The sequence below is a fragment of the Beta vulgaris genome, chromosome 9, assembly GCF_026745355.1.
Source record: "Beta vulgaris subsp. vulgaris cultivar EL10 chromosome 9, EL10.2, whole genome shotgun sequence".
Lineage (NCBI taxonomy): Eukaryota > Viridiplantae > Streptophyta > Magnoliopsida > Caryophyllales > Amaranthaceae > Beta > Beta vulgaris.
The window spans coordinates 15,718,444-15,790,532 of NC_079210.1; the positions used below are offsets into that span (position 1 = coordinate 15,718,444).

At 37.6% G+C, this 72,089-nt stretch overlaps 5 protein-coding genes across 14 annotated transcripts in view; 3 read left to right on the plus strand and 2 right to left on the minus strand.

Moving 5' to 3' along the window:
* The window catches only part of LOC104903126 (exosome complex component RRP4 homolog), a 7,440-nt gene extending 7,200 nt beyond the window's left edge, over window positions 1-240 (minus strand). The window contains exon 1 of the mRNA XM_010691129.3: window positions 1-240. This exon is cut by the window's left edge and continues 244 nt beyond it. The gene's annotated coding sequence lies outside the window, so the exon portion shown is untranslated.
* A 22,044-nt stretch (window positions 241-22,284) lies between these two features.
* Window positions 22,285-22,830, minus strand: LOC130590163 (uncharacterized). Its single transcript, XM_057392177.1, has one exon. The coding sequence runs from the start codon at window positions 22,828-22,830 to the stop codon at window positions 22,285-22,287; it is 546 nt and encodes a 181-aa protein (XP_057248160.1).
* A 4,632-nt stretch (window positions 22,831-27,462) lies between these two features.
* Window positions 27,463-28,083, plus strand: LOC104903171 (uncharacterized). The gene has a single exon (XM_010691169.1). The coding sequence runs from the start codon at window positions 27,463-27,465 to the stop codon at window positions 28,081-28,083; it is 621 nt and encodes a 206-aa protein (XP_010689471.1).
* Window positions 28,084-45,163: 17,080 nt separating this feature from the next.
* LOC104885488 (uncharacterized) lies at window positions 45,164-52,944 on the plus strand. 3 transcript variants are annotated; one of them, XR_008967743.1, is made up of 4 exons: window positions 45,164-45,530; window positions 45,712-45,815; window positions 46,817-46,902; window positions 52,264-52,944. XR_008967743.1 is itself a non-coding variant. In XM_048636820.2 (4 exons), exons 1-4 carry the CDS (start codon window positions 49,282-49,284, stop codon window positions 52,699-52,701), a joined length of 993 nt encoding a protein of 330 aa, XP_048492777.1. In that variant the 5' UTR covers window positions 47,076-49,281; the 3' UTR covers window positions 52,702-52,944. The 3 variants fall into 3 exon arrangements, 1 of the variants encoding a protein (XP_048492777.1); XR_008967742.1 differs by lacking the exons at window positions 45,164-45,530; window positions 45,712-45,815; window positions 46,817-46,902 and adding exons at window positions 47,019-49,442; window positions 49,523-49,799; window positions 49,892-50,008; XM_048636820.2 differs by lacking the exons at window positions 45,164-45,530; window positions 45,712-45,815; window positions 46,817-46,902 and adding exons at window positions 47,076-49,442; window positions 49,523-49,799; window positions 49,892-50,008.
* Window positions 52,945-60,213: 7,269 nt separating this feature from the next.
* The window catches only part of LOC104903125 (transcription factor LHW), a 25,051-nt gene continuing 13,175 nt past the window's right edge, over window positions 60,214-72,089 (plus strand). For 4 of the 8 annotated variants that reach the window (XR_007269912.2, XR_007269913.2, XR_007269914.2 and 1 more), the window contains exons 1-5: window positions 60,214-60,505; window positions 68,734-68,834; window positions 69,046-69,249; window positions 69,930-70,020; window positions 70,101-70,142. Coding sequence is in view for 4 of the 8 variants with exons in the window: in XM_048636636.2 (XP_048492593.1) it covers window positions 68,734-68,834; window positions 69,046-69,249; window positions 69,930-70,020; window positions 70,101-70,142 (438 nt within the window). In the remaining 4 variants the exon portion in view is untranslated. Of the gene's footprint in view, window positions 60,506-63,593; window positions 63,939-68,733; window positions 68,835-69,045; window positions 69,250-69,929; window positions 70,021-70,100; window positions 70,143-72,089 lie in introns of those variants that run through there. The other 4 variants (XM_019251806.3, XM_048636635.2, XM_010691128.4 and 1 more) reach the window with 4 other exon arrangements.

A 72,089-nucleotide genomic window follows, 5' to 3' on the forward strand; every position in this document is an offset into this window, starting at 1 on the left:
AAATAGCACTAACCATGAATAAAAACCTTGATCAACAGTACAGATCCAGAACACGAAGAAATTGAGAAAGTGAGAATGAAGTGGGGAGAGTAGGAGGCGCTGGTTGGAAATGAAGAGGAATTATCCAGGTTAGAGAGGATGGAGGAGGATGAAGAATGAAGAATGAAGAATGAAGAATGAAGAATGAAGATGGAGGGTTTAGAGGAAAGAGAAACTCCAGAACACGACGCACGAGGCAATTTTAGGGCAGAAGAGTAATGGGAAGTTTCAAGGGTAAAATAGTAAGTCCACTATTACTAAGCTACAGTAGACAAACTTCCCACTTTTTAAGGGGGCGTTTGGTTCATATAATGGTATGGGTTTGGAATCAGGAATGAAACCAAGGTGGTATGGGTTTGGAACTTGATACTTAATACCTTGTGTTTGTTTCATTTAGGAATGAAAAATCTTTTTTATTTGATACCTAGAGGTAAGGTATGAGCCATACCCACCTCCCCCCATGGGTTTCTAAACCCCATACCTTATGGGTTTGAGGTATGGTTTTAAAATTTAGAATTAAGTTAAACAAACACTAGGTATGGGTTTTGTTCATTCCAAACTCATACCTCATACCTAAAACTAGTGAGCCAAACACCCCCTAATAGGTATGGATATGGATTTTAGGGCCTCTGAGAGAGATGCTGAGTCTTAAAAGATGGCACTGGCCCGGGACGGCCCGTCCTACGCCTACTCAAAGCTGATCTAGACCCTTTGTGGTGGGTTTGGACCGCCCTGTTAAGGATTCGGGTGTTCGGCTTAAAGTCGGTGGAATAGGTCTTATAACTCCTCATTTTGTGTTTATAATTTTCTTTTTACAACGGTGTTTTATCTATAATCTATAACCTTTTAAAAGTTGGAACATTGCCACTGTTTAAACAAACAGGGATCTAGGTCACAAACACCCGCAATTCACTATTCATAAGCTTTCACGTGTTTCTCACGTGGTTTGTGGAAATAAGTGTGGCGCGAATTCTTTTTCATTTGCCACCCTGGCAGCCTCCTTCCTCTCTTATCCTTAATTATTTTCTTTCTACCTTTTTGGTTCGCCATTGAAACGCCATAGCCCATCCTGACAACCTCCTTCCTAGCTCCCTCATTCTCAATTCCCAATTCTTTTCTTTCCGCCCAAATTGTGTAACGTACTTATGCAGGACAATTGTATTATAATTGTCGTAATAAACTGCCGACACAGTCAGATAGGTTACAGATTTGAGGGATAGGATTGCATAGCCATCTTGTCTGGTGGACAAATGAGAAATTGCAGAAGAAAACCCCTCAATTAATTGATTCGATTTCACTGAGAGTTCGGTGAATTCGTGCGCAAGTGAAGTGGCCATAATAATGGATTTTCTTAATGTTAGCTTCGAATTTGGTAATTGTTCTCAATAAAAATACAATTGCTAATTGTACTCATGTATTCGGCCGCTTTAATTGATAATACGATGCTAAAATTGTGGTTCCCCACCCCTAAACTTATTTGCAACGTCATACGTACTTATTAGGTTTAAATTGGGATTACTATCTTACCTAGACCTGCTTATTTCAAAAATAGGGCTAATTAAACATGAATCTGCTGGTTATTAAGAATCCAATAAGGTCAACAGCTTAAACTGGGCCATTGGTGCGTAATACATGTTAGCTTCAGAGAGTAGGAAGGTGTTAAGATGAGTGTTACAACTGTAACTAAATCTAGAAAAAAATATAAAAATCTACCTTTTAGTTATAATCAACTTTTTTCAAAAACTACCTTTTAAAAATTTTCTTTCAAAACACTACCTTATATAACATATTCCTTTCATATACTACCATGTTACATTTATATATATTTAATACTAATCAATAAATTACAATCACCCTTGGTGTTGATGTCGGTGGAGTAACGAGAAAAAAAAGAGAGAAACGATAGGGGAGGAAAGAATAGCAATTTACGGTAACTCAATTATTAGTGATTAAACCCCATTTATGTTAAAATGGTATATTGAAACAAATTTGTTATATAAGGTAGTTTTTTAAAAGAAATTTTTTAAAAGATAGCTTTTTGAAAAAAAAAATTAATTATAAAATGTAGTATTATGAAATTTCACTGTGCCGCCTAATGAGGGAGGTGTCCATCCCGATTTTGAGGCTCATTCATCATCAGAATTAAACTGGAAGTACATCAAAATGTATTTCAAATTCAAAATTATTGAGTCTTTATCCCCAGTACAGGTTTGAGTTTACCTTCCATATAAACCCTTTGTATAAATATTGTAACACTCCATAATTTTCACTCTTTATTTTCGGCGTTGTTTACATTAAAATGATATTTTTCGTTAATATAAAATAATTTATTATTAAAAACTATTTTGAAAGTGTATATTTATTTAATTATTGTATTATGTTGTTGTAATTATTAATTTAAAATTTATATTTATTTATTTATTTAGTACTTTCATTAGTTGTATATATAATGGCGTAGTTAAGTTATCATGTAGTTAGTAATTTTATAAATTTAAGTAGCGTGTGATTTTGTTTTAAGCGTTAAATATATTTTGGACCGACCAACGTAACGAAATTGGAAGCCCATTCTATACACCATATGGTCCGAAATTTTGGGTGTAAAAACAATCTCCATTTCAGCTTTGTAACCACCAAGAGATGAGGAGTAAAGCCTTCATAAACCCGCCATCAATTGCCACCATTAACCCCCATTAACTCACCTTAATGCACTCTTAAACTCTTTTCTTAGTGAGGTGAATAATCTCATTACTTTCTGCACTTTAACCCCCTCCAAAAGCTGGAAACAATCAGGAAAAAAATGTGATTCACAACTACTCTTCTTCTCTCTTTCGCATATTTGGCCATTTCTATACACCCATTTTGTTTGCATCATATCTCCTTCATTTCTTATTGGAATTAGGTGTGCGGATAGTCGAAATTCATCTACTCGAAGAGATCTTGCTCATGGTGTCACACAGTTTTTGAAGATACTGAAATAATTGGTCGCAGTTTGCATTTCAAGCAGACGAGTCATCCGGTTTTCATAGAGTTTTGGGGAGCATATACTCTTTTTTCTATGGCATTCTAGTATTATTTTTCCACATAAAATCAAGGTAACTAGCATCTCTTTTAGCAAGTTAGGATAAATGTAGTTGTTTTAGTCTTGTTAGAATTCATGTTAGTAGGCTTAGATTCATGTTAGAATTCATGCTCTTGCGTCCCCATGTACGGTTTCCTATCCTATAGGTCATTTTGTAAATTTTGATAATTTCTCTGCTCGCCACTGTGCTTTTCTTGCAACTGTTGATGATGGGGTTGAGCCTCGTACCTTTAAAGAGGCTATGGGATATTATGGATGGCGTGAGGCTGTGCAAAAAGAAATTGATGCTTTTGAAGATAACCATACTTAGGTTATGACTAATCTTCCCCCTAGTAAGAAAGCTTTGGGTTGCAAATGGGTTTATAAAATTAAATATCATTCTGATGGCAGCTTTGAGCGTCTCAAAGCTCGGTTAGTGATTCTGGGTAATCATCAAGTTGAAGATATTGATTACCCTAAGACCTTTGCCCCCGTTGCCAAAATGATTAATGTTCGAGTTTCTTAGCTGTTGCAGCCTCTCAGAATTGGGTTGTCCATCAGATGGATTTTCATAATGCCTTCCTTCATGGTGACCTTGATGAGGAGGTGTATATGAAGATCCCTCCTGATTTTAGCATTTCTACTTCTGGTAAGGTGTGTCGCTTGCAGAAATCTCTTTATAGACTTTGTCAGGCCTCCCGATGCTGGTTTGCAAAACTTGCTTCTTCCCTGCGTCAGTATGGTTTCTCTCAGTCCTACTCTAACTACTCTCTTTTTTCATCTATTGTCATGGTCTTGTTCGCCTGAATGTCTTGATATATGTTGATGATCTCATTATCTCTAGCAATGAGGTTGATGCTCTCACATCCTTTAAACAATGTCTTGGTGCTTTCTTTCGTATGAAGGACTTGGGTCCCCTGAAATATTTCTTGGGCATTGAAGTTGCTCGTAATGTTGATGGTTTCTTTCTATCCCAGCGGAAATATGCTCTTGATATTATTTCTGAGACGGGTTTACTTGATCCCAAACCAACTGCTACTCCTCTTGAGCTTAATCATCACTTAGCTAGTGTTGATGGGCCCTTCTACTCTAATCCAGCTCAGTTTCGATGATTGGTAGGCCTTCTCATCTATTTAGCCTTCACGCATCCTGATTTAGCCTATGTGGTTCATGTGCTTGCTCAATATATGCATCAGCCTCGCCAGCAACACTCGGATGCAGCTCTCCGGATGGTGCATTGTTTGAAGGGTTGTCCTAATCAAGGCATTGTCCTTTCGTCTCCTACTGACTTATAATTCTGATTGGGCTAGTTGCCCTTTGACTCGACATTCTGTCACAAGATGGATCGTTTTTCTTGGTTCTTCCCCTATCTCTTGGAAGACTCAGAAACAACATATTGTTTCTTGTTCTTCCGCTGAAGCTAAGTATCGTTCGATGGCTGATGTGAATGTTAGCTGAAATGTCTACGTGCTCTTCTTCGTAGTCTTGGGGTCTCTCACTATCATGCCATTTCACTCTTTTGTGATAGTAAGTCTGCCCTCTATATTGCAGAAAATCATGTCTTCCATGAACAAGCCCGGTTGAATACCGGTTCAACCGGTTCGATGGAACAGGGCCCAAAAAATTTGGGGCCCAAATTCGATGGCAAATGGAAGGGAAAAAAAAGTTCAATCTCACTACTCCTTCCATATTTCCAGTTCTCCTCCAGAACACCAAAGATGAAATTTTTTATTTGCGATTTAGATTGAACTCGTCTAAACTCATACCAAGATATCGATTTCAGAAATCATCCAAAAAAAAAATAGATTCCACCGGTGGTTTCCAAGTTATAACTCAGGAAGAACAAATTAAAGTCTCTAATTTTGATTGTGGGAGGTGAAAAAACAAGAATTAGTGGGCAATTTGTTATCAAACTCTTCAATTTTGAGGTAATTTGACTTTCTTTTATGCCATTATCTAGTGGAGATTAAAGCAATTCTGAAATTTTATAACTTGAAATCAAAATTTATGTCTATATAATTCTGATTTTCTGCAATTCTTTTTGCAGTTTTGCAACTCTTTACAGTCCCACTTCTTAAAATAATGTCAAGTGATTGAATTGATAGACTTGATAGTCTGGTTCAGTTGATTATTGTATGACATCGAACTTTTGATGCCCATTTTCTGTTGGTAGCTTTCATAGTCATAAGTTTTAAGTGCTTGAAACATTAACATCTTTTTTCTTGTGGAAATAGGACTGAAAGTTTGAGTTTTTGCGTTGCAAGCTTGGAGATCTTACTTTATGAATTTGCTGCTGTTATTTTTGTTTTGTTTGAGTAAACGTGTACCAAGAGTCAAGATAGTTTCATGTAGTGCAAAGACCAATATAATACTGTTGTATCATATATTCATAATTGTCATGTAATTCTTCACAAGCTTGATGTCTAATATCAATGAAATGACTCGATAAATTTAAAAATTAGCTTTAGTTTTTGGTTTATGATCAAATTTTAAGGAACGATTTATGACATATAATAATAATATAAAAAATCATAAATTCTTCTTTACAATTTTTTTTAAAGGCCCCATTTTGATAGATAGCACAGGGCCTCCTTATGTTATGAGACGGCCCTGTCCATGAACGCACCAAGCACATTGAGGTTGATTGCCACTACATTCGTGATGCGATTCAAGTGGGTCTCATTGTTACTTCTCATGTTTCCACCACCAATCAACTGGCGGACATATTCACCGAAGTTCTGGGCATTCGTTAGTTTCTCTTCCTAAGTAGCAAGTTGGGCATTCGTCATCCCCATGTTCCAACTTGAGGGGGTGTGTTGGACTATGTATGTATATATTTGTTGTATTTGGGCCTTATGTAACAACTTATGAGTACTGGCCCACAATACATCCTAAATTCTTAAGTGTTAGACAAACCAACTATGTTGGACTCTCTAGCACAAGAGAATACAAAACAACTAATTACAAATCTGTTCAAACCAGAATTTATCTCTAGTTCCTAGCATCCGAGGCATAACACATGCAGTCCTAGTAACAACCTCAGACTTAGCATGCTTACAAACATAATCCACTGTGAGCCTTTGGCCTGACCAATACATAGCACTCCAAATTAAGTACATAGCAGTCACCAGCTTGGAAAGGGATGGATATTATGCTGTAACTGATGACTTTGATGATGATTGGACCAATTATTATGAAAGCGACGAAGATGAGGTGATAGAAATAGACAGTGATAGTGGTAGTGACGATGAGTCCCCCAAGGAGCTGATTTCCTATCCGGTTTGCATAATCCAGGGCATTACTAAGCCCGGCTCAGTATGTGTTCTTAGTTCTCACCCTCCTTTATTTCTCTGAATTTTATACTGCACTTTCTTCATAATATACTAATATTGTATTGATATTTAATTGAGTAGTTAATGGAGGATTCTTGCAACTAGAGCAAAGGTTAATGGAGGATTCTTTCTTGCTTTCTTTTTTGTAGGTGTTTTGCTCTAACAGGAATATTGGCAGTTAACATGCTACATTATCATTTAACCTGATTACAATGGGTATCTATTTTACGCATCCATTTTGTTACTAAAGTATTTGTAAGTTTTTCCTATTTGCAGATTTTTTGGAAGGTGTACAACAGTTTGGAAGATGTACATCAGTTGCAGATTTTGGAGATCTTTTAGGCACAGACTTTTGGGAACAGATTGCCAGACTTGGTGCATTGACTACCTAGCTTAAGTTATGATTCAGTAAAGCTTAGATTTTGCTATTGTCCTAGTTGGTTAGGGTTAATTTTTTTGTATGCAAGGGTGGCTTGCACATGATATATAGGCCTAGCCATGGTGAACCCATCCTATAAGGTGTCACCTAAGAAATGCGTTGATGCATATTATGCCTCCTTGCCAGAACTGATTATGTTAAAACCTTTTAGGTTATTATGTTTCCCGGATTGGATTTACTATTGGCCATCTGTGGATATTATTTTGGATTGTGTACAGTTGTCACATTCATATAAATACATATTTCTTTCTTTGATAAATCTATAATTTCTTTCTTCCATTTATGTTAATTTTTTGAATTATTGTGCAAAATAAGTAAATAAATAAACAAATATTATTAAAAATTACGTAGCATTATTAAACCTCATTATAACAATTTGGTGCATCTAAAAACCTACTTTATAAAATTTCACAGTGGCATCTAAATATAATTAGGAGCAACATGTTTAAATGTCGCTAAATGTGTTTTGAACCTATGAAATGTAATTGCCTCTAAATATATTTAGATGCAAAAGAAGTGGTTGCCTTAATTTAGAATCTGCGACAAAATTTATAATTGCATCTAAACATTAGTTGTTGTAGCCTGAAAATCAATGGCTACAGGGATGACACGTGGCACCATCTTAGCCTTACATGTGGCATTCGTTTATGTAAAGAAAGTACATGTGTCAGCAGATTGTATGGGCTAAAGTACACTTTTCTGAGGAAAAGATGTACTAAAAACCCCCCTTATGGCCATAAATTGTACATAGGCCCAGTACAGGTAAAGCCTAATTCTGCAAAAGAGTGAGGTGTACTCACCAATCAGCACTTGCCACGTGTCACAGTATTAAAGTTTATGCTAAAATTTATCTCTTACGACGAAATTAAAGTTTGGGACGATTCAACCAAATTATGTGTAAGACAATGCGATGAATGAATGCAATGGGGATCAAAGGGGATGAACACACAAAGGTGGTGACACGGAAAACCCTAATGAAGATGGGTAAAAACCGCGGGTGGATGAAGATCCACCAATCTACTATGGTTGACTGTCGTTTATGAGCTAAGGACAATTGTTACAGAGTATGCTTTTCTTTCTCTCTAGTACAAAGATAGTTTCGTAGTCTTATCTAATGATACTTGTTCTTCTTTTGTATGCCTTTTCTTCCTTTGGCTTTTTTCCAACGAATACAATAATAAATTCTCAATCTATTACAATGGTAACGATAGCTTGATTATAGGAGATCTTCCTAATTACACTCCAACGTTGCAATCTTCTTCCCTCCTTCGCATAATCTGTCGACGGATCTCACGGCTAATTTAATGCCTTGCTGAACTCTTTCCATTTTCAGATCATCCGTTACCTGCACTTCGGTTGTCCATACCCTCGTGTCTTTTCGTCGCGTCTTCACGTCATAGTCGTCGTGTCATTATGTCATTATGTCAACGTCATCCTGCAAAAACTCAGCCATAACAGTTTGCCCCCAATTATTGAATCGAGGTTACGCGAAAACCATGAGACAATTGTTAAAAAATCATAAAAACCAAATGAAGAATCTTTAATGCAATCAAGGCATTTCACCAAAAATAAGCATAGAAAAAATCTTATGCAATAGATATGGAAAATATCCTTCGGACAAAACATAAGGGAGGAAACAAAATCCACTTGGGCAGTTATTCTAGGCAACCCAAAGGTCACAAAACGAAAAAGGTAGTTTTTTGTTCTTTTAAATAGCCGTTTAATTCTAACCGTTAGCCCAATGTCATGATTGCCTTTGAAGGCATAAATATCGTGGGCGGTTAAAGATTTTATTTTCACCAAATCTTTCTCTCTCCTCAAGTAAGATAGTTTCCATAACTCCCATTATTCTCTCCGCCGGAAATTCGACCACTGATACCAGGTAATTTCATACTTTCCGTTCGTCAATTCCTTTAATTCGCACTATTTTCTTCTTTTCCCCAATTGCACTTATGGAACCTAGCAGACATAACATTAGGATATTTGTGAAAAACCAAGAAAAATCAAGAGCTAAAGAAAAAGTCGTGGAACAGAGGAATGAAAATGAGGATGAACTGTCAACGATGTCAGAGGAAGACATGCTAAGTTTTTAATTTAGGGAATTTGCCGAAAGTACTGTCATTAGGAATGCCGAGTCTGATGAACCACCAAAACATGTTCCCCCAAATGGGTGGTGCTCTATGAGTACCCTTCAAAATAGGCCTGAGACTTCCCTTCACCCCCCCTAGCAAGAGACCTGATGCAAATTTACCAGTTCAGCCCTGGGTAGATCATGCCCCAAGTCTAGCAAATCTTGAGCGTCATCGACAGGGTGACGGCGTCATGGGAAGAAGCCTTCACCCTTCACGACCTACTGTTGTATTATGAAATTAGGGTCAAAGCAAAAAATAGAATAGCCCTACATGCAAAAGCGAGGTTAGAACCTCTGGTTGGGGGAGTTCAGTCGAATGACAGAGGTTGGAAAAAAGATTTGTGTTTGTGAAGAGGTCGACGCTAGGGGAAGCTGGGATGTCTCTGGTTAGCGGCTGGAATACGGAAGGTGTGTTTATTTTCAGTCTCTTTACATTTGTGTCGCGTCGTTAACACTACTCTTACATTGTTTCTACTACAGGTCTTAACCCTAAACTGCTGTCGCATTGCGACGAGTCTCAGAGTCTTTGCGACAAATTTTTGAAAGTACCAGAAGAAGACAGGCAGTTCAGAAGAATTCTATTTGCTTCTCAAGACAGTTGTTCATCTATGGCATCTGGTAAGTTTATCTATTCCTTCTGTCTTAGGGTACAACTATTACCAGAAAAATTCACTTTTCTGACTGAACGCTTTTGGACAGGTTCATCACAATCACGCCCTAGGGGGAGTCTGGACAGCCAAGCACTAGCTGAAATGCTACGCAAACGCAAGAGGGAATCCTCTGCTGACACTATGTCTCTGTCGACGTCGTCGACGAAGAAGGACGCAGCGGTCGTCGTCCACTTGGACGACGAGCAAGATGTTGCGTCTAAGACACGCAAAACTGACTTCCTGGCCCCTCTAGACAAGAGTGGGCCTTCATACATTGTGACCGTCCCTAATGACTTTATGTCGTTGGAGAGGTCCATATGGCTTGAGGCTGATCGATTCCTTTTTCCTAGTGCTATAGAAAGGATCAAGGAGCACACTCTTCCTCGCATGGTGTCAGATGGATTAGAGCTTCTGTTCCAGGTATAGACACTTAACCTTACTTTGAGTCACTACGCTATTATGACAATGACTTATGGCTGCCAAATGACACACATTCTCTTCTCTTTATGCAGTCCTCTCAACATCTCCTTATGGCAAAGAGGGAGATCTCATCCCTACTGAAGGGTCACTTGACCATGAAGCAAAGGATGGAGAAGGCTGAATCGGACGCGAAGTCCAAAGGCACTGAAGCGGAGTCTTACAAGAAATCTATGGAGGACAGGAGGTAACCCAAAGAAAAATGGAGAAGAGCTGGAGGAAATTAGGAAGAAAGCGACCAAGTTGGAAGAATCCTCGCGTCAGGAGATTGAGACTCTCCAAGCGAGTGTTGACGCACAGAAGAATGAGCTGAACCTTCTTGAGGCCAAAGTGACGACCAGGGTCAGGGCTAAGCTAATGTACCAGTTCCTAATGAAAAAGACGGCGTTGTGGACGCCACAGAAGGATATCGACCTGTATCTTAAGTATATGGGTTCGATGAAGGATCTGATGGACGAAGAAGACTTGGCTGCGACGGCAGACTCTTCAGCAAGGTGGATGAGAACCCATCTTGCGCCGGATTCATTGCGTCGGATGTGCCATCTGACCCTGAGACTGAAAAGGAAGCTCCAGCCATTACTTTGCCAACTGTTGCGTCAACGGAGAAGGAAGCTGACAAGGTCCCTGACGCTTAGCTTTTAATCATTCTAAATTACGTCCTTTGTTTCTTGAACTTTAATCAAACTTTGTGGGTCATCAAGGGAGTGACTGTTTGTTTTGTACTTTTTGGGTCACCTATGGGGGTGATCATAACTTTTAACGTTTGAACTTTTGGGTCGCCCATGGGGGCGACCATTAATTTGATGACTGTGCTTTTGAACCTTAGCAAAGTTAATCTTATGTTTTCACTTTGTGTCATATGCATGTGTCTCAGTCGTTATTCTGACGTTTTCAGAAGATAGCCAGGCGCTTAGTAAGCCGTCTTTGGTCGTTCGGACGTAACGTTTGGACTCATTAACTTAGAATACACATAGGAAATATATAGATACTTATGTATGTTTGTCAGAAAAATAGATGAAATGTTGCAAGCAGTTGTGACTTTGAAATGACTGTGCCCCTGCTGTAACGTTAGCTGGGGTAGGAAAGACCAAAAGAATTTAAATAGTGAGGACCGCGATTTCTCATTTTATTATATAGTAGGATGCAAGTTTGCTTGTCGCCTCGTAAAGGTCGTCGCAACGTTATTAGGACGGACGGGAGTGACTTCCCTGAAAGTCAACAACACACAGTGAGAGAACACTATGGTCGCTAACAATTAGCGACGCAGATACAATAGCAATATCATCTACTTCTTACACAATGATGGGAAAACAAAATACATCACTTAGCTTAGAAGAAGTATCGCTTGAGGTGTGTAGCGTTCCAGCTACGAGGCACGGAGCTTCCGTCACGTCGGACCAATTGGTAGGCTCCATTGCCTACTACCTTACTAATTTGGTATGGTCCTTCCCATTCAGGCCCAAGTTTACCAGTGTTAGCTTCTTGTGTGTTTTGAAAAACTTTTCTTAGGACACAATCGCCTTCAACAAAGGACCTAGCTTGGACGTTTTTGTTGAAACTCCTTGCGACTATTTGCTGCTGAGCTGCCATGCGTACCAATGCTGCATTGCTCAACTCTTCGATGGTGTCCAAGTCGTTCACGAGCTCATCGCAGTTCTGTTGCTCCGTCGCTAGGCCACATCTCGCAGTCGGGACAGCTTCACACCCATATACTAGTGAGAACGGTGTTTGACCTGTCGCAGTGTGTGGTGTCGTGCAATTAGCCCATAAGATGGAAGGCAACGCCTCCGCCCATTTACCCTTCTTGGCTGTGAGTCGTTTCTTCAAAGTGTCAATAATCGTCTTATTAATAGACTCTGCTTGTCCATTAGCTTGCGGATACCTTGGCGTTGACGTTAACAATGTTATGTTCCACTCGTCACAGAAACGTCTTGTCTTGTTGCTAATAAACTGTGACCCATTGTCGCATATTATTTCGGACGGGACACCAAACCTGCAGATAATTAGTATATAAAAAGAAATACTTCCTTGTCACTACCAGTTGGAAAAACCTGCTTCTATCCACTTAGAAAAGTAATCATTAGTGCCAACATAAAACCTTCGACCTGGGCTGGAGTAACTTGCCAACTATTCCATGCCCCATTTCATGAAAGGCCAAGGTGTTAAATAGAGGTGCAAAATTTCGCAAGGTTTACGCGTCATACCTGCGTGTCGTTGACAGCTATCGCACTTAGCCACATACCTTATCGCATCTTTCTTCATTGAGGGCCAATAGTATCCCATGCGCAACGCTCTATTGGACAAGCTACGCCCTCCTGAGTGATTTCCACATGTCCTTTCATGCATGTCTTCTAAGACTTGTTCCCACTGATCTTTTACCAAACAACGCAGATAGGGCCCTACAGCAGATTTCTTGAATAGTAATCCTTGAATGAGCACGTACTGGGACGCTTTGAACCGAATCCTGTGCGCCTTTGCCGTGTCTGCTAGAAGCACGTCATAGCAAGATAATCTAAAGCGGTTTTGTCCAACTAACACTTACCTCTTCAGCGTCAGGGTCACTCGTAGCCATGATGTTTCCGATGCTACCAACGACCTTTTGGGTGTCTTGAAGTTGTTCGGTCGTTGCTGCGATGGTGGCTTCAACATTCTTAGCGACTGTGGGATTTGCCAGATGAACTATAGGGACGGAAGTAAACAAAATGTCCCTTAAAGAGGATTAAAGATTGACCAACGCATCCGCCTGCGTATTCTGGTCCCTTGGTATCTGCAAAATGTCAAACGGGTCAAACACTTTACTCTTACGCTGAGCTATTTCTAAGTACATGCGCATTTTAGAGTCTTTTGCCGCGAATTCGCCTTTGATTTGGCTAACTATCAGCAATGAGTCGCTGAAGACTTTTACGCTTTTGCTCCCATGTGTTCTGCTAACGTCATTCCTGCTATGAGCGCTTCGTACTCGGCTTCATTGTTTGTCGCTCTAAATTCACAACGATGGCTCGTACTACCTTTCCCCCTTGTGGCGACTTTAGCACGATACCAAGACCTGCCCACGAAAATTGGAAGATCCATCAATAAACAATACCCAAGATTCGTCATTTACTTGGTTAATCTTTGCAACTTCATCATTTGCAAGCTTTTCTAATTCTAGGCTAAAGTCCGCCACAAAATCTGCCAAAGCTTGCGACTTAATAGTGTTCTCGGATGGAACGGATGTCGTAGCACTGAGTGCTATTGCCCATTACTCATGCGTCCTGTTAATTCGGGGCATCGTAAGACAGACTTGACAGGATAGTTAGTCATAACGATAACGGTATGCGTCTCCAAATAGTGCCTAAGTTTTTTAACAGCTACAACTATGGCTAAAATGAGTTTTTCCAATGAGGAATACCTGGTCTCTGCGTCTAGCAGAGACTTACTGACGTAATAGATTGGGAGCTGCTGACGGGCACGTCACTTACCGCAAGATAAAGCTACAGCGTCTCTCCGTCACTTGGCTTGGACAGCAACGGTGGTGACGCCAAATATCTTTTGAGTTCTTGCAGCGCGTCTTCGTGTTGTTGCGACCAGTCGAAGCCCTTATTCTTCCTTAGGACGTCATAGAATAGATGACATCTTTCGGATGATCTGGAGATAAAATGGTTCAGCGCGGCTACACGACCGGTCAATTTCTGCACCTCTTTGACGCTCCTCGGAGATTGGATGTTGATAAGAGCTTTTATTTGGTCCGGGCTAGCTTCAATCCCTCGTTGCGTAACAACATATCCTAGGAACTTTCCTGCAGACACTCCAAATGTACATTTAGTGGGATTTAATTTCATGCCATACCTTCGCAGGACGTCGAAAGCCTCCGACAAGTGTTGGACGTGATCGCCTGCTTGCTTGGATTTGGAGCATATCGTCTATATATACTTCCATGGTGTCGCCCAATTGGTCTTTGAACATTTGGTTGACCAATCGTTGATAGGTGGCACCTGCATTCTTCAAACCAAAAGGCATAACCTTATAACAATATATACCTTTGTCAGTGACGAACGCGGTCTTTTCTTGATCGTCCGGGTGCATCGATATTTGGTTGTATCCAGAGTATGCGTCCATGAAAGTCAGGAGCTCGTGGCCTGCCGTCGCGTCGACCATTGCGTCTATATGAGGGAGAGGGAACGGATCCTTGGGACACGCTTTATTCAAGTCTGTGAAGTCGATGCAGACTCTCCACTTTTCGTTCTTCTTGCTCACGACCACTGTTGGCTAGCCAATCTGGATATTTTACCTCGCGAATTTTCCCAGTGTCGATCAGCTTTTGAACCTCGTCATTGATGATTTGATTCCTTTCAGGTGCGAATTTGCGCCTTTTTTGCTTTACAGGCTTGTGCTCGGGGTCCATATGACATCGGGACTGATTCCTGTCATATCCTCCTGGGACCAAGCAAAACAATCTTGATTAGCCTTTAGAAAATTGATTAACTGACCTCGTATTTCTTGCGACAACGTCGCTCCGATTCGAATGACACGATCGGGATGGACGGATCGAGTATCATTTCATCCACGTCCTGTTCACTAGGAGCGTTGGGCGCTGATCCATCCTATAATTGCTAGATGGCCGCTTGAGCAACGAGCTGTAGCATTCTCTCGCGGTTTTCTGCTTGCCCTTTATTTCTTGAACCCCCCACTTGGTTGGGAATTTCAACGTCTGATGATAAGTCGACGGGACGGCCTTCATCTTATGTATCCACGGGGTGCCAAGGATAATGTTGCACGCTAACGGGCAGTCCATGACATTGAATCTGGTAGGCAAGTTGACACCTTTGGCTAACGTTGGCAACATGATCTCTCCGACAGTGTGTTGGGCCTCTCCACTGAATCCAACCAAAACAGTAGATTTTTTAGTAATATCTTTATCACACAATCCCATACCTTCGAGGGCACTTTTGAATATGATATTGGCTGAGCTGCCCCCATCGACTAGCACTCGCTTCAACAAGCAATTACTGACTGTCAAGGATATGACTAGTCCATCATGATGTTCTACGTCGCAGACGTCGTCGTCAAAGGTAATTGCCATCGCTTCCAACTTACGTTCTTTCGCTGACCTGTAAGATTTAAAAACGGCGGACGAGGGGGTGCCCTCTCTTGCTAGCCTTTTGGCTGCGGAGTACGTTAGTCCACATACATCATACCCACCAGAAATAACATTAATTACCTTTACGTGCGTGGGTGACGCAGGAGGATGGACTGCGCAGGATTCTTCTCGAAGGATGCTTCCCTTTGTCGCTTAAGAGATTTTTGAGATGCCCTTTATTAAGCATGAACACGACCTCACGTCGCAATGCAATGCACTCTTCCGTCTTATGGCCATGATCATGATGGAACTGGCACCACCTTGTCTGATCTTTTTGCGCCTCCGGTCGGTCACTCTTCTTCGGCCAACGGACGGGTGCTCCGATTTTGGTCAAGGCATTTACGACGCCTCCGACATCGATGGAGAATCCATAGGAGTGTAGATCTAGGAAGGTTGGCGACTCCGTCCTTGCGTCATTACCTGCATTTTCGACAATGTCAGTAACATTGTTTACCTGATTGAGCGACCATACGGGTGGTTTCGCCAATTATTCTTTTTGGGACAAAGCCTTTCGGTCGCTGGTGGTTTCCGGTGCACGACGCGTTGATATGGTGTTGAGGATGGCATCGTCTTCTTCCAGTCTATTTGGCCAACGCTCTGACTTGACTTCCTCGAACGTTTGGCAGGGTACTTCGTCAGAGGTTGTATAGTTTGATCGCAAATTAGTCCTTTCCTGAAACATTCAATAGCAGTCTTAGTATCAAGATCTTTAAGGTTAATCATTTCTTTATTAAAGCGATTATAATAATCGCGAAGAGATTCTTTAGGTCCTTGGACGACGCCATATAGGTCGCTCGTCTGCTTCTCCAGGCTACGACTGCCTTCAAACTTCTCATAGAACTTGTTGACTAGGGTGGAAAAATTGCCGATGCTTCCTGGCTTGAGGGATCCGAGCCATTTGAGAGCGGGGCCGGTGAGCGTGGCTCCAAAAGACTTGCACATACACACTTCTACCATATGCCAAGGAATTGACGCTTGCCACATCCGCTGCTTGTACTGGGTGACATGCTCGCCTGGATTAGTCGAAGCGTCGTAATTAGCAGCAAGGGTAGGCAGGTTGAGCTTTTTGGGGAGCACAGCCCTCGCGATCCATTCTACGAACGGTGATTCTGCATAACCATCTGGGTGCTCCACGATGCTTGGCGTCGGGGCCCTAGGGAGCTGGGACATGAGCTTCATTAAGCGCCTATTCTGCTTTTCGATTTTGAGCATGCGCTTTGCCATAAGATTTGCTTCTCCTTCGCCTTGATCGTTCTCTTCATTATTCAATGGCTCTTCGCCCTCAGTATCTTCGTCATTTTCAAGCTCTTCTTCGTCTGACTCAGAGAAGTCCCTCATGTAAGGGATGTCGTTCAAATTAGCGCGACGTCAGACCTTCGAAGCTCTGGATGATGCTAACTCCTCTTGCAATTTCTGGATTCTTTCCTGCAATGTCGTGAAGTCGGTAGCTAGCCGCTCATTAGCTTGCTTCTTTCGAGCATTTCTGCTCTCATTTGCTCATATTGCCTCTACATTTCATCGAGGTTAGGTTTTTCTCCCATTTGATGGATTTTGAACAGTAGTTGGTCTGGTTATGCCCCACGGTGGGCGCCAAATTGTTTATGCAAAACTTTATCTCTTACGACGAAATTAAAGTTTGGGACGATTCAACCAGATTATGTGTAAGAAAATGCGATGAATGAATGTAATGGGGATCAAAGGGGATGAACACATAAAGGTGGTGACGCGGAGAACCCCAATGAAGATGGGTAAAAACCGCGGGTGGATGAAGATCCACCAATCTACTATGGTTCACTGTCGTTTATGAGCTAAGGACAATCGTTACAGAGTATGCTTTTCTTTCTCTCTAGTACAAAGATAGTTTCGTATTCTTATCTAATGATACTTGTTCTTCTTTTGTATGCCTTTTCTTCCTTTGGCTTTTTTCCAACGAATACAATAATAAATTCTCAATCTATTACAATGGTAACGGTAGCTTGATTATAGGAGATCTTCCTAATTACACTCCAACGTTGCAATCTTCTTCCCTCCTCCGCATAATTTGTCGACCGATCTCACGGCTAACTTAATGCCTTGTTGAACTCTTTCCATTTTCAGATAATCCGTTACCTTCACTTCGGTTGTCCATACCCTCGTGTCTTTTCGTCGCGTCTTCACGTCATAGTCGTCGTGTCATTATGTCATTATGTCAACGTCGTCCTGCAAAAACTCAGCCATAATAATTGCTTAGCCAATCAAATGCTCCCAAATTAGGGTGACATCAAGGTACAACAGTCATTTCAAATAGTATAAATAGTCCTTGAAATCAAGGGAAAGGTACGTTTTTCAGAGCATAGTACTATTATTCTGCCATAAATTCTCTCTCTAAAAGTTCCTTCATATCCCTGATACCTGACTTAGGCTTCGGAGGAAGAAAGACCACCCAAACCTCCAGGGTGGGTCCCTTTTTTGCAGGTTGCTAGTCGGAGCTCAGGTCCGGATTCGAGTTCAAGTGTTGTGGCACAAGTCTCCAAATTGAGAACCTGTTGTTGGGAATAGTTGTATTGATTTACTAGTTTTACACTACGTAACATTTGGCGCCGTCTGTGGGGAGACGCAACAATGACTGATTATCACTCATCCAATGTTGCCCGGAACAGAAGTTTTGAGATACGAGTAGAGGATACCGTGGATGATGAGAGGCCGCCCCGAGGACGAGTGACAGGCCCTCTACTGCCGCTCGTCTCGCTGGAGGGAGTAGGGTCCCTATTATCCAAGAGAATCTTGACCGTCCAATGATGGCTGGTCATCTGGAAACTGTCCTGAATGATTTCCAGACTAGAATGGCCGATGTTATGGAGGAACAGATTAAGAACAATATGCTGTTCTTTCAGGTTAACCCAGAAAGAGAGGCCGCAGTGCCGCTCAGAGGAAGGTCTCAGGAAGGTCGTCCAGGGACCAGCCGATCTCCTCGGCCATAGTTGACCAAGCCGCTGTCTAAGGGAAAACAGCCAGCTATTAGTGAGCCAAGAAGGAAGATGGACTGGAAGTTGGTAGTCCGTCCAGGTGATAACATCCCTCCTACTAGCCATAATATGGAGACGGATGCCAGGGAGTACCTGGAGGCCAAAAGCGCCGCTGCTCTTCAGCGTTCGGCCTCAGGTTCTACTCCTTACATGAAAGACCCTTCGTTAAGAGCCCCGTCCAAGACATCAGGAAGAAGTCATGGGCCTTCGGCTGTTCAGCCAAGGCAAGAGAAAACGGTTATCCAACCAATGGTGTACAGGCGTCAAGCCTTAGCTAACACCTCCTCAAATCCAGTACTGAAGGAATACCACCGGGAGCACATACCCACTGAGGGACATGTTGGGGGGCTTAGGATTAACTGCCGACTCCCTTTTCGGCCAGAATCATGGAAGCTCCCCCATCCTCAAAGGTTAAGCTTCCGACGATTGAACTTTTGACGATACCACAGATCCAGACGATCATTTATCAATGTAACACCCCAAAACTTTGGCTTCAAATTTTATAAAACATCCTCTTTTCATTAAAATATCTGACCAAACCTTTAGGGTGTTACCGCCGCATCTATTGTTCAAAATAAATGCAAGACTAATTATTAGAAATAAAAATTAAACTCACAAACCAAAGTATCAAAATAACCCAACTAAGTTGTCTGATTTAAAACAAACCAAAACTAAACAATCTCAAATGACAGTACTGTTATTAAACTAGGTGAACTTAAAAACTATAAATTCACTCATTCCTGCAACGTAGTCCCCTTCACCAACCTGCACAAAATAAATATGGAACAGAACAAAGAAAACAAAAACACAAAAATTAGCGAAAGCTAAGTAATTACAACTCCATCCCGTAAAATAATAATAATAATAGTTGTATTTTAAAAATAATTTTTATAACATACATACAAATATAATAAAATGCAGACAAGTATAACGTAATATAAACAAGTATATAACACACTTAATCAATTTATATACTCCAAGTTTATATGATGCACACAACGTCAAATTTAATTATTAGAGGGGAATCGAACGTCAGTAGGCCGGGACTAATCCCAGTAACCACCTACTTTAACATGGGTCGTCACCCAATAAGTTAAGAGCAATGGCCAATATCGTTTTGCACAGCGTCCCTAGTGTGCACACCCCTCACTAATCTAATGGGTATCCGCAATGTGCACCAATAGTATTAGGAGGAAGACAATAAAGAGTTGTAACATAATAAAATCAAGTACTGTTCATCACCTATGGAGGATCCAAATCCATAGGATAATTCCCTCAATAATGTTTCCACTTTACGTGATTAATAGATTTTTTTTTTTTAAAAGTTGTGACACATCAAACATCACATTAACATTAGCAGGAACATCTTCAGTTCAATAAATAATTTTCACAACTTAACCACTTAATATAATTATGATAACCAACGTTCATAATTCATAGTAACCAATATATCCATCATTTGAGCCTCAAAGAGTCACAATATATATCAACTTATAATACCATTCGTTACCTCATTAACACACTAGTTATGCCCATTAAGTACATTATCAATATTAGTATAATTTTAATACGATGGTATAATTAGGTACATTATAAATCCAAATTCATAACAACAATACCAGTAGATACATATATATTATACGCAGGGATAATAGTACTATAGTAATAATAATAATTTTAGTCATAGAAAGTACTATACTATTCCTGTCACATAATATACATCTAATATAAAAATAGAATCACATGACCACATGTATTACACATAGCACATACGATTCCTAACGGGATTCTAGTTGTTGATGGACATTGTAAATTACCTCGCACGCGTCCCAAGTATAGCAATATCAACTAAAATTCGCTTCCTACGAAGTTTCCGTCTACAACAAATAATATTACCTAAAGTTAGTCAATTGATATAATATCCCCAAAAAAATAATTAATCAAAACTACAAAATTAATAATGTCAAGGTTGAAACTTGAAAAGAAAAGAAGAAAGAAAAAAAAAAAGAAAAAAAAGAAAAGGAATTGAATAAAGCAACGTGACAGTGCACAAATTTGAACAAAAATTTCAAAACTTTTCTGTGACAACATCCATCACTCGGTAATACATAATGACAAAATTCCGCATAATGACAAAATTCCTTAATTTCGTTTTTTTTCCCTTATAAAAACCAAAACCTAAATTGTTTCCATAAATCAAGGAACTAAAGTTCCATTTTTTTTTCTTTGAGTACTGCTACTGCACGCAGACGAGAAACCAGAAGGAAGAGAGGAAAGAAGAAAAGAGAAGAAGAAGGAAGAAGAAGACTGACGCCGGATTCCGGCCAAGTCATCGGGTTTTAATTGTTTTTTTTTTCTGTTGAAACCTTCGAAAAACAACAATGGTGATTTTAGATCTGAAATTTAAAACTTACCAAAAAGATGAAGAAAGTGTATTACGTGAGAATTTTGGGTGTTTAGGGTATATATATGTGTGTAAATCTAGGGTTTTCACTAAAAGATAAGTAATTAAAAAATTTCAGAATTTTCTTTTCTCTCTATCTTTCTTTTCGAACGAAAAAAAAATCTGATTTAAAAAAAAATATTCTGATTTCGATTTTTTTTTAAAACATATAAATCTGATTTAATAAATAAAAACAGTTTCATAAAAATCTGATTTATTATTATTTTACTTTATTTTTCAGAAATTTATATTTATAAATTATAAAAATCTTATTATAACAAAAATAAATTCTATAAAATAGTTATAGAAATATGGGATATTACATCTACTCTCCCTTAAAAGAAAGTTCGTCCTCGAACTTTAATGTTAACGCTCGGTACTAATATGCAAGCAAAAAGTTAGTATCACATTCTACCCCCCTTAAAGAGTTTCGTCCCCGAAACTCAATCGTACCTGCTGAAAAAGTTCGGGATATCGGTTTTTCATATCATCTTCGGCTTCCCAAGTAGCCTCTTCAGAAGTTTGACTTGACCATAACACCTTGACTAGTTTTACCACCTTGTTCCGGTACTTCTCTTTTTGGTGTCAAAGATCCTAACTGGGCGTTGTTCAAATGATAAGGTCTCATCTAGTTCAATGGATTTAGGTTGAATGATATGGATAGGATCATGGACATATCTTCGAAGTTGAGACACATAAAAGACATTATGGACATGAGCTAACTCCATTGGTAAGGCGAAATTTTAAGCTACTTCTCCAATTCGCTCCAAGATCTCATATGGTCTAATGTAACGCAGACTAACTTCTTTTTCCTAACTTTTTTAACGGATAAACTAGCTATGAAAGAACGAGACGCCCTAGAATAAAAAAGCATGTAAGCAGGGTTAGAGTTTACGAGTAAAGTACCCATAACATTGGCGTTGGTGTCTACTTCATTCCGGTTCATAATAGATTCTTCCATTGTTGCCTTGAGCACCATTTCCATTGATGTTCTGATTGTTGTTTCCTCCATTTGCTCGATTGTTATTCTGACCATTATGCTGAGTATTATTCCCTCCTTGAGCATTCGAAGCCTGACCTTGGGAGTTGTTATTGTTATAGGGGCGGTTGTTGTTGTTCTGGTTCTGATTAGGTCCATGACCATTCTTATTCCCCCCATTGTTCCCATTTTGTCCATTATTCTGACGCTTGGGACACTGATTAGCCTTATGCCCTTTCTCTCCACAAGCATAACAAGTTATTGGGTCTCCTTGACAGGTAAATCCTGTGGCTTTTGTTACACTTCCTACAAGTAGGATTTTGGGTACGGATTCTTGCTGATTTGATCTCTCCTGACTTTGGTAATTGCTACGGTTCCCTAGATAATTACCACCACCATTATTATGATCATTGCCCCATACTATTGTTATCCCCATATCTAGGTTTCTTGTCATTCCCATGGTCATTTTGATTGTTAGGTGGGTCTTTTCTCTTATTCCTCCCCATAACTTCCTCTTCACGTCTCAAAATCCTCTCAATCTTAGAAGCCTTAGCATAAGCCTCTTGAAAAGTTGCAGAAGTTGCTCCCCCAAGTCTGGTCTGAATTTTAATGCTAACCCATCCTCAAATTTTGAGCCTTGGCTCTCTCATCTGGCACAACATTAGGGCAAAATCTAGCTAACTCATTAAACTTTTGGGCATACTCTTGCACAGACATAGTACCTCCCTGGTTAAATCTAGTGAACTCATTATATTTCTGCCTCCTAATATGTTCAGGGAAAAACCTATCCTTAATAGCAACCTTAAAAGCATCCCAATTAAAGTTTTCCTGAGCTCTAACAATAGGTCCTTGACTCTCCCACCAAGGGTCTGCATCCTCCCTCAAATAAAAGGTAGCTTGGTCTACTTTTTGAGCTTTAGGTGTCCCAATAGCAGTGAATAACTTATCAAAGTCTCTTAGCCAATTCTCTAAGAGTAAGGGGTCTTCCTTTCCTACAAAGATTGGAGGTTTAAGGGTTGCTAACTTCTTTGCCATAACAGCTTGTGGGTCCTCTCCACCATTATTCCCTAATTGGTTTTGTAACACTAAGCCCATACGTTGAGAAAGTTGTTCAAGAGATCTCAATCTCTCAAGCAGTTGTTCAGGGGTTTCAGCCATTTGTTCAAAAGTCCTCCTACGAGATCTAGTGTATGCTTGATAGGTTTGCATACAATTCCTGCACATTAGCATTGGTATTACTACATCTATTCACCCATACATGGTCTTGCACATCGTTTTATTTACTCAATACAAACTTTCATCATAAGAAAATTACATGCCTCAACCAAACTATATTTAATCATATCATTTCAAGACAAACTTTGCATGCTTCCATCAATTTTGACAAGTAAACAACAATTATAACAAGAACTTAAACTCTATTCAACTCAAATAGTCAAGTAATAAGATTCCTAATAAAACACATTTAGGAACTTAGAGAATTTCCAATACTACTAAAGGACTTAGTAAACAGACCTTATTATAAATATAAATTTCTAAATCCCATGGTTAAAGGGTCATCTGAGCACAATATTTTCTTGTAGTTACAACATCTAAACATATAAGAACAAAAAGAAACAATTAATAAGCACCTAAAATAAGTGCTTTCACATTAAGGCACATAAACCCTTTTCTATCTCACTCTTACAATTTATTTTAATGTTTATTAATACCTATATTATTTAACCTTAGACTCATAATTATTTAACAAATTTTATTAACTCCTAATTTATATTTATTTATTATAACCTAAGCTCTGAATACCAATTTGTAACACCCCAAAACTTTGGTTTCAAATTTTATAAAACATCCTCTTTTCATTAAAATATCTGACCAAACCTTAAGGGTATTACCACCGCATCTATTGTTCAAAATAAATGCAAGGCTAATTATTAGAAATAAAAATTTAACTCACAAACCAAAGTATCAAAATAACCCAACTAAGTTGTCTAATTTAAACCAAACCAAAACTAAACAATCTCAAATGACAGTACTGTTATTAAACTAGGTGAACTTAAAAACTATAAATTCACTCATTCCTGCAACGTAGTCCCCTTCACCAACCTGCACAAAATAAATATGGAACAGAACAAAGAAAACAAAAACACAAAAATTAGCGAAAGCTTAGTAATTACAACTCCATCCCGTAAAATAATAATAATAATAGTTGCATTTTAAAAATAATTTTTATAACATACATACAAATATAATACAATGCAGACAAGTATAACGTAATACAAACAAGTATATAACACACTTAATCAATTTATATACTCCAAGTTTATATGATGCACACAACGTCAAATTTAATTATAAGAGGGGAATCGAACGTCAGTAGGCCGGGACTAATCCCAGTAACCACCTACTTCAACATGGGTCGTCACCCAATAAATTAAGAGCAATGGCCAATATCGTTTTGCAGAGCGTCCCTAGTGTGCACACCCTCACTAATCTAATGGGTATCCGCAATGCACCCAATAGTATTAGGAGGAAGACAATAAAGAGTTGTAACATAATAAAATCAAGTACTGTTCATCACCTATGGAGGATCCAAATCCACAGGATAATTCCCTCAATAATGTTTCCACTTTACGTGATTAATAGATTTTTTTTTAAAAGTTGTGACACATCAAACATCACATTAACATTAGCAGGAACATCTTCAGTTCAATAAATAGTTTTCAGAACTTAACCACTTAATATAATTATGATTGCCAACGTCCATAATTCATAGTAACCAATATATCCATCATTTGAGCCTCATAGAGTCACAATATATATCAACTTATAATACCGTTCGTTACCTCATTAACACACTAGTTATGCCCATTAAGTACATTATTAATATTAGTATAATTTTAATACGATGGTATAATTAGGTACATTATAAATCCAAATTCATAACAACAATACCAGTAGATACATTTATTATACGCAGGGATAATAGTACTATAGTAATAATAATAATTTTAGTCATAGAAAGTACTATACTATTCCTGTCACATAATATACATCTAATATAAACATAGAATCACATGACCACATGTATTACACATAGCACATACGATTCCTAACGGGATTCTAGTTGTTGATGGACATTGTAAATTACATCGCACGCGTCCCAAGTATAGCAATATCAACTAAAATTCGCCTCCTACGAAGTTTCCATCTACAACAAATAATATTACCTAAAGTTAGTCAATTGATATAATATCCCCAAAAAAATAATTAACCAAAACTACAAAATTAATAATGTCAAGGTTGAAACTTGAAAAGAAAGAAGAAAGAAAAAAAAAAAAGAAAAAAAAAAAAAGAATTGAACAAAGCAACGTGACAGTGCACAAATTTGAACAAAAATTTCAAAACTTTTCCGTGACAACATCCATCACTCAGTAATACATAATGACAAAATTCCGCATAATGACAAAATTCCTTAATTTCGTTTTTTTTCCCTTTTAAAAACCAAAACCTAAATTGTTTCCATAAATCAAGGAACTAAAGTTCCATTTTTTTTCTTTGAGTACTGCTACTGCACGCAGACGAGAAACTAGAAGGAAGAGAGGAAAGAAGAAAAGAAGAAGAAGGAAGAAGAAGACTGACGCCGGATTCCGGCCAAGTCATCGGGTTTTAAATGTTTTTTTTTCTGTTGAAACCTTCGAAACACAACAATGGTGATTTTAGATCTGAAATTTAAAACTTACCAAAAAGATGAAGAAAGTGGGGTATATATATGTGTGTAAATCTAGGGTTTTCACTAAAAGATAAGTAATTAAAAAATTTCAGAATTTTCTTTTCTCTCTATCTTTCTTTTTGAATGAAAAAAAAAATCTGATTTAAAAAAAAATATTCTGATTTCGATTTTTTTTTTCAAAACATAAAAATCTGATTTAATAAATAAAAACAGTTTCATAAAAATCTGATTTATTATTATTTTACTTTATTTTTCAGAAATTTATATTTATAAATTATAAAAATCTTATTATAACAAAAATAAATTCTATAAAATAGTTATCAAAATTTGGGATATTACATCTACTCTCCCTTAAAAGAAAGTTCGTCCTCGAACTTTAATGTTAACGCTCGCTACTAATATGCAAACAAAAAGTTAGTATCACATTCTACCCCCTTAAAGAGTTTCGTCCCCGAAACTCAAGCGTACCTGCTGAAAAAGTTCGGGATATCGGTTTTTCATATCATCTTCGGCTTCCCAAGTAGCCTCTTCAGAAGTTTGACTTGACCATAACACCTTGACTAGTTTTACCGCCTTGTTCCGGTACTTCTCTTTTTGGTGTCAAAGATCCTAACTGGGCGTTGTTCAAAAGATAAGGTCTCATCTAGTTCAATGGATTTAGGTTGAATGATATGGATAGGATCATGGACATATCTTCGAAGTTGAGACACATGAAAGACATTATGGACATGAGCTAAGTCCATTGGTAAGGCGAATTTATAAGCTACTTCTCCAATTCGCTCCAAGATCTCATATGGTCTAATGTAACGCAGACTAACTTCTTTTTCCTAACTTTTTTAACGGATAAACTAGCTATGAAAGAACGAGACGCCCTAGAATCAAAAAGCATGTAAGAAGGGTTAAAGTTTACGAGGAAAGTACCCATAACATTGGCGTTGGTGTTTGCTTCATTCCGGTTAATAATAGATTCTTCCATTGTTGCCTTGAGCACCATTTCCATTGCTGTTCTGATTGTTGTTTCCTCCATTTGCTCGATTGTTATTCTGACCATTATGCTGAGTATTATTCCCTCCTTCAGCATTCGAAGCCTGACCTTGGGAGTTGTTATTGTTATAGGGGCGGTTGTTGTTGTTCTGGTTCTGATTAGGTCCATGACCATTCTTATTCCCCCCATATTGTTCCCATTTTGTCCATTATTCTGACGCTTGGGACACTGATTAGCCTTATGCCCTTTCTCTCCACAAGCATAACAAGTTATTGGGTCTCCTTGACAGGTAAATCCTGGGTGGCTTTTGTTACACTTCCTACAAGTAGGATTTTGGGTACCAGATTCTTGCTGATTTGATCTCTCCTGACTTTGGTAATTGCTACGGTTCCCTAGATAATTACCACCACCATTATTATGATCATTGCCCCCAATACTATTGTTACCCCCATATCTAGGTTTCTTGTCATTCCCATGGCCATTTTGATTGTTAGGTGGGTCTTTTCTCTTATTCCTCCCCATAACTTCCTCTTCACGTCTCAAAATCCTCTCAATCTTAGAAGCCTTAGCATAAGCCTCTTGAAAAGTTGCAGAAGTTGCTCCCCCAAGTCTGGTCTGAATTCTAAATGCTAACCCATCCTCAAACTATTGAGCCTTGGCTCTCTCATCTGGCACAACATTAGGGCAAAATCTAGCTAACTCATTAAACTTTTGGGCATACTCTTGCACAGACATAGTACCTCCCTGGTTAAATCTAGTGAGAAGTTATGTGAAGAGATTTAACTTAGAAGCATTGCAGATCCAGGATCTGAATGCTGGTATGGCATTTGACGCTTTCATTCGAGGTTTGAGGCCTGGAAGTTTTAAGTTCGATTTGGTAAAAAAGAAGATAACCACCCTAACTGAGTCCCTTAAGGAGGCCGAGGCTTTTATTCATGCTACGGAAGTTTGTGCAAAAGCAAAACATCTAGAGGCAAAGAAAGTTGAAGAGGCTATTCAGGCAAAGAAAGTTGAAGAGGCTATTCAGCCAAAAAAGAGTATTCCCAAGAAAGCTGAAACTTGGGCAATGACCTCAATGACGACTTCGTCCAAGAGAAGAAGAAGATCTAAACCGGCAGCCTCAGCTGAACCCATAGAGTTCAGCGAGGATCAGTATTCCATTCTCATGGAGATCAAGGATCAGCATGAGCTGAAGGTGCCGGCAGAGATGAAGACGCCCTATAGAAACAGGGACAAAAGTAAGTACTGTCATTTCTACAAAGATTGTGGTCATGAGACGAATGAGTGTAAGCATCTGAAAAGAGCATTGGAAGACTTAGCCCGCAAGGGTAAAATAAACTCTTATCTACCTCAATCAAGTAGAAAATTCCAGAAGAAGGACAGTCGTCAGGGAAGAAGAAAAGATGATGAGAGCACGGATGAGGATGTGGTGATGGTAATTTCTGCAGGATTCGCAGCCAGAGGTCCTACAAAGCGCGGCCACAAAAACTATTTGCGGGAACTCAGCCAGGTGATGCTTACCAACCAGGCAGAGTCTGACCCTTTCCCCAAAATAGTGGTCAGCGAGCAGGACCAGGGGAAGATAAGAACGCCTCATGATGACCCACTAGTGGTAGAGATGAAGATTGCAAATCTCAGGGTAAGACGGATCCTGATTGATACAGGAAGTTCTACCGATATCATCAGTGCGGATTAACTATCAAGGTTGAAGTTTGATGAAAAGGATTTAGTTCATGTCAATCATCCTATTATTGGCTTCGGCGGAGGAGTCATTCCTCCCATGGGACGGTCACTCTACCCGTCAGGATAGGAGGTAAGGAGGCTGCCCGAACACTTTTTTGTAAAATTCTTTGTAGTACAAGATCTGACAGCTTATAATGTCATTCTCGGATGACCTACCTTGAATCACATCAAGGCCGTCATAGTGACTCATCTAATGCTTATGAAATTCGAGTGTGATGGTGGAAAGATTAGATCCCTTTATGGAGATCAGCAGGCCGCGAGAGAATGCTACCTTACCACCCTAAAACCATCATCATGGAAAGGAGAGAAGTCAGAGCGGCCAAGGGCCATGGAGGGTGAACCGGCCGAGAAGTTAAAAGGCCATATAAGCGAATTAAAGCAAGAAGTAGAAAAAGCACAAATGAAGCCCCTTTTAGAGAGCAAGCCGTCCATGCTCTTGCCGAAGAAGAAAAGAAGGTGTTTGGCCATCAAAGAAGAGAAAAATTCGTCGGAGGAAGTAATGGCCATCATGAGCTTGGGACTAGAACGTCCAGAGCCCGTGGAGAATCCAGTAGAAATTTTCTTGAGTCCAGAGCGTCCAGAAAGGACGCTGAAAATCGGATCTGTCCCAGGTCCTCAGACCAAGGACGCCTTGGTTACCTTGCTAAAAGAATTTGAAGATGTTTTTGCATACACTGTTGAGGAAATGCCGGGGATTGATCCCGAAGTCGATGTGCACAAGTTAAACATAGAGCCGGGGCAGAAGCCAGCCCGGCAGAAGAAGAGGCACCTGGGTCCGGCCAGGAACCAAGCGGTTTACCAGGAAGTCCAAAAGCTGCTAAAATCTAAGTTTATCCGGGAAACCTACTATCCGGAGTGGATCGCCAATGTGATCATGGTTCCCAAGCCGAATGGCACTTGGAGGATGTGCATTGACTACACCGATTTGAACAAGGCCTGTCCTAAGGACAGTTTCCCTCTTCCTAAGATTGATCGGTTGGTTGACTCCACAGCAAGGCATGCGCTGCTTAGCTTTATGGACGCCTATTCAGGCTTTCACCAGATCCCTATGTGGCCTGAGGACCAGGATAAAACCTCTTTCATTACTGAAAAGGGTCTCTATGGCTGGCTTAGGAAGCCCTTCGGCCTAAGGAATGCACCAGCCACCTTTCAAAGGCTTATAAACACCATTTTTCAGCCACAATTAGGACGGAATATGGAGGCCTACATCGACGATATGATCGTCAAAAGCAGATTGGAAATGGATCATTTGGATGACTTAAGAGAATCATTCACGACTTTGGGAAAATACAAATTGAAGCTCAATCCGCAAAAGTGTGTATTTGGAGTAGTGGCAGGCAAGTTTCTAGGGTTCTTGGTCGACCAGTGGGGAATTGAGGCCAACCCTGACAAAATACAAGCAATTCTGAATATGACTACTCCGTCCAAGATAAAGGAAGTACAGCGTTTGACGGGGTGTTTGGCCGCCCTTGGACATTTTTTATCCAAGTCTGGTGATAAGTGCCATCATTTCTTTGCAACAATAAAGAAGAATGCATAATTTGAGTGGACAGATGAAGCAGAGAATGCTCTTCAGCAGGTAAAGGAGCACCTTTGGCAATTGCCCAGGCTAATCAGCCCGGCCGAAGGAGAAAAATTATATGTTTACCTGGCCGTGTCCCCGTTTGCGGTTAGTGCTGTTCTCTTAGCTGAAAGGGACTCAGTATAAACACCCGTCTACTTTGTTAGCCATGTGCTAAAGGACGCTCAGGGCAGGTATTCAATGATAGAGAAGTTCGGCCTGGCGCTGCTTATGGCCAGCCGGAAGCTGAGACCTTATTTCCTTGCTCACAGTATTCTAGTCTATACTGATCAGCCGTTGAAGCAAGTGTTGCAAAAGATGGATGCATCTGGACGAATGCTGAAGTGGGCCGTGGAGCTCAATATGTTCAATTTATCGTTCGAGCCGAGAAAAGCAATTAAGGGGCAAGCCTTAGCAGACTTCATTGTAGAGCTTACTCGGCCTACAGTAGAATCTGTCCAAGACCCCGCAGAAGGGAAGCGGCATTGGACCCTGATGGTGGATGGATCGTCAACGGCTAATGGTTGTGGAGCTGGTATCATCTTCCAGTCACCAGAGGGGGACAAATTTGAGTATGCTATGAAATTTCAGTTCCAGGCTTCATACAATGAAGCGGAGTATGAAGCTCTCTTAGCCGGCATCAGAATGTGCAAAGCGGCCGGAGCCCTGGAAATTGAAGCAAAGACAAACTCTCTGCTGGTGGTCAGTCAAGTCAATAGGGAGTTTGAATGCAAAGAAGCATCTATGAGTAAGTACATGAATTTGATCAAAGAAGAAATAAAGTCTTTAAAGCGGTTTGTGCTCGACCAAGTACCCAGGTCGAAAAATCATCAAGCCGATGCCCTTTCCAAGCTAGCCAGTTCGGCTGAAGGAGATATGCCAAGAACTGTGTTCTGGGAGGTCAAGTCGGCTAAGAGCATTGATTCCAGGGAGGTCCTGTTTCTCAGCCGGGAAAACGAATGGATGAGCCCCATCATTGAGTATAAGAAAACAGGCCGGCTGCCCCTTGATCCCCTGAAGGCCAAGTATGTAAAGGCTAGGGACAATGTTTGAGTTGTGAATGAAACTCTGTACAAAAATCCTTCAACCGACCTCTTCTCAAATGTATCACTAGAAAGACGGATGGAATCCTGAAAGAGCTGCATGAGGGAGCTTGTGCCTCCCACATTGGGGAAGGCTTAGGAGAAAAAGCTTTAAGGATTGGCTACTTTTGGCGACTTTGAAGGAGACGCTTTGCTTTATGCAAAGAAATGTGATAGTTGTCAAAGGCATGACAACGTCTATCAGAAGCCGTCCAACTACTTAACTCCAGTCCTTTTTCCTCTTCCCTTTGCCAAATGGGGAATGGATATTCTTGGCCCTTTTCCTATAGCAGCCGGCCAGAAAAAGTTTGTGATAGTAGTCGTCGACTACTTCACAAAATGGGAGGAAGCTGAAGCTATGAGAGGAATTACCTCCAATGACGTCAAAGGGTTCGTCTGGAAGAACCTCATCACAAGGTTTGGTATGCCTCAGTCTATTGTTTTTTGACAATGGACCGCAGTTTGAAACGCCCAAGCTCCGTCAATGGCTGGCCGATCAAGGAATTAAGGCCCACTTTGCTGCAGTCGCCCATCCCTAGGCCAATGGGCAGGTTGAAGTTTTCAACAAAATCTTATCAGCAGGAATTAAAAAGAAGCTGGATAATGCAAGAGGATTATGGGTAGAAGAGTTACAGTTGGTTTGTGGTCAATTCGAACAACGGCCAAGAACTCGACTGGAGAAACTCCGTTCATGCTCGTTTATGGTGCTGAGGCCGTTCTCCCTATTGAAGTCGAAGAGCCGACTCTGCGAGTCATGTTGTATTCATGCCCTCAGGACAACGTTGGATCAAGTTCCTGAAGTCAGGGGCAATGCACTGTTAAGGATGCAACTCTATAAATTAAGAATGGCTCGAGAATTTAACAAATGTGTAGCTAGGCGGCCATTGAAGGAAGGAGACCTCGTCCTAAGAAAAATGGAAGCAGTTGGCCGGGCCAAAGAGCTGGGCAAGCTCACTCCGAACCGGGAGGGACCATACAAGATCGTCCAAAAAGTTCAGAATGGCACCTTCCGTCTAGAGCATCTGGACGGTCGTTCTGTTCCTAGGACGTGGAACTCTGATACTTTGAAGAAATACTTTGTTTAAGACAAGCTTGCAAAATTGTACTTCTTTGCTAATACTCGCTAATGAAAAAGTAGAAATGTATACATGTACCTTGGTTCCCAGCCAAGCAAAATTCATATAATACAAATCTACTTCTCTCTTATGACTGTCTCTTTGTTTGGTATGTTAGCACTCATCTAAAGGTGCATACTCTTTGTCAAACTGACTTATAAAGAAGAACAACAACAAAAAACACCTTCTATTAGGAGACCGGCTAACATGTTACCGTCCTCTAAAGGATAGCACATGATATAGGCCTGCAAATTGTTAACTTAAAGAGTTCACACCTCCTAAATGAAGCCGGCTGGGATTAGGACAATTTAGTAAAGGTGTCCTACTTTCCGTCCAACAGCCATAACTTGAGATAACAACCTTAGCACGGGAACAAGTTATTTCATATTTTCAATAAGGATGGACGAGTTGCCATAACTTTCATGAAATGTCCAAGTTATCTAGTAAATTAGGGTCACTCTCCTTCTTGAACCAAAGAAAAGACGCTAGGTTCTCTTCGTCCAAGAAGGGGGGCATATATGGACCTAATGCGTTGCAGATGACCAAATCCTTGCACAAAAGTTTTTTAGCTTGACGAATGATAGCCAAATTTCAGGCTGGACATGTTTTTAACTTGGCATATCTGATAATCGATTTAAAGTATTCGGCCAATTAGAGTCGATTGCGTTCACTGAAGTGTTTGTAGGACGGATTGTTTTTGTACTTAGCATTTTCGCCAAAATAATTAGACTAAAAGAAAGGCAGCATATGTATGAAAGTATGAAGCTTTGTAGCAAGAAAATAGAACTCTTTCATATATGATTAAAAGAGAAAAATTACAATCTAGTCTACAAGAAAAAAATTAAAGCAAAAAGCAGAAAAAAACTACAAAATACAAATGGCATGCATCCAAGATTGGGAAAAGAGAATAGCAAGAAAAGTTAGGTATTTGGAGTTTCATCGCCGGCCTCTTCTTCTTCCTCATCATCTGAGGATTCTTGGAATACAGGAGGTTCTTCCCCAGCCAGAGTAGCTTTGTGAAGGCTCTCCTGAAAGTTAAGCCGACGGACGTATCTCGAAATATCGTCCTCTTCGGCCAGCGTTTCGAAGGCCTTCACAGCCCAGTCCTTGGTCGTCTCAATTACTCCATTCAGAGCCTCTTTGGCCGACTCAAATGTTAGGATGGTTGCCAAAGTAAAAAATCTATTCAAGTGCAAAAAGCATACGTCATAAGAAAAAGAAAGTACCTCAGCAGCAAGTTGAGACATGTAGCCAACATGTCCAGAAGAGGCTCCTCTCAAGCCTTTGATATAAGGCTCAGGGAAGCACTTGAAAAGCTCCTGCTTGAGCTTCTCATGATGAACTCGTCCTCGCAAAGGCAGCCGAGGACTCATCGTCCGAAAGAATGGGAGAGCCGTCTGGAGCTTCTTTAGCGACCCCTTTTCCCTTATCTGAAAGGGGAGACTCGTCAGTATTTCGGACGGGTATAACCACAGCCTGACGGTTAGAGGGACTCATTGGCCGCCCACCAACGCGCAAAGTTCTAACAACATTGGAATAGTAAGACTCACCAGAGGATCGGGAGGCCGTCCTATATGCCTCCGGCATCTGGGAAACCAGTTTGGCAACTGGCCCAGAATAGGCTGACCCGTGCACAGCCATGTCCGGCATGGCAGGTTGAGTCCCTGCTCCATCCAGAAGAGCAACCGCGTCCGGTTGCTAGGAAGAAAGTGGGCCGGCAGGGCCCTTGTAAGTGACTAAGGCCATCTCCTCGACCTTGGGAGGGTCATCCTCGGCCGGAATGTTGATCACGACCTTGGGAGCAGGGCGTGATGGTTTCTTCTTCTTAGCAATAAACCCCTTTAATTTTTTAGGAGGAGGAGCGTCACTGGTAGTGGCCGGCCTTTTCTTTGAAGTCGCCTTCTCCGCCAACGCCTTGGACGTTGGGGCATTTTTCTGAAATAAGCAAGTAAAAAATATTCGTCAGGAAGAAGCTTGGAGGTGAGAGGAAGGCGTCAAAATTATCTCATGACGTTCTGCTTCTCAAAGAAGGAGCCCATCCAGAGTTATCTCAGGATGTTCTGCTTCTCAAAGGAGTAACTCGTCCAGAGTTATCTCATGACATTCTGCTTCACGAAGAAGGAACTCGTCCAAAGTTATCTCAGGACGTTCTGCTTCTCAAAGAAGGAACCCGTCCAAAGTTATCTCAGGACATTCTGCTTCTCAAAGGAGGAACTCGTCCAAAGTTATCTCAGGACGTTCTGCTTCTCGAAGAAGGAACTCGTCCAAAGTTATCTCAGGACGATTTGCTTCTCAAAGAAGGAACTCGTCCAAAGTTATCTCAGGACGTTCTGCTTCTCAAAGAAGGAGCTCGTCCAGCAAAAAAAAAAAAAAAAAAAGAAGTGAAGTTTATACCAGTGTGTCCATCCTCTTTTCAGCACCAGTTTTGCTGAACTCCTTCCTGAGGGAATCTATGAACTTGGCTGAGCTCATATCTCCAACCCAAGATTTTTTTAAGCTTCGCTCTGGCCGAATCTGCATAAGAGAGAAAAGACTGAGTTAGACAGATGATAGTCAGGACGGATGATTTACTTGGGAAAAATAGTGGGGCATACCTGTAATCCCCCACATTTTTAAAGGATTTTCATAAATATATTAAGGTATTTATGTAGTTATATTTAAATTCAAATGAGTTTGGAAAATGATTTGACTTTTAAAAAAGGGTTGACTATTTTAAAAGTCAACTAAAAATATTTTTCTTAGCTTAATAAAATTTGTAATATTTTAATTAAGCGTGTTTTAAATAAGAGTTTAATTATTAAAAGCATATTTGAAAAGAAAACTTAATGGAATCGAAAGCCCAAAAGTAATAAAAAGGGAAAGGATAATTTGATGACTAAAGTCCTAATAAGCCATCTTGTTAGTCATCAAAGTTTTAATTATTGAAATTTCTTTTCCTAAGCCCAAAAGGATTAGCCTATTTAAATATCCTAAAAACCCAAATATTTTTCCCTACACTCTATTTTCTCTCTCCTCCCTTGAACGTAATTCCGAATTCTTTCTCTCACTCGACATTTTCTCTCTCCTCTTCCTCTTGAGCGTGAGTTTCATATTTTCCTCTCAAAGATTGTTTCTTCTTCGCTAAGTAACGTTTCTTGTTGAACAAGAAACGTCACAAAACCTTGATTGAACCAAGAAAGCTGCTGCTACCACCTCCTTGCTGCTGTCACAGCCGCCGGCACTCTCCTTCCTCCTATTTCGGTTGTTTTTCTTTACTTCTCCTTAAGATTCCATTAAAGTCCTAATTTTTATTGTTATTTTATTACTATTTACATGTTTATGATTTAAGTTATTATTTATTATGAAGAATATATTTTCGGTTTTCATATGTATAAAAGTAAAAATTTCAGATTTATTATTTTTAGTTTTAATCATGAAAGATATGGTTTTTAGGGTTTTAAATCACTAGAAACCGTATATTTAAAGTATGAATATGAATTTTGATTAGAATACGATTTTTATATGCATTTAAAATATTTTCAGAAGGTTTAGAAATTTTATAAATGCTGGAAATTCAGAAAGTTAGTATTTTAAGGCTTTTAATGATTTTTAATCACTAGAATAGTTGTACTATACTAGGGATTAAAAATAACGAGTTTTTAAATTATAAAAACGATTTTTAAAGACGTTTAAAAGGGTTTGGGACGTTTTAAAGTTGCTGTATTTTTTTTAGTTCAAGTATTTACTTGATTATTTTATTGTTCTAGGCGGACAATTCATAGTAGGGGACTTTTAGAGCATAAAAGTGGCCTACCATTGCGTTTACACAAGGTACGTACATAGTCTACGTGCTATATGGTTTAGAAACATGCCTTAGGGATGTTTTTATTTATTAGTATCGTGTATAGGACCTTGTTGTTCATGTATATGATTTACTATAATTGCTTTACATGTTACTTGCCTGTGTGCTACATGTAAACTGAGAATATGTATGAGTATGACTTGTTTGTATGGAAGTTTGATGCAAGCAAATAAGTTCAGTTTTGGTATTAATTCGTAAGTGAATTAATTTAAGTAAGTTGGAATCATGTGTTACATAGATTTCTTGGAGATTATTAATTTATCTTATAAGAACCGTGGATCTTATTTGGTAAGTATGGATTATACCTATGTAAAGGTACGGAGTTTTGTTGGCTAGGTTTAACAAAGGATAAAAAGAAATAAAAGGAGTCTTGATTGATAAGTTGTGAACACTTGTTAATCCAAAGATAAAAAGAATGTTGTTATGATTATGTGGTTATTGAATTGTGTGTTATTTGGTTGTTGTGGTGTCAACACAAGTAATAAATATATTTAACGTAAAGTGAAACGAGAATAAGTTATAGACTTTAGACTGGTGCACGTCTAGAGTTGGACACTAAGGGTTGGGATACATAGTCCGCCGTGATATGTATTTTCGAGGGTTGGATTGATCACCATTCCTCTTTAGTTCAAAGGTTCCTCGATATCGTAGGTCATTCTGGTTTACGGAGTCATGACCGTATTGCCTATTTTTGGTTGGTCAACTCGTCCAATAACTATTCCATTAAAGTAATAAAAAGTTGGGTCAAGTGTAGTTCAGTGAAAGTTGTCTGTAGAGTATTATTTATTCATGTTATTATTTATTCCTGCAAGTTATGTTTGTAGTATCATGCTTAGGATTATTTATATGTCTGATATGTAGTACTCAGCTTTGCTGATTACGTGCTTGTTTGTGTGTGTGATCATGGCTTTTCCTATTGATCCTGTGATGATCCTTCTGGTGAGCAGAGTCAGTATTGCATTGACATTACAGGTTTGCAGATGCATTGCATTGGGAATCTGGAATGGAGAGGCTTATACTTAGTATAGTTGAAGTTGTTTTCGTAGGGACATCTTTACTTAATTTGAGGTTTTTAGTTGGTGTGCTTTAGTTTCAAAACAATTGTCATTTATTTCACAAGTTAATAAAGTTGGTTTTATTTAGTAAATTGTTTTTCCGCTGCAAAATTCTGAGTAAGCCAAAACGTTATCACACGGGCGATAATGCCTGGGTAATTCTCCAGATTTGTTATAAAAGTATTTTCCAGAAAGAGAGAATTATCGGGGTGTTACAAAGTGGTATCTGGGAGCTTTAGGTTAGTTTAAGACTTATAGGCGCCTAACTACCTAGCTTATTAGTTATTTGGAGGAAACCTTAGTATGCTCCTACGTTTCATTTCGAAAAGTGAGACAAAATATTTTGAGGATCAAATTTTTTTTTAGAACCGAAAATTTTTCGGAATAAGGTTCGAAAATCTTGTTTTCCGAAATTGGAGGAGTTCGAAATTTTTTTTTTCGGAAATTTTATAAGCCGAATAAAAAAAAAAAAAAATTTGGTCGAATAAAAAAAAAAAAATTTCGAATGTCTTAGGACCGAAAGTTTTATAAAATTTTTTTTTAGGCACAAAAGTAATGTATTTATAAAAAGTGTCTGCATTAGTTTCATGCCTTTAAGGTATAGTATTGCATTGTGAGAATGGGTAGTATAAGAAGGGCATATAGGATAGAAATATTATATGCCTGCATTGAAAAATTAGTTCAGCATCATTATTATTTTTCTTCCCTGCTAACGATGCATGAATGTTTTTCTTCCCTGCTAATTGTTATATCCTTCTTGCCTACTAAGGTGTTATATTTTACATGCCATTGTTTTGTTTACCCTTTGATTGTTGGTGGGAACACGCTAGGAAGAGTGCTAAACCTTTTGGTCTATTGTGTTGTAGCTCTACGATTATGGCTGCAAATCTAGGAAACTATTTTAACCCCATCGTTCTGACTGACGATGAAGCCGACGACCATCATCCACCCATTGACCATAGGGAATATGAAGAACTGCATTGGATAATGCGTTGCATCTTGAGAAGACATTATGCTAGGGATGATGAAGTCATCATAAAGATGGATCATGCTAGAGGTACTACCAGGGAAGACATATATGATGCATGTATGAGGATTGAATCTGAACCTGAAGAAGACTTGGACACCATACCTACTAGGCAGTCTAAGATCAAAAGAAAATTCGTTGACTACTATGAGACTGACGAAGAGGATGAAGCTAGTGATGAAGACTTCGTACCTCAACAATATAAGGAAGATAAGGATAAGGATGAAAGTGTAGTGCCATAGGTTATATACATATAGATATTTTTTTTTTATATATATAGACGTATATAAGGTTTTAGTTATAAGAATAATGTTGGGTATGTGCCAACAAGACAAAAGTGTTTTATGGGATTAGCATTTTAGGAAAATATATATACTTGTTATTTTATTTCACATTTTTTCCCTTCTATGGAAGAATAAAAATATAGTTTGCTTAATTCAAGGAGTAAGAATTTAATTTTGGGCACGTAATGGGAAATATTTTTTTATTATTTATTTTTATTATGTGATTACAATTTTCTTGCTCAATATCATGTGAATATGAGCTTATTTACGTGAGCAACTATATGATATTAGTAACATTCCATGTTGAAACTTAGTGAAATGTATGTTATGCGATCTTTAATGATCAAATCAAGTATTGCCTTGCTTAGATGACTATGTAAGTTTTCTGAACCTGAGTAGAAGTATATTACTTTCAGTCCCGAAGAGAATGGCTAACAACACTGAATTAGTGATGCTATTCGCCTCTTGGCGGAGAAACTGAACCAGGACAAGGTCGAACGTCCAGAGACTGCTGGAGAAATGTTTGAAAGACTGTCCAAAGTGAAACCACCTTATTTAAGGGACAAGCTGACCCTACCTTCCTAGAAACTGGATTAGGGAATTTGAGAAATATTTGAGGTAGGTAATTGCCCTGCTATATGAGAGTAGGACAGACTGTTTTATACCTAAAGGATGAGGCTGATTTGTGGTGGAGAGAAAATGGGGCTAGATTGAGTGCTGCTGAGGGATTCAATTGGGAAGCCTTTGTGATTGTGCTGAGAGGAAAGTTTTACCCTGCCTTCATGAGAAACAGAAAGCCTCAAGAGTTCATTAACCTTAGAATGGGTAATGACCATTTCTGAATACTATAGTAAGTTATAACCTTGTCTAGGTTTGCACCTGAGGTGGTAGCTACTGAGGAGCTTAAGGCTCAGAGGTTCGAACAGGGTTGACTGATGAAATCCAGCTGGGATTAGGGGGTGAGACCTTTACATCCTTAGATGTAGTGTATGGGAGAGCTTCTCATATTTATGGGTTGCAATCGAGAAGGGATAAGAAGGCTGGAATAGTTGGTGAAAAGAGAAAGAGGTTAGTACTGGAGGAGAACCAAGTAACTTTAAGAAAAACCGGAATGGAAATGGGAATTTCAAGGAAGAACAACCAGGATAACCGTAGTCAGGGTAGACCTGAAGGGTTACCATTGCAAGTGGTGCAACAAAAACCATCCTGGGAAGACTGTAAGGGAGACAGTGACCTGTCTTATTGCCAGAAGAAGGGTCATAGAGAGTTGAGTGCTACGCCAAGCACGGGAAAGATCTAAAGATTCAGGGAAACGGTAATCAGGCTAGACCAGGGTCTAATCAAATAGGGAACCAGGGTCCTAAGCCTGGAGGTCAGAATAACCAAGGGAACCATAGTAGGCCTGCTGCTAATGAGAATCCTACCCAGAACAAACCTGCAGGCAAAGTGTTCGCGATGAGTCATAACGAGGCAGAGAGATCTGCGGATGTGGTAACTGGTAATTTCTCTATTCAACTCAGTTTTCGTTAAAAGTTATTTGATTCGGGGGTACTATTCTTTTATTTCGCCTTCTGTTTTAAAGAGTCTGGGATTAGTGGAGTATGAGTCAATTGACTTGTCTGTTAGTATTCCTACTGGGGAAGTCGTTAAGTGTACTAAGTTGTTCAAGAACTTACCTTTGAAGATAGGAGGGAGTGTCTTTCCATCCGATTTGATCGAGTTTAACTTAGGAGATTTAGATGTGATTCTTGGGATGAACTGGTTGAGTCATTACAAGGCCAGGATCGATTGTGAAGTCCAGAAAGTAGTGTTGAGAAACCCTTCGGGAAAATTTACCTCATATAGACGATTTGGGAAACCTAAAAACTTTGGGTGATCTCTGCTCTGCAAGTGCAGAAGTTGATGAGAAAGGGGTGTGAGCTGTTTTTCTGTAGCGTGCAAGATGTGAGTAAAGAAGTGAGTTAAACTTGAGGATGTTCCATAGTGAATGAGTTTATGGACGTATTTCCGAGTGAAATTTCAGGTATGCCGCCTGCAAGAGCTGTTGAGTTTACCATAGACTTAGTTCCTGGAACTGCACCTATATCTAAGGCACCTTATAGAATGGCACCTCCTGAGATGAGTGAGTTAAAGACGCAATTGCAAGAACTTTTGGATAAGGGTTATATCAGACCTAGTGCATCGCCTTGGGGAGCTCCTGTTTTGTTCGTGAAGAAAAAGGATGGGAGTATGAGGTTATGTATCGACTATAGGGAGTTGAATAATGTTACCATCAAAACAAGTACCCTTTGCCTAGAATAGATGACCTATTCGATCAACTGAATGGAGCGAGTGTGTTCTCGAAGATTGACTTACGTTCAGGATCATCAATTGAGGGTAGCTGATAAGGATGTACCTAAGACTGCCTTTAGAACGCGTTATGGTCACTACGAGTTCACTGTAATGCCATTTGGGTTAACCAATGCTCCTGCTATATTTATGGATTTGATGAATAGAATCTTTCAGAGTTTTGGATAAGTTCGTAGTGGTTTTCATTGACGACATTTTGATATATTCGAGGAATGAAATCGAGCATGATGAACATTTGAGGGTTATTTTGGAAACCTTGAGGAAGAACCAACTATATGCCAAGTTCTCTAAGTGTGAGTTTCGTTTGGAGAAAGTAGCATTCTTGGGTCATTTTGTGTCTAAGGAAGGAGTCTCTGTAGATCCTGCTAAGATTCAAGCTGTGAGTGAGTGGCCAACTCCAAAGAGTGTGACTGACATTAGAAGTTTCTTGGGTTTAGCTGGCTATTATAGGAGATTTGTGAGGTTTCTCGAAGATAGCGACCTATGACTAATTTAATGAAAAAGGAGTCCAAGTTTGAGTGGAATGAGAAGTGTGAGGAAGCTTTCCAGATCTTGAAGGATCGTTTAACCACTGCACCTGTCTTAACCCTACCTGATGGGAATGAGGGATTTGAGGTCTATAGTGATGCTTCAAAGAATGGTTTGGGTTGTGTGTTGCAACAGAATGGTAAGGTAATAGCTTATGCGTCGCGCAATTGAAACCTTATGAGGCTAATTACCCTACCCATGATCTAGAGTTAGCTGCCATAGTGTTTGCATTGAAGATTTGGAGACATTATCTTTATGGAGCAACTTGCAAGATATTTACAGACCATAAGAGCTTGAAGTACATATTTACCCAAAAAGACTTGAATATGAGGCAAAGAAGATGGCTAGAGTTGATTAAGGATTATGATCTAGATACCAGTATCATGAGGGGAAAGCAAATGTGGTGCTGACGCCTTGAGTCGAAATCGAGTCATAGCTTGAGTGCTTTGATAGTCCCTGAGGAGTTGTGTAGAGATATGCAAAGGTTGAACCTAGAAATTTTAAATCCTGGGGAAAGTGAGGCTAGACTAGTAATCTTTCTTTGGGAGTGTCAGTTTTCGATGAGATTATTGAGGGTCAAGTTGGGGATGAGCATCTAGATAAGATAAAAGAGAAAATGAAGCAAGGTAAGGAAGTAGACTTCAAGATTCATGATGATGGGAGTCTAAGGTTTAAAGGAAGGTGGTGTGTACCACAGAAGTGCAACGACCTAAGAGACGTCTTATGGATGAGGGGCATAATACTCCGTATTCTGTGACCCTGGGGGTGACAAGCTGTATAAGGACTTAAGGTGATATTGGTGGCCGAACATGAAGCGAGAGTAGCTGAGTATGTGTCTAAGTGTCTAACCTGTCAGAAAGTGAAGATAGACCATAAGAGCCCATGGGGAAAGTCCAACCACTAGAGGTTCCTGGATGGAAGTGGGATTCGATTTCTATGGACTTTGTGACTGCCTTACCCAAGTCGAGGAGTGGAAATGATACCATTTGGGTTATAGTGGATAGACTGACCAAGTCCGCTGTTTTCATACCTATTAAGGAGACATGGAAGAAGAAGCAACTCGCTACAACCTATATCAAGCATGTAGTGAGTTGCACGGAGTTCCAAAGGACATTATTTCGATCGTGACTCTAGATTTCTATCAAGTTTTGGAAAAAGGTCCAATCAAACCTTGGGACAACATTAAAGATGAGTACCGCCTTTCACCCTGCGACCGATGGTCAGACTGAGAGGACTAACCAAACTATGGAGGATGTTGCGAGCTTGTGCTATAGATTTTCAAGGAAGTTGGGAGGACCAATTAGATTTGATTGAGTTTTCTTACAAACAATAGTTACCATGCGAGTATAATGGCACCTTTTGAGGCGTTATATGGACGGAAGTGTAGAAGTCCCATTTGCTGGAATGACTTAGTGAGAATATAGTTTTGGGGACGGAATTCATTGAGGAGACCGTCAAGAATGTTAGATTGATTCAGGCTCGAATTCAAGCTGCGCAAGATAGGCAGAAGAGTTATGCAGACTTAAAACGGCGCGAAGATGAGTTCGCTGTAGGTGATAAAGTATTCCTGAAAGTATCACCCACCAAAGGCGTTATGAGATTTGGGAAAAAGGGCAAGCTGAGTGCTAAATATGTAGGCCCATATGAGATTTTGGAGCGCATTGGGAAAGTAGCTTATAGATTGGCATTGCCAATGGAGTTTGAAAAGATGCATGATGTGTTTCACATATCCCAAGAAGCGCTATATCCCTGATGAGCGCCATGTGTTAGAGCCTGAAGAGTTCAGATAGATAGTAGCCTCACTTATGAGGAAAGACCTGTCAAGATTCTCGACAGGAAAGTGCGTAGTACGCGTAACAAGGATGTTCATATTGTCAAAGTTCTTTGGTCTAACCACGAGTCAGAAGAGGCAACGTGGGAAGCCGAAGAGGATATGAAGAAAAAGTATCCAGACCTATTCCTTGAGGTGAGTTACGAGGGCGTAACTCGTTTTCTTTAAGGGGGGTAGAATGCGATAAATTTCGCGCTTTTTGTCTATTTTTATGAGATTTTCATGTATATGTATGCCTATGTTGGGCAATTTGCACATGTTAGTGCAAAAGAAGTAGAGTCTCCGCATAAGAAAAGTGTTCATAAGTAAACAAGTGTTTTAAAAATGGGAAAGTGCACGAGAGGCACTACCTTCTTCAAAGATTTTCGAAATGATGAGTTCAAATTTCGAAAGACGAGGGTTTTGTGTTAAGTTTCGGGACGAAACTTCTTTTAAGGGGGGTAGACTGTAATCCCCCACATTTTTAAAGGATTTTCATAAATATATTAAGTATTTATGTAGTTATATTTAAATCCAAATGAGTTTGGAAAATGATTTGACTTTTAAAAAGGGTTGACTATTTTAAAAGTCAACTAAAAATATTTTTCTAGCTTAATAAAATTTGTAATATTTTAATTAAGCGTGTTTTAAATAGAGTTTAATTATTAAAAGCATATTTGAAAAGAAACTTAATGGAATCGAAAGCCCAAAAGTAATAAAAAGGGAAAGGATATTTGATGACTAAAGTCCTAATAAGCCCATCTTGTTAGTCATCAAAGTTTTAATTATTGAAATTCTTTTCCTAAGCCCAAAAGGATTAGCCTATTTAAATATCCTAAAACCCAAATATTTTGCCCTACACTTATTTTCTCTCTCCTCCTTGCACGTATTCCGAATTCTCTCTCTCACTCGACATTCTCTCTCCTCTTCCTCTTGAGCGTGAGTTTCATATTTTCTCTCAAAATTGTTTCTTCTTCGCTAAGTAACGTTTCTTGTTGAACAAGAAACGTCACAAACTATTTGAACCAGAAACTGCTGCCGCACCTCCTTGCTGCTGTCACAGCCGCGGCCTCTCTTCCTCCTATTTGGTTGTTTTTCTTTACTTCTCCTTAAGATTCCATTAAAGTCTAATTTTTTATTGTTATTTATTATATTTACATGTTATGATTTAAGTTATTATTTATTTGAAAATATATTTTCGGTTTCATATGTATAAAAGAAAAATTTCAGATTTATTATTTTTAGTTTTAATCATGAAAGATATGTTTTTAGGGTTTTAAATCACTAGAAACGTATATTTAAAGTATGAATATGAATTTTGATTAGAATACGATTTTTATTGCATTTAAAATATTTTCAGAAGGTTTAGAAAATTTTATAATGCTGGAAATTCAGAAAGTTAGTATTTTAAGGTTTTAATGATTTTTAATCACTAGAATAGTTGTATATACTAGGGATTAAAAATAACGAGAGTTTAAATTATAAAAACGATTTTTAAAAGACGTTTAAAAGGGTTTGGGACGTTTTAAAGTTGCTGTATTTTTTTAGTTCAAGTATTTACTTGATTATTTATTGTTCTAGGCGGAGAATTCATAGTAGGGGACTTTTAGAGCATAAAAGTGGCCTACCGTTGCGTTTACACAAGGTACGTACATAGTCTACGTGCTATATGGTTTAGAAACATGCCTTAGGGATGTTTTATTTATTAGTATCATGTATAGGACCTTGTTGTTCATGTATATGATTTACTATAATTGCTTTACATGTTACTTTGCCTGTGTGCTACATGTAAACTGGAATATGTATGAGTATGACTTGTTTGTATGGAAGTTTGATGCAAGCAATAAGTTCAGTTTGGTATTAATTCGTAAGTGAATTAATTTAAGTAAGTTGGAATCATGTGTTACATAGATTTCTTGGAGATTATTAATTTATCTTATAAGAACCGTGGATCTTATTTGGTAAGTATGGATTATACCTATGTAAAGGTACGGAGTTTTGTTGGCTAGGTTCAATAAAGGATAAAAAGAAATAGAAGGAGTCTTAATTGATAAGTTGTGAACACTTGTTAATCAAAGATAAAAAGAATGTTGTTATGATTATGTGGTTATTGAATTGTGTGTTATTTGGTTGTTGTGGTGTCAACACAAGTAATAAAATATATTTAACGTAAAGTGAAACGAGAATAAGTTATAGACTTTAGACTGGTGCACGTCTAGATACTACAAGAAAATGCCCAGGCAACGACAGCTATGCAGCGACGGCCAACAAAACAGTCGTTAAAAATGTAATCAGCGACAGTTTACAGCCGACGTTGCTACCGACGGCTTTTTTAGGCAACAGCGTCGGATTTGACGGTCGCTAATATCAACGACGGTTTTAAACCGTCGGTAATATGACTTTTTTAATTTCAGAAATTTTAGTGGGTGGGCGACGGCTATAAACCGTCGGTGAAATTAATGAAGCCGACGCTAATGTTTTATGACTTAAACCCACTCCCATTCAAACTCCCAGACCCAAGAATATAGTCGTTACTCGTTTCCTCCTTTCTCTCAAACAACTTCCCACTAGCACTCAAAAAAATCGCCGGCGAAACCTCCATTTTTTTCAACGACCCAGAATTCGATTCACGCCGGCGAAACCTCCATTTCTCAAACAACTCACGCCGGCGAAACCCAGAAGTTCGTAGAGGCTTTGAGTTCGATTCAAATTTCACTCGCATTTCGCCCCGTTCTTCACTAAAAGCAAGTTAGTGGCTCGAATTTTTTTTTTTTCTGATTTTTTCTTGAATTTTGTTCGAAAACTCGAACCCTAGAATTCGAATTAGGGCTTTTGATTGTTACGATTTTGCAGTTTTTGTACTTGTAGGTTTTTTAATTTTTTCATTCTTCTTAATCTGAACTTTGAGATATGAAAATTTGTTTTGCAGGTTAATTTTATTTTTGATTTTTATTCCCTTCCGCCGCTGAATCTGCCGCCCTTCCGCCGCTGAATCTGCCGCCCTTCCGCCGCTGAATCTGCCGCCCTTCCAAGGTATTTTTCTTGCTTTGATTCCTTCAATAATTCTTTTTTCTTGCTGTGTTTCCTTCTGTTTACAAATGGGAGATATATAGTTTTAAATCTGATTTCGAAGGAATTACCGCCGCCCTTATGCCCTGTATATTCAGTAAAAGTTAGCTTTAATTAGTAAAATTCAGTTTTTAAAAATCAGTAAACTTCATAAGAATAAGAAAATTATTCAGTACCGATGGGATAAGTTGTTCAATGAAACTATTTGGGATAAGGTGTTTTTGAATAAAAATACAAACATTAGAATAGCAATAAAGGAGCAGAAAATTGTATGAAGCATATTTCAATATAAAAATTATGAAATGCTATCTCTAACCACCAAAAGCAAATCATACTAGCTTTTCACAAGTACTGTCCAAACCACTAAGCTCCAGCCGAAGCACCGTCTAATAACCGGACACTAATTGGGATAAGTTGTAGTCAGACCTTATCAAACCACTAACCTATATTCTAAAAGCTAGTGCCAAAGATGCTCTATAATGGATCCTAACTCCTTAATCCAATTCCAATGGTTTGCAACTTGGCATATAAAGTCATTTAACCTATAGCTAAATCAAGTGTTTTAATTGCCTATTACATTCGACATAATTATTAAAGTGGCTAAATGCCTACATTGACCTGAAAGATATGCTTGAGGATATAGCATACAAAAAGTGATAGCAGAATGGTTATAATTTTCAGAATTATTGGGACACAAAAAACCGTGGTCTTAAATGTTGCTATGGAACCAGTGAGTTCAATTCTTATCTTACTATATGAATAAAGTCCTTGTTTACACAGACAACGATTATAATTATGTATTTTTATTACGTTAAATTGTAAGAATCTTATTCTTATGAAGTTTCATGTTAGTTTGTTATTGTTATTATTGTAATCCGCTGCTCTGTTGCATATCATGGGTACAAAGAAGACGAGTGATTGTTCCAATATATCCGTTTAAGTGAGTGTTTGCTTTGTGAATGTAGGTGGCCACACTCCACTGTCTCCTTGCCGTCAGACAGTGTCGTCTCTCTACTGTGTCCTTGCCGTTGGATTGCCCTGCCGCCTCTAGGTACGCTTTAATTTATTAGTTTATAATACTTCGAAGGTTAAGTTAGTGTATTAATTATCACAATAATTTATATGATGGTTTCTTTATTAAATGTTATAAAAGTTAAATTGCACATTCCTTTATTTGTTACACTATTTGAAATATTTATATTTTTTTGACATATTTGTTTTCGTGGAAAAAGTTTGGATAATGTTATAAATTTAATTTAAGTATTTAAATAAATATGTTTGCATCATCATGTGTTTAGAATTATAGAATTGTACGTATGTGGGTTGTTAATGAGTATTGTGATTGAAATGATTTAGAATTGTAGAATTGGGCACCATGAAACGGAAGGAGCGTTGGTGGATGTATGATAGATATGATAATGGGCATAACTTGAGGCCCGAGTTCTTGAGGGGGGTTGATGAATTCATTGAATTTTGCAAAGCAAATCCTGAAAGCCCAGGTTTGGATGAAGTTAGATGCCCGTGTCTGAAATGCAAGAACAGACGTATGCATAACGCAGACACGGTTAAAGTGCATGTGTATAAAAAGGGATTTATACCTGATTACTACGATTGGTATTCTCATGGTGAAGAGTTACCTCGATCCGCACATGAGCCATCTAATCCATACCGTGAAATGATTTTCGATGCTCTTGGGAATAACCCAGAACCGTCCAATGTTGAAGAGCCTAGTGGAATGGACGAGGAGCCTAATCCTCAAGCAAAGGTGTTTCTTGACCTATTAAAGGCTTCTGAGGAACCATTGTACGAAGGGAGCTCCATGTCCGTGTTGGAAATGGCATCTAGAATTGTATCTTTGAAGTGTGAGTACAATTTGCCACATAGGTGTGTTGATGCGTTTGCTTCATTAGTGAAAGAAGCAATACCTAACAACAACAACATGAGTAACACATTTTACGATACGAAGAAGATTTTGGAGGGATTAGAGCTTCCCCACGAGAGGATTCATGCGTGCCCCAAAGGTTGTATGTTATTTTGGAGAACTGATGCACACTTGGACAGATGTAGAGTGTGCGATAGCGACAGATACAAAAGGACTTCTAAAGGGTCTTTAGTTCCAATGAAAGTTCTCATTTATTTTCCACTCACACCGAGATTGCAAAGGTTGTATGCAACAAAAAATGTTGCTGAAGAAATGACATGGCATGCCAAAAATCCAAGAGCCGAAGACAAAATGGCTCACCCTAGCGACAGTGAAGCTTGGAAGCATTTGGATAGATCCTTTGACGAATTTGCATCTGAGCCTAGGAATGTTCGGCTCGGTTTGTGTACCGATGGGTTTGGTCCACATGGAAAGTTTGGGGGTCAGTATTCATGTTGGCCGGTCATCTTAACCCCGTACAACTTGCCGCCATCGATGTGCATGAAGAAACCCTTCATGTTTCTTTCGTTGCTCGTTCCTGGTCCTAAAAATCCGAAGGGAAACTTGGATGTGTACATGCAACCCTTAATCGAGGAATTGAAGCAATTATGGGATGTTGGAGCAACAACTTATGATATTTCTAGGAAACAAAATTTTAATATGCGTGCTGCCATTCTTTGGACAATAAGTGATTTTCCTGCATACGGTATGCTATCTGGCTGGGCTACAGCTGGGAAAAAGGCATGTCCTTATTGTTTGGACAAATCTAAAGCTTTTTGGCTCGACCATGGGGGTAAAGTTTCTTGGTTTGATTGTCACCGTCAATTCCTACCCTAGATCATCCTTTTCGTAACAACAAAGTAGCTTTTTGCAGAAATAAGGTTGAAAAAGGGTCTCCGCCACACATCATGTCTGGGGAAGAGTTGTGGTCTTGTGTTAAAGACTTGCCAAAGGCTACAGATGGGCCAGAAGCACTTAATACTTTGAAAAAGTTAAAAAAGGGTGGTTCAAACAAAGTTGTCTTTGGGAGCTCCCATACTGGAAAACTCTCCATCTTCGTAACAATCTTGACGTCATGCACATTGAGAAAAACTTTTTCGACCAACTAATTCACACAATTATGGATGTGAAAAAACAGACATCAGACACTGTTGCATCCAGAAAAGACATTGCTAAATTGTGTAAAAGGCCTCAACTTCATGTTACCAAGGATGTGAACGGAAAAGAAACTCCACCAAAAGCGCCTTTCGCACTGGACATAGCCCAAAGGAAAGTATTATGCAACTGGGTGAGAGATTTAAAATTTCCCGATGGTTATGCTTCCGACTTAACAAGATGTGTGGACATGCAGTCCGGTAAGCTGCACAGTATGAAAAGTCATGACTGTCATGTTTTCATGGAAAGATTATTACCGATAGCATTAAAGGAGTTGCTCCCGGTTCATGTGTGGAAAGCGAGATCAGCCTCTTTTTTCGTGATTTGTGTTGCTCCACCATCACAGTAAGTGACATGGAAAAATTGGAAAAGAACATAGCCGAGATCCTTTGTAAACTTGAAAAGATTTTCCCACCATCATTCTTCAATTCCATGGAACACTTACCGGTTCATCTTCCACGCGAAGCTAGGCTATGTGGTCCCGTACAATACCGTTGGATGTATCCCTTTGAAAGGTACCTTATCTTTCATTTTCATATATCCTTTTGTATTATTTTTCGCAATTACGTAACTCTTTTCATAACCACTTTATTAGGTTCGTTAATCATTTAAAACGCAAAATTGGTAATAAGGCTCGTGTGGAGGGTTCCATTTGTAATGCGTACTTGTGTGAAGAGATTGCAAACTTTTGTTCCAACTATTTTCAGCAAGGAGTGGATACTAAGACACGAGATTTAGGCCGTAATGTCACTAATGAAGTTGATAGGATGCTCGACGAAAATGTCCCAGAACTATTTAGAGTTGATTGTGGTCGGCCGTCAAATGCAGGTGGAAAAGGAGAAATCTCCGCGGCACAACATGCTAAAAAGATGGTAAGAATGTTTCATATGTATTACTTAGTTTGAATTTCATGATTTTTTCCGCATATGTAAAAAATAAAGTCTTTGTTCAACAATGTGTACAGGCAAAGAGTAAAGGAGGAGTACTCCCTACCGCCCCCGAGTTGTTCTTGAAGACTCATTTCAAAACTGTTGCTGGAAAAGGAGAAATCGCAGCAAACAAGAAAGCAAAACAAATCTCGGTACATACCTTCAAACATATATTTAAGGCATTATAGGCTTTTTTATTTGCAAAATAAAATAATATGAGTTAGTTTAGGTTAGTTTGAATCATAAACATCTCAAATATGATATATATACTTAGTATAATGTGTTAGATTGTAGTTTAGATCGAAATTACAAGATATAGGCAAGTTAGAACCAAATATAGGTCATTTAGCTCATTTTAGGCCATATTTCTTGAAAATGCATGAATATGAGTTCGTTTAGGTTAGTTTGAATCATAAACACCTCAAATATGATATATATACTTAGTATAATGTGTTAGATTGTACTTTAGATTGAAATTACAAAATATAGGAAAGTTAGAACCAAATATAGGTCATTTAGCTCATTTTAGGCCATATTTCTTGAAAATGCATGAATATGAGTTCGTTTAGGTTAGTTTGAATCATAAACACCTCAAATATGATATATATACTTAGTATAATGTGTTAGATTGTAGTTTAGATTGAAATTACAAAATATAGGCAAGTTAGAACCAAATATAGGTCATTTAGCTCATTTTAGGCCATATTTCTTGAAAATGCATGAATATGAGTTCGTTTAGGTTAGTTTGAATCATAAACACCTCAAATATGATATATATACTTAGTATAATGTGTTAGATTGTAGTTTAGATTGAAATTACAAAATATAGGCAAGTTAGAACCAAATATAGGTCATTTAGCTCATTTTAGGCCATATTTCTTGAAAATGCATGAATATAAGTTAGTTTAGGTTAGTTTGAATCATAAACACCTCAAATATGATATATATACTTAGTATAATGTGTTAGATTGTAGTTTAGATTGAAATTACAAAATATAGGCAAGTTAGAACCAAATATAGGTCATTTAGCTCATTTTAGGCCATATTTCTTGAAAATGCATGAATATGAGTTGGTTTAGGTTAGTTTGAATCATAAACACCTCAAATATGATATATATACTTAGTATAATGTGTTAGATTGTAGTTTAGATTGAAATTACAAAATATAGGCAAGTTAGAACCAAATATAGGTCATTTAGCTCATTTTAGGCCATATTTCTTGAAAATGCATGAATATGAGTTAGTTTAGGTTAGTTTGAATCATAAACACCTCAAATATGATATATATACTTAGTATAATGTGTTAGATTGTAGTTTAGATTGAAATTACAAAATATAGGCAAGTTAGAACCAAATATAGGTCATTTAGCTCATTTTAGGCCATATTTCTTGAAAATGCATGAATATGAGTTGGTTTAGGTTAGTTTGAATCATAAACACCTCAAATATGATATATATACTTAGTATAATGTGTTAGATTGTAGTTTAGATTGAAATTACAAAATATAGGCAAGTTAGAACCAAATATAGGTCATTTAGCTCATTTTAGGCCATATTTCTTGAAAATGCATGAATATTAGTTCGTTTAGGTTAGTTTGAATCATAAACACCTCAAATATGATATATATACTTAGTATAATGTGTTAGATTGTAGTTTAGATTGAAATTACAAAATATAGGCAAGTTAGAACCAAATATAGGTCATTTAGCTCATTTTAGGCCATATTTCTTGAAAATGCATGAATATGAGTTCGTTTAGGTTAGTTTGAATCATAAAAACCTCAAATATGATATATATACTTAGTATAATGTGTTAGATTGTAGTTTAGATTGAAATTACAAAATATAGGCAAGTTAGAACCAAATATAGGTCATTTAGCTCATTTTAGGCCATATTTCTTGAAAATGCGTGAATATGAGTTAGTTTAGGTTAGTTTGAATCATAAACACCTCAAATATGATATATATACTTAGTATAATGTGTTAGATTGTAGTTTAGATTGAAATTACAAAATATAGGCAAGTTAGAACCAAATATAGGTCATTTAGCTCATTTTAGGTCATATTTCTTGAAAATGCATGAATATGAGTTGGTTTAGGTTAGTTTGAATCATAAACACCTCAAATATGATATATATACTTAGTATAATGTGTTAGATTGTAGTTTAGATTGAAATTACAAAATATAGGCAAGTTAGAACCAAATATAGGTCATTTAGCTCATTTTAGGCCATATTTCTTGAAAATGCATGAATATGAGTTAGTTTAGGTTAGTTTGAATCATAAACATCTCAAATATGATACATATACTTAGTATAATGTGTTAGATTGTAGTTTAGATTGAAATTACAAAATATAGGCCATATTTCTTGAAAATGCATGAATATGAGTATTTAACCAAATGCAGGAGACATACAACAAGAAGCTGGATGATTGTACCACTCAGGGGTCACAGCCGAACCCAGATTTGTTGTATTGGGAGACAGTGGGTGGGAGGAACAGAGGTAAAGTGCAGGGGTTGGGTCAGGGAGATTATTTGTACTACAACTCTACATCGGGGCGAGGAGATGGCTCTTCACAACCATATGCGCCGTCGATTTATTCTCAGCTTGAGGCGCAAGTGGAGGCAAAGGTCGCTGCACGGATGGAAGAAGCGGAGGCAAGGTTCGCAGCACGGCTGGAAGAGTCAAATCGGGCCCTCGTCCAAGAAATGATGCGGAACATGTCTAATTTCGGCCACTTGTTCTCTGGTTGCAACACAGGACCCTCTCCACAACGCAGACCAGACGATGACCCAGGGTCTGCTGGTGGCACTGGTGCTACTGAGACACCCACGACAGTGTAGTTTTTTTGGTTTTGGCAACTAGATTACTAACTTATAGTGTATATTTCTTTGTATATATCTAGCTTTGATTTTAGTTGTGTAGGTATACATTTTGGAACTCGATTTTCCGACAGCGGTATCTATTTTGCGTACATATAACTAATCTAGGTAGTTTGTCTAATTATAGACATTTATAACTTATTCCCCGACATCTGGATGCATTTTGTGTACATAAATCTAATCCATTTTGATGTTTAAATTACATATTTTTTTAGTTAGAATGCGAAGGAGGCAATGTGGGCTCAGGTTTAATGTAGTTCTTTTGGTGCTGGATGATTGTACAGGTTCAGGTTTAATTATAATATATAATATTATAATACTATTTAACGTAATAAAAATATATTACGACGGCTAAACTTCAGACAACGACGGCTAAACGGTCGTTGCTCAAAGAAGGTGCCGCTGATGGCTAGACATAAAGTAACGACAGCTTACCACAACAGCGACGGCTTAAAGCCGACGGCGAATCACCGTCTGCTTGGAGCTGACGTTCGTGCAACGACGGCTGTAAACGGTCGGTAAATCAGCGACCGCGCTAAACCGTCGGTGATGCAAGTATAACGACCGTCTGCTGGCACAGACGCTAATTGGGTAAAGAACCGTCGGTAGTCCTGTAACGACGGCTTGGCCGTCGTTGATTTGCCAAATACCGTCTACATCTACAACGTTCGGCTTTCAGCGACGGTTGGCCGTCGTTGATAGTTTTACCGACGGCTTTTTTATGATTAACGTCGGCTTTTAGCCGTCGTTATTGACGTGTATTCTTGTAGTGAGAGTTGGACACTAAGGGTTGGGATACATAGTCCGCCGTGATATGTATTTTCGAGGGTTGGATTGATCACCATTCCTCTTTAGTTCAAAGGTTCCTCGATATCGTAGGTCATTCTGGTTTACGGAGTCATGACCGTATTTCCTATTTTTGGTTGGTCAACTCGTCCAATAACTATTCCATTAAAGTAATAAAAAGTTGGGTCAAGTGTAGTTCAGTGAAAGTTGTCTGTAGAGTATTACTTATTCATGTTATTATTTATTCCTGCAAGTTATGTTTGTAGTATCATGCTTAGGATTATTTATATGTCTGATATGTAGTACTCAGCTTTGCTGGTTACGTGCTTGTTTGTGTGTGTGATCATGGCTTTGCCTATTGATCCTGTGATGATCCTTCTGGTGAGCAGAGTCAGTATTGCATTGACATTACAGGTTTGCAGATGCATTGCATTGGGAATCTGGAATGGAGAGGCTTATACTTAGTATAGTTGAAGTTGTTTTCGTAGGGACATCTTTACTTAAGTTTGAGGTTTTTAGTTGGTGTGCTTTAGTTTCAAAACAGTTGTCATTTATTTCACAAGTTAATAAAGTTGGTTTTATTTAGTAAATTATTTTTCCGCTGCAAAATTCTGAGTAAGCCGAAACGTTATCACACGGGCGATAATGCCTGGGTAATTCTCTAGATTTGTTATAAAAGTATTTTCCAGAAAGAGAGAATTATCGGGGTGTTACAATACCTCTATCCTCGGCCTGCCGCAAGCCGGCAGCAACCAAGAAGTTATCATTATAAAACATCTCCTTGAAGGGAATCTAGTTGGACGGGCCCTTAAAGGAGGAATCGTTGATGGAATACTTCGAAATTCTGAAGTAGTCCATCATCTCCTCAGTCTCCAGTTCAAGGTAGGACGTTGTTCGTCCAGTGTTTGTAGTAGCCCGGCTGAAGTACCTAAGACGTCTGGCTACAGCCTCGTTAGGCGCCTGGACGAACAGAAACTCAGCCTTCCAGGCATGCATTTTGGACGTCTTGTCCCAGGACGTCATGAAGCCCTGACGGTTGCATACACTGAACCAAGCTCCGTCCACGGCTTTTGGAACCTTGGAAACGTAGTGAATTTAGGAGAAAGCGGCCAGCGATGGGTCAACACCCTTTAGTTCGCAGACGGCTAGAAAAGTCAAAATATTTTGCCACGAATTTGGGGCAAGTTGGTTATGTCCTATGCTATAGTAGTGGAGAAGGCGGCCAATGAAGGGATGCAAGGGAAACCGCGACCAAACATCTAAGGCCAGCCTATATACAGCAAAATGGCCTGCAGGAGCACTAAGTATAGTGTCATCCCGGCCTGGAAGAACGAAGCGGTACCCCGGCATGGGTATGACGGAAGAAAAATGTTTGAGATCCGGAACTACTCGTCCTAGCCAACTGTTGTCGGCTAGAATGAACCTAGGGCCAGATAAGGGGCCCAACCGGTGCCTTATCTCCGACGAAGTTGTGGACGACTCCTCTGAGTCGCTGGCCGGAGTAGAAGATGCCTCCGCCTCGTCCAGCTCCTCATAGGCCGCCTCTTGCCTGGACGGGCTGGGGTCTGGAGACCCTCTAGCAATAGTCTCCTCCTGGACGTTTCCAGGATAAGGAGTTTGAATTTTTGGACGGGCACTCTGGACTTCGAGCTCCCTGTCAGCGGGAATTCGTCCAGTTGATGCCTCCATTTCTAAGCTGGAGGTCGGAAGGTTAATCCCTCGTCTGATGCGAGTCGTTTTCTTGACGCGCGCCAGATTACCCTGCATAGGTAAAGACTGGGTCGTCTGACTTTGCCGTTCATGTCCAAAATGAAAGAATGCATGTCCGGCCGAGATAGGTCCAACTCTAGAATATGCCGAAGAAGAAAGGCTCTCTGTTCTAGAGTCAGAACCAACCCTTGAGCGGCCGGGATTATTCGATGAAGAAGACGAATCCATTTTTCTTAAAAAATGCATGAAAATACAAGGGAAGTAAATGAAGTAATACTTGTAGAAAATGCTCGGACGGATGTCAAGGACGAGCTGGATGAAACTTCGGACGAATTGAAGAACACGTAGCAAGAGCTTGGACAGAAGAACTTTCTCTCTCTAAAAGCTCAGTAAAAAATGAAGAGTCTCTCTCTCTAGAAAATCTCTCAAGGATGTTAAAATGATTCCAGAAACGACAAAGGAGCATATTTATAGAGGGGTGAAAGTGACCCCCTCATCCAGTAAAAATAACCGTTGGTTGCCAAAATGCCTTGAGGGTTGACCTGATAAGATCGGCTAAATGGCGCCTCTTTTTTGAAAAAAGAAGGGCAGTTCTGGTCAGTTAAAAGAGGAAACCAACCGTCTTGGCGCCAAAATGATAACTTCCTCTTTTAAGGGGCAAATGTTGTAGCTTGAAAATCAATGGCTACAGGGATAACACGTGGCACCATCTTAGCCTTACATGTTGCATTCGTTTATGTAAATAAAGTACATGGGTCAGCAGGTTGTATGGGCGCAGCTAAAGTACACTTTTCTGAGGAAAAGATGTACTAAAAACCCCCCTTATGGCCCTAAATTGCACTTAGGCCCAGTACAGGTAAAGCCTAATTATGCAAAAGAGTGAGGTGTACTCACCAATCAGCACTTGCCACGTGTCACACTATTATTACTTAGCCAATCAGATGCTCCCAAATTAGGGTGACATCAAGGTACAACAGTCATTTCAAACAGTATAAATAGTCCTTGAAATCAGGGGAAAGGTACGTTTTTAAGAGCATAGTACTGTTATTCTGCCATAAATTCTCTCTCTCTACTTTCTCTCTCTAAAAGTTCCTTCATATTCTTGATACCTGACTTAAGCTTCGGAGGGGAAAATACCACCCAAACCTCCAGGATGGGTCCCTTTTTTGCAGGTTGCTAGTCGGAGCTTAGGTCCGGATTCGAGTTCAGGTGTTGTGGCACAAGTCTCCAAATTGAGAACTTGTTGTTGGGAATAGTTGTATTGATTTACTAGTTTTACACTATGTAACATTAGTGGTTTTAGAAATAGTATTTGTGTGCCCCAAAAAGTAAGCAATAGATGCAACTTATAATTAGAGACAACCTTATGGTTGCCTCTAAATATAAATAGTCTTATCACCAATCTAACATGTCTGCCCTAAAAAGGTGGCATTAGGGGCAACCTATAATTAGCGACTGACTTATGGTCGCCTCTAAATGTAAGTGGCTTTAGAAACACTTCAAGTTTTGTGCCTCAAAAAAGTGGCATTAGGGGCAACCAACAATTATCGACAAGCATATGGTGCCCTCTAAAGATAAGTGTCTTTAGCAACACCATAACTTATCTGTCTCTAAAAGGTGGTATTAGTGGTAACCTATAATTAGTGACGGACTAATTAGAGGCAGCGAGAAAATTGCTTCTAAACACCATTATTAGAGGCTACAAATATATACTTAGATGCAATTTTGGATTGCCTCTATATGTAGCTTTTTTTTTTTAGTGTTCATAGAAGTAATTTTTAAAGGTTTTTAAAAATGGGATTTTAAAAAGTTATTTGAAAACGTTTTAGGAAGTGGGCTTAATCAAACTAGTTATAAAAAGGTTTTCATAAATGAGTTAATAAAAAGAGTTAAAAAAAGAATTTGGACTTAAAATATTTTATTTTAGACCCGTTCTTCATTCTTCCCTCAATCAGGACTAATTGGAGTCGGAGTATTAGTCATCATAGGGTACTAAATGGGGAGATGCGACTATGTGCATACATCGTCCTACCTGACTTGTTCGGTGTGGGTCTTGTTAGCCTCATCCAAACGATACTACACCCACTCGGTTGGTGTAAAAAAAACTAGCAGCAAGCGGTGGCACGGTTAGCACAGGATTGATCACATTCCAGGAGGAAGCGGCTTATGTTCCGCCACAAATGCGCGTCGTTGCGTCAGACCACCACGATGCCCCATCCATGGCGGGGGGCTAATTGTTTGAGATCAATAAATGACCAGCCCAATACCCCCAACAAAGTGATTCTATTCACTTGAGTGGTAGCAGTTGTGGGTCCCACCCATGGGTTGACCTAACTTCAGGAGTTTAGGGATCCACAAAAGTGTCGGAAAAGATGGTTACCTGAAAAGGCAACATAGCCACTTATCCCAAGAAAGCCCCATCTTATCGAAGTTACCTCTTTGGGAATTCCTAACCGTATAAATAGCAAAGGTCTCATCAATGAATATGTATTCAATTCTAACCTACCAAAAGTTAGAGCATTTCTCTTTACATTGATCACTCTCTCTCCCTCTCAATCACATCTGACTTGATCGTTGGAGGGGGCGATCACGAAACCACCCTGGAGTAATCTAACAATGTTTTGTAAGATTACGGTGTACGGTTAATGAAACTCAAACAAACCTTCTTTGGGACCACACCAAATCTCAACCTACTACAATTCCTTATTTCATTGCCTCATTGGACATAAACAAATGACAATTAACAAACCTTACCTTTCCCCTAAAAAAACGAACATTGCCAATATAGTAGTTATATTTTTGAGATAATTAAATCACACAGTGAATGCAGCCTGTATAAGGGTGATGTGAGAGAATGAGGGGAGGAAATTTGGGGCTTTTAGGTTTCTCCTATTTGGCAATTGATAATAAAATCTATGAAGTAATCTTATATTACGAATTACTCCCTCCGTCTCAACATATAGTTTTCATTTCTTTTTTTTGACGTTAATTTATACAAGTACTCCCTCCGTCCCATAATATAGTGTTTGTTTCTTTTTTACATAATCTCCAAGATGTAACTTTGACCTTTAATATCTTCAATTCTGTATTAATAAAAAAAATAAGAAGTTGATATTATGAAACTACACATTGAGACGAATCTAACAAGATCACACGTGAATATGTTTTTTTTATATATACAAATAAGAATATTGGGTCAACTATTTTAAGGTTGACCCAATAAAAATGAAGTAGGCACTATATTATGGGACGAAGGCACTAGAATTTAAGATGGATAGTAAAGATTTTTTGTTTATTTAAATAGATGTTGTATAGGAAAATATGATTTTAAGAGAGAGAATGGAGAATAACCGGTGAAAGAGTATTAATTGTAATATTTTGGTTCAATAAACAAAGGAAAAAAAAAATTCAAGAAGCAAATAAATGATGGGACACGATTTTTTCTAGACAAATTACGAAAAAAATGTGCAACTAAAAATGGAAATGGGATCTATATTTTGGGACGGAGTAAGTACTATCAACTTCATTTTGATTTTGATGTTGATTTTGATTTTAATATGTTATTCTTTGATCGAAGGGCCTGTTCTCTTTGGCATAAAACAGCTGAACTGAACTAAAATGATTGGAGTTGAACTGAACTGAAATGAACTGAACTGAACTGAACTAAACTAAACTGAATTGAATTGAATTGAATTGAATTAAATTAAATTGGATTAAATTGAATGTAATAAATATATCATAATATTTAAACAATAATAATATGAATATTAAATAATTATTATAATGATAAGTAATACTCCCTCTGTTTTTTTTTATCATTCCTACTTTGACTTTGCACGTTTGCCAATGCACGTTTTAAAACTTAAATATCTTTCATTATATATTAGTAAAAATTATAACGATTGAATATTAATAAAGTACTAATTGAGACGAATCAAACAAGACCCCACATGACTATGTTTTTTCTTATAAATTGAGAACATTTGAGAAGATTCTCTCTATGCATGAATAGTGTCAAGATTCTAAGTGAGAAAGATAAAAAAAAACAGAGGGAGTAATAATGAATAATAATAGTATTTTTGATATTTTTAAGTGATAGTTATAAATAAATAATATTAATATCATAAATTAATAATAATAATTAATGATAATAATGATAATTAATAATAATTATTTTATATTATTTGTATTAATATATTAATACTTGATGATGATATATAATAACAATAATATCTAAGAAGTAAATTAATATTACTATTTTAATAATTAGATTTAATAATATAATAATATTTAGTAATAAATATAATGATTGGATTGGACCGCGAAAATTACATCATAAACGGTCTTGACGCGATTTGATTGGTTTATGGGCTAAAAAACGTGGGTTTATTTGTGCTTTGACCTAAACCATGTTCCTCCTAATAATAATAGTAATAATGAGTAAAGCTATAATAAACAAAATAATATATAGAAACAACAACAACAACAATAATAATAATACTTAATAGTAATGATATAAAAAAAAATTAATAATAATAAGAGTAATTAATAAAATAAATTATACCAACATAATAATAATATTTAACAAAATGGTTATAAAAGAATGGAGCTGAACTGAAAATAAGTTGGGAAGAACATACCCGAAATGAAATTCCGATCAGCTAGAAGAGAAATATAATAAAAGAAAGAGATTTGAGAAAATTAAATTTGCATTAATGCTAGTAAGTTCCAGTTTGATAACATTACATAACTGCTATTCTGTTGGTTGGTTGAGCTATTGTCAGCTTTGATTTTGGATCTTACAATAGAGTATACGAGAAGACAAAGTTAAGTTGGGCAGATTAAATGTATCACACGTATTCACCCCTAAGAAAAATAAAAAAGATTTGTCAACCAGCAATCAGACCAAATAAAAAGACTCTAAATCACTTTAAAAAGTTGTTTACAAGGCTCTAAATATAACAGAATATTGAAAATAGAAAAGCGGCGACTCGTAACCGGCAACTAGTGAAAATTTCAACACATAATTACATTTTATACGTATGCATATACCTAAAACCAGCAAAGCCCACAAATTACATCAACCGTGGACGACATGTTCTATATAAACGCCAGCAATAGTATGTAAGCTTTTCATTTTAAACAGCTCACTAAAAGATTCTTCTGTAGATTACATCATTCGTGGGTGTCAAAGCTTTGCCGAGTATGAAGGGAATCTGAACAAATTTCATGTGTTTAATTTTGAAGAATTTTGCCAACCAAAAGTCGGGTAACTTTATTCTTAATACTTCCGTAATTTATGTGCTTGTTTACTATTTCCCCTTATTTTTACGCATTAAATTTAATGTTGAAATTTGAATTTGCATGTTTCTCCCACTAGTAATATCAATTACTGGATTTTGGCTGTAGAGGTAGGCAGGTAGCTTCTAGTTTTTGAAAAAAAAAAACAACTATTGACTCAATGAGATTGTGTATAAACAAGCATGAAAATGAGTATTGTTACATCAACTTCCGCAAAGTACTAACCCGTATTATACCATCGTTCATATTGTATGCTTTTCATCTAATAGGGCCTTTATAAATTAGACGAGGTTTACAAAGTAGTATGTGAATCCCCTAAAAAAAAAGTAGTATGTAAATTAAGTTTATTTCTTTTTTTAACTTTTTATTAGATTTTATTTTATGAAAAGTTAAATTTAATTAATTGAAAGACATATGACCTCTATAATAAATTTTAATGACAAACATGATACAATTAAATTAAATTCTCCGTTTAATTATGATGATTAATCAAGTTTGACAATAACGGCTTGTTTGGTAGAAAGAATTTGGAAGGAAAAGAAAGGAAGTAGAAGGAAATTTGATACTTTCCGATGTTTGGTTCATTACAAAAAGGGTTTTTTCACCAGGTATCCTTGTGGTTTTTCAAAATTCATGGGGCACCCTTACTTTAAAAAACGCACCAGGTACCCTTAATGTTTCAATAAAATGCACCAAATGCCCTTAATGACTAACGATGTCAAGTTTCCGTTAGTCATTAGGGTTAATTAACCCGTCTAACCCCTCTAACCCAAATTAAACCCTCTAAACATAACTCTAACCCTAACACCTAATCTAACACCTCACCCCCACCCAAAACCATACTACCACAGCCCCCTTTACCCTTCCTCCACCCCCGTAGCCGCCCTACCCTCCCCCACTCGCAACCGCCCTGCCCTCCCCCTCACCCGTAGCTCCCCCACCCTCGTCATATTCCCCCTCCCTCACCCCTTGTCGAATCACCACCCCCATCGAACTGGGCTACAAAACACCAGCCAATATTGACCAAGTCTCCAGCCAAAATCGACCAAACCTCCAACAAAAATCGATCAAAAGCAGGGTACCTGTACCGAAGCCAGAATTCCGCTACGGAATGGGCAGGGGGTATTCGACAGTGGGTGGGGGAGAGGGGGGAATTCGATAGGTGGGTGGAGCCGCGGGTGAGGGAAGGGGAAGCTGCGAGTACAAGGGTGGTGGGAGGGTGGGGTTAGCGGGTGGGGGAGAGGGGGGGATTTGATAGGGTGGGTGGAGCCGCGGGAGGGTAGGGAAGGGGAAAGCTGCGAGTACAGGGGTGGTGGAGGGTGGGGTGAGGGGAGAGTGGCTACGGGGTGGGGGAGGGTGGGCTGCTAGGGTGGTGGAAGGGTTAGGGTTAGAGTTCAAGGCTAAGGTTAGGTGTAGGTGTTAGAATTAGGGTTAGGATTAGAGTTTAATTAGCGTTAGGATTAGGGTTTAATTAAGGTTAATGACTAATGGAAACTTGACACCATTAATCATTAAGGACATTTGGTGCATTTAATTGAAATAGTAAGGGTACCTGCTGCTTTTTTTAAAATTAGGGGTACCCTATAAATTTTGAAAACCACAGGGGTACTTGGTGAAAAACCGTTAAAAAAAATTAAGTGAAAGGAAATGGGAGGAATTGGAAGGAAAGACTCTTTAATAAAATTTTACTTTCCTTTCCTCCCAAAAGTGGGGGAATTTTGGAGGAAAGAGAAAATTTATACCAAACAGTTTTTTTCCGTTCTCTTCCATTCTTTTCTCTTCCCTTTCTTTTTCTTCTCTTCCTTTTCTTTACCAAATATGAACCGAACACACTGTAAAGGATACTTCTGTTTTTCTTTGAATCATGCACCTATTTGTGAGAGCATCATCATTCTCACATTGTTTTGACAAGAAATATATTTATTTCACCGTGTGAATCACATACAAGAATCCAATGTCCATTGCCAAATTCTATAATACACAATGAATAAACTTTGTCTAGCATACCAAACTCTCAACTCCTATAACGGGAGACAAAGAAACTAAACTCCAAATTTTCACTATAGGAGACAAATTATATATCCAAAAATTGGATATAAAAATCTCAAAAAAAGAGATAAAGGAGAATAACCAATAATACTGATAACAAGTAATAGATAAAAGTTGGATGTGGGGGTTATCACCAACATAGAAGATGATAGCAAACCTGAATTCATGGAGCTTTTTGAAAGAGAGAAAAAGGATAAAGAGAGGTGAGTTTTTAATATAGAGTCCAAATTATATAGATATCAAGCATATTTTTTCACTCATATATGTACCCTTCATTTCTAAAATTAGTTCCTCTTGTTTTTCTAAAGGGTGTTTTTATTGTGAATATTACCTTATTTCATTGTTTGAACAGCATAAAGTAAGAGAACAATATTAGTTGTATTGCCTTTGTTTCTTTTGCATTCTACACAACATGACGTTCATGCGTACTAACATGGACCTTTGACCAAGCATTAATATCTTTATTGATTATCTAATAGGGGTGATGAAATTTGATATTTTAAAAATATAGGTTGTGATAAAATTAAGAAGATCTCATATGACTGTATTTTATGCCGTTATAAATTAACCACAAATGATGGCCAAAAGAACAATATATGAATAGTGTCAGATTGTGAAGTGTGTGCACTAAAACGCAAATTAAGAGAACAACTAGTTATTAGGCCCGGACTATGCCCCGGGTAAGAAAACATTTCATTTATTAATATAATACTTTATGATAATAACAATAAATACAACTTAGTCTAGTTGTTAAGATTGTAGTATATGTACTCGAGGTCTCGGGATCAAATCCTATACTACGCAATTTCTAAATTTTTTTATTGTACATAGATTACATAAACTAAAACTCCCTAAGGGTAGTACTGTAGTGGTCAACACTGCTCTTCAAATGGTATCATGTATACATAATTAATTTTAATGAACATGCAAATTTATTTATTTTTAAGGATGCAAGGGATATGTTTAATAACATTAATTAATTACAACACATATTTTTAATTTTGTAGAAACATGGATCATTAAGAGATGTTAGATGAGATGGTGATTCTTTGAAAACAATTACGTAAGGTCCGAGGTTCGAGCCCAGGCTTCAACATATTATTTTTTAAATAATGACCACTTGATTTTGTTGGTTAACAGACACGTGGTAAAATTCTAGTGGCAGGAGGAGAGTGCCATGTGGCGCATCGACGTTGTTACGCACGCCTTTTAATATATATGTATAGATATGAGAGATATTACAAAAGTGAATTTTTTTCTTGGTATCTTTGCACATTTTCTTTATGAATGAGTTTGAAAAATGGAGGATGTATCATGTTGGATGCAGTTATTTTATATTTCCTTCCTTCGTATTCGTTGCAACACTTTCTTTATTAGTATGTTTCAAATCAGATGCAATATTATGTTGTTTTTTAATATCTTTTCTCTATTTGTTTTCACATCACATATATCCTAATTATTTTTCAGTCTCTTTCCCCATTGTTTGAAGTCCTGAAAATTTGTCATCAATAATTGCAAATAACATAAAACACAAAAAGTCTTAATTTAATAATATTATATATTATTTTTGACACTATTTAAATAATTTAATACTAAAAGCAGTCGACTTTGTGAAATATAAAAAATTAAAATCAATTTATTACTTAATTTTGAAAATCACCATTTCTGCTTAGAGTGACTTTATAAAACGGAAACATTTTTTTGTATATTTTATAAGCTAAGTGTCCTTTTATCATTTATGTTTCTCTTAATTAAAAAAAACGTGAAAATAAAAAATATTTTTTTGATCCATATGAGCCACGACATCCTCAATCTTAACCAATAGGCCAAGACATCCTTGGTTTAAAATAAAAAATATTGATAGTAGATGAATACAATATGCTACTTACTTATTCCTCCACTGTTTTGTAATTATGAAACATAAGGAGGGTATAAAAGTTGAAGAGAACGAAAAAATATGGAAAGGGGGCTACATAAACCCACGTGCTACATACACATGAAAGAGAAAAATAAGTTCATAATAGTACAATCAATAGAGTACATGGTCTTACTGATTTTGTTCTTAGGAATGAGAAAACATTCCCAGAGTTAGGTATTTAACAATGAATATAAAACTTTCGTTTATGTGTTAAATGTAGCCTTAATAGAATGAGGAAGTATTTTTGAAAATTTTAATTAATTCTTTTAAGTGAGTACATAATACATTCGCTTCTCAACAACCCAATCTTCAAACTACACAGAAAGTATGCGTGAGAAAGAGTGCCATTAGTATCAAGGCTTTACCCACCTCCTAGGAAAGGTTGGAATGCCCGACTTTTGACGTGCTACCTCTAAGACACACACAAAACTACGCACTAGCTGGCCAATAACACAATCTTACAAAAAGATGCAAACAATCTAGAACAAACTCTAGATGCTGATCCAAAGAGAACAACGAACTGGAATAACACCAAATTAAACAAGGACAAAAGTAAAAACCCTAACGTAACAGGAGGTCTCTTCAGGGTATCTACGAGCAACCGAAAATACAGTATGTTTAAGAACTTGCAGCTTATCTTCAAAGATTTTTTGGTGAATAATTACTTCATATTCAAAGGCCTGAATTAATGAGTCTCTCAATCTGTATGTAGAAGTTGAAGACAACTTCTCCAGATGATATGACTGTTGGGACATTCAATGTATGAATGGTGGAGAGTTTCATCAGCATCATTGCAAGGCACACAAGCCTCAGTATGAATCATACCACAGTTGAACAACATACTCTTTTTACACGGTTTTCCAAGAAGGCCAAGCTCTATTGTTGAATATAACCTTCCTCCAAGTAACTCTAGGTTGCTCAAATAGAGTGCAGTGAAGTTTGTTAATCATAAAATTTGTTATTAATAACAAATTGTTGAGCTTCATGCTCATTGAGCAAAACAACCCTATCTGTAAAAAAAAATTCTTGAAAGTCCAAGATAGCCTAGTAGGGATCTGCATATTCCACACATCAATTCTTCTTATGTAGTAAGGATGAAGCCAGCTAATCCACATCTTATGTTGTGTCTCAGCTAAAGCCCAAACATGCTTAGCAATAGCTTTGTTCCATATTGTTGTGTCCTTGAGATTCCATCCCTACTCAGCTTCTTGAAGCATAAGGTAATCCAGGCCACAAGAGCCTTCCTAGAAGCCGAGTCAGTGCCAGTCCAAGGATAGATTCTACAACCAGTTTGGATTTCTTTGAACACTAGGTAAAATAAAAATCTGATGCTATAAAAGCTGCAAACCATATAGAATAGAAGTCACAAGCTGAACTCTTCCTACATAGCAGTTAGCAGAGCAAATTGATAGACCAATGCTTCAACCTAGCCAAAACATTCTCATTCAGTGACCTACATTCATTGTAAAAGAGCTTTCTTATTGTCAGGGCTCAGGGGGACTCATAGGGTACTGAAAGGAAAGCCTCCAATAGGCATATTAATGATGCTTTCAAGGAGATTAACTTTATATGTAGAATTGCAGTACAATAATTAAGCATTTCGAATACAATGGTCAACTACACATAAAAATGTTGCAAAAGTTTGGGACAGTAAAAAAACAAATTTATCAAATATATTTAAATAAGAACATTTAACTTAAATCATTTGAATATCCTCAAATAAGAAAAAAATTAACTCAAATCATATGAATAATGTACACAAGATGTCATTCACTCCATTTCCTTATAATTGTCAAAGTTCGACTTTGACATATGGTATTATAATTATGTATTTATCGAAATAAAAAATTAAGTGTTATTTTGGAAATATATACTAGAAAACAATCTAACAAGATACCATTTCAATATAATTTTTTTTCTGCAAATGAAACTCAAAGGATGGTAAAAATAGAGAATGTGAATAGTGTCAAACTAAAATTTCTAACTGCAATGAAATGGAAAGCGTGTTATTTTCCCAAATATATGTTTATTGTGTACTTGTGCAAACTTTTCCATATTAAAATTTGCATTGGTTTGTCGATTTTAACATCTAATATTTGTGACATGCTTAGCTTACCTCTCAAGAGATTATTTTACAACTGAAGATGGCATAAATAAGGAGCGTTTACTGATTTAGGGTGCGTTCTGTTCAACTTAAAAAATTAAGTTTCAGGTCCAATAAGTTCAGATAAGTTCAGATAAGTTGCAATAAGGTCTAATAAGTGCAATAAGTTCCAATAAGGTCTAATAAGGTCCAATAAGTTCCAATCAGGTGCAATAAGTTTCAATCAGGTGCAATAAGTTCCAATCAGGTCTAATAAGGTTCAATAAGTTCTAATCAGGTCTAATAAGGTCCAATAAGGTCCAAATAGTCAATGTTTAATAAACATTTGTATTATTGTCCACTATTTTGTTATTCATAATTTCATATCACTATTAGCGGATTATGTTATTATTAGAATTATAATTAAAGTACCACAATGATTATATAGTATATACTTGTATTAGTGTCTATTATTTTATTATTTATTTGTATTATGTCTATTATTTTATTATTTATTTGTATTATGTCTATTATTTTATTATTCATATTACTATTAGCTGATTATGTTATTATTAGAATTTTTTATTAAAGTACCACAATGTATAGTATTATACTTGTATTATTGTCTATTATTTGATTATTCATATTGCTATTGAATAATATTATAATCATGGTCAAATAATTAAGGTTAACAATAATAATAATAATAATAATAATTACATATAATAATAATAATAATAATAATAATAATAATAATAATAATAATAATAATAATAATTACATAATAATAATTAAGGTTAACAATAATTATAATCATGGTCAAATAATTAAGGTTAACAATAATAATAATAATAATTACATAATAATAATAATAATAATTACATAATAATAATTAAGGTTAACAATAATTATAATCATGGTCAAATAATTAAGGTTAACAATAATAATAATAATAATAATAATAATAATAATAATAATATAATTACATAATAATAATTAAGGTTAACAATAATAATAATGATTATTAATTTTTTGATTTTCTACTAGTGTTTTATCAAAATAAAACAACACTATTAGATATATTAGTGATGAAAGTTATGTATAGGCAAATATATAAATAGTAATTTTTTTGTTAAATTAATTATCATAAGAGATAATTAATAATCATTATTTTTAAAGGACGAATTATAATAATTATTATTCCATAAAAAATTTTGAGGGGTAGTATTTACGTTAGTGGTAATATTTATGTTATTCATGGTCAATGTTTTTGTCTAATAAGGTCAAATAAGTTTCAATCAGGTTCAATAAGGTCTAATAAGTTTCAATCAGGTCCAATAAGGTCTAATAAATTTCAATCAGGGTCAATAAGTTCCAATAAGGTCCAATAAGGTCAATCAGGTTCAATCAGGTCCAATAAGTTCCAATCAGGTTCAATCAGGTCCAATAAGTTGAATCAGGTGCAATCAGGTCCAATCAGGTTTAATAAGTTCCAATAAGTTCAGTTCAGGTTTAATAAGTTCAGTTCAGATAAGTTCCAATAAGTTCAGGTCCAATAAGTTGAATAGAACGCACCCTTAGTTGGCAACATCCTATCCAAGGCCTTTATCCTTCTTGTAAATTAGAAAAAAAAAAAAAAAATCATACTCTACCAAGTTAGCAAAATGAATATGTTTAGGCAACACCCTATATAAGCTTTTTGATATGACCCATGATTACAAGGTTGTCCCAGCCTAGTGGTTTGAATATTATAAAAATAATAAGAACCATTTATTATGGACCCGACACGTGCTAGTTGCTTCTTGGTATGTGGTCATCCTATTATGAAGAATATTTTTCCGAGCCAAACAAGATGGATGTTCTTTACTTAGTTACATGGACTCTTCAATTTACTTCAAGTATCCGTGTCAAATCCTTGACACTCAGACGTGGACATTGACACTTGGACACTTCATTTTGGGCCAAAATCATTGAAAATTTTCATAGATCAGCCGAATCAGATACTTAGACACGTATTCGTGTCAAACATAGGTATAAGAGTCTAGGCAACATAGGTTCTTCATATAGGGATATCTAATGGACTACTCTAATTAGTCTCTTAGTTATTTTTTGATTGATAGTAACTTTTTAATTTAAATTTGGGCAGATGGAAACAAATGTGGTAAGCAATATCTTGAAAATACTCTGCACCAATTCACAATGGAGTTATGTTATGTTTTGGAAGCTTCGTCAACTAGAGAATTTCAAGTAAGATATATACAGAGTAGTTTTTGTAGCGCCCAAATGTCAAATATACTACTTAGATGACAAACATAATCCTATTATAGTACATCAGTACATCTAGAAATATCCTCTTCAAAATTACCCATCCGATGTACAGTAATTGGTGGAAGAATGTTTACCAACCAAGTTTTTTCTTCAAAAATAATTGTTTATCAAACTTAACATATTATTTCAGGATTTTGACATGCGAAGAATGGTATTGTGACTCCAAAATGTCAAAGAGTACCTGCCAAATCATATTAAGCGATTATTCCCCAACGCAAGAGGCTGTTATAGGTTATGGATTTGAAACAAATACTGGTGATGTACAAGAATTGGAGAATCCTCTTAAATCTGCAGTAGTTGATATGTCAAGTTATCAATATTTACTAGGAGATGGGTATGAGTTTAAGCTTAAACGAATTATTTTGGTTACAACACTGCAACCAATCATTTAAGAAGATGGCTTATTGCATATATATTTCCTCCCTTTCATATGACTCCCTACACTTCTCAATTCACAAACTCCTAGGCAAGTTTTGGAGAAGAGAGAGGTAGAGAGTAAAAAGAAAAGGGACCCATGTGAGAGGAGAGAGATAGAGAGAGAGTTTATTGCCCAAAAAGGAAGTATAGCAAGTAATGTGAAACTTCACCCAATGGAAAGTGTAGCGAGTATTATGAAATGAAGGAAGTATAATTAGATTTTTAAATTACTATTTGATCATAACATAAAGAATGAATTGGAAAAGAAAAACATATATTAGAACAATTATATTTTTATTTACAAAAATATTTTTCCCCATCTTCACTGTCCCATCTAACTATAAAAGAAAAGGATATTAGTACGAATTTATAAAAGGAATACATATTATCACATTAAAAACTTATTTACATTAGTCAGTTTGTTAACATTAATAATTGAAAAAATGTTATCTTGCTGCAAGATATATATAGTGATGTTGCTTTTAACTAAGCATAATAATGTAATTATGTCACCAAAGACTATTTGAAATTGATATTAGTTTATTAACTGGATCTTCTACCTGTAATTGTAATGTAGTCTAATCTTATTTCACTTAGGATGGTTGGAAGAGTTGTTGTAGCTGAGACAGATTTATGGATTTATTCGGACAACAATGAGTCAACGTCTGAACTCATTTATAGTTTGGAGGTGAGCTTTGACCACTGATTTTTTAGGTAGAAGATAAAGTTTTTATTTACTTATTTGTATTTTTTTTTTTCTTTGAGCAGTATCCTGATGAGTGGATGATATCTAAAGCAGTTGGAATTAAGGTGATTTAGTTTCTTCATACAATATGCAATACTCTTTTGTTAGAAATGACTAATTTCATTACCCTATAAAACAATGAGAGTTACCTTTCTTTTTTTTCTTTTTTTTTTTTTTGACATCGAGAAAATTTGCATTAATTAAAATTGAAAGTACAATCTAATACTAGTACAATTAAAAAAAAACAAAGCCAAGGAAACTAAAAGAGCTTCATTGGCTCTTACAGACTCGATGAAATACAAACAAACTAGTACATATTTGGACCAACTTAGACTAATCTCGAGCGATGGTAAGAGGATGTGGGACAAAGGTCTTGATACAACAGACCTCGAATGAGAGGAAATGATATGAATGCACAACTAGGATAGTTGAACACTCAAGAATTTCGAACAACACAAGGATTTCGGATATGAAAACTAAAATAAACACTCCTAAATATTTTAGTTAACTCTTAATCTCACTCAAACCACTCCTGGAATTAAGTAGATTAAACACTAGTTAATTAACAATCCTGAAAATTAAGTAAAGGTCGAAAATAATTGCAAGGCACAATTAAAATCAATAACAAAGTTTTTGTCTAAATCATTCATGCTCTTGTAAGGTAGCATGACATGTTTATTTATAATGACAAGAATCAACTTGCCCTCCAATCAACCTAGCCATTCGGCCAACATAGAGTATTTTAGGAAAGATTTCTCCCTTGACTCTAGCCTAGAATCTAGCTAGAACTTAAGGAAACAAAAGCTTAAGGAAAGATAGCAAATCTTTCCTTAATTACATGGATATCACACGCCTACTAATCTTCCAATAAGGCGCCACTTTCCTAAAATACAACCATGATATTAAGACTAAGGAATCCAAAATCATCCTAGTATTTTCGGACTTATTGAAGTTTTAACAACTCAACTACTTTAACTAACATTTTAACTAATAATGACACTAAGTTAAAATGCTAACTAGTCTTCTTCTTCGAGCCAAGTAACACATGATACAAATGCATTGTTGTAGCTCTTCAAAGTGAATCCCATGTATTCCATAAGAAGTGAAATTGGCTCTACTTGACTTGATGCCTTTGGATCCGCATCAGGAAACCTGTTGAAGGACAACACCAAAACGATCTTCAAAAGTAGATTGCCGCAACTCAACTAGTAGCTCCCAAAGTCTACTAGCCACAAAATCCCAAGGTTCTTGAACATAAACACCTTCTTGGGATTCTGCTGATGAAAGTAACCAATCTTCCAAGCTAAGGCACCTCTTTCCTAAAATACAACCATGATATTAAGACTAAGGAATCCAAAATCATCCTAGTATTTTCGGACTTATTGAAGTTTTAACAACTCAACTACTTTAACTAACATTTTAACTAATAATGACACTAAGTTAAAATGCTAACTAGTCTTCTTCTTCGAGCCAAGTAACACATGATACAAATGCATTGTTGTAGCTCTTGAAAGTGAATCCCATGTGTTCCATAAGAAGTGAAATTGGCTCTACTTGACTTGATGCCTTTGGATCCGCATCAGGAAACCTGTTGAAGGACAACACCAAAACGATCTTCAAAAGTAGATTGCCGCAACTCAACTAGTAGCTCCCAAAGTCTACTAGCCACAAAATCCCAAGGTTCTTGAACATAAACACCTTCCTGGGATTCTGCTGCTGAAAGTAACCAAGAAATCACCTCCTTTAATTTGGTGACTTCTGACCCTTGTACAAGGATAGCCAGAGTTTAATCTCGTAAGACTGAAACTCGAAATGCATGGAGGACATAACTTGCTCCAAATTAAATTGGAGGGCCTCCCACAAGATGCATTTTTGAGGTGTAATGACTCCAAAGGTCATCACTGGAAATAATTGGGTGACTTATGTTGAAGAAAATCACCCAATCGACGGATCCAAAGATCCGTCCTTGCAATCTCAACCCTAGAAGATCTAACCACAACTGGAATTAAAGG

Coding starts and splice junctions, on each gene's coding strand:
- LOC104885488 (XM_048636820.2), top strand. CDS start 49,282: ATGGAAAAATTGGAAAAGAACATAGCCGAGATCCTTTGTAAACTTGAA. Junction 49,443..49,522: donor TGGATGTATCCCTTTGAAAG/GTACCTTATCTT, acceptor CCACTTTATTAG/GTTCGTTAATCATTTAAAAC. Junction 49,800..49,891: donor CACAACATGCTAAAAAGATG/GTAAGAATGTTT, acceptor CAATGTGTACAG/GCAAAGAGTAAAGGAGGAGT.
- LOC130590163 (XM_057392177.1), bottom strand. CDS start 22,830: ATGGCTGAAACCCCTGAACAACTGCTTGAGAGATTGAGATCTCTTGAA.
- LOC104903171 (XM_010691169.1), top strand. CDS start 27,463: ATGACGACTTCGTCCAAGAGAAGAAGAAGATCTAAACCGGCAGCCTCA.